At 58.9% G+C, this 64,600-nt stretch overlaps 3 protein-coding genes across 5 annotated transcripts; 2 read left to right on the top strand and 1 right to left on the bottom strand.

The window, feature by feature from the left end:
• Window positions 1-3,895: 3,895 nt before the first annotated feature.
• Window positions 3,896-17,574, top strand: LOC135272558 (putative GTP-binding protein 6). 2 transcript variants are annotated; one of them, XM_064370976.1, is made up of 10 exons: window positions 3,896-4,241; window positions 5,407-5,544; window positions 7,418-7,488; window positions 8,279-8,409; window positions 9,823-9,893; window positions 10,746-10,904; window positions 11,622-11,830; window positions 14,382-14,530; window positions 15,036-15,188; window positions 15,774-17,574. In XM_064370976.1, the coding sequence occupies exons 1-10, from the start codon at window positions 3,896-3,898 to the stop codon at window positions 15,895-15,897; spliced, it is 1,551 nt and encodes a 516-aa protein (XP_064227046.1). In that variant the 3' UTR covers window positions 15,898-17,574. The 2 variants fall into 2 exon arrangements, with proteins under 2 accessions (XP_064227046.1, XP_064227047.1); XM_064370977.1 differs by lacking the exon at window positions 3,896-4,241 and adding an exon at window positions 4,842-4,860.
• LOC135272559 (PI-PLC X domain-containing protein 1-like) lies at window positions 17,045-37,746 on the bottom strand. Of its 2 annotated transcripts, XM_064370979.1 has the most exons (7): window positions 37,712-37,746; window positions 30,456-30,594; window positions 28,565-28,701; window positions 25,493-25,621; window positions 24,070-24,225; window positions 22,257-22,440; window positions 17,045-20,655 (listed from the first exon to the last, which is right to left on the bottom strand). In XM_064370979.1, the coding sequence occupies exons 2-7, from the start codon at window positions 30,580-30,582 to the stop codon at window positions 20,591-20,593; spliced, it is 798 nt and encodes a 265-aa protein (XP_064227049.1). In that variant the 5' UTR covers window positions 30,583-30,594; window positions 37,712-37,746; the 3' UTR covers window positions 17,045-20,590. The 2 variants fall into 2 exon arrangements, with proteins under 2 accessions (XP_064227049.1, XP_064227048.1); XM_064370978.1 differs by lacking the exon at window positions 17,045-20,655 and having other exon boundaries at window positions 22,144-22,440.
• A 6,707-nt stretch (window positions 37,747-44,453) lies between these two features.
• On the top strand, window positions 44,454-63,702 carry PPP2R3B (protein phosphatase 2 regulatory subunit B''beta; the record flags this gene model as incomplete). The annotated part of the gene is made up of 7 exons (XM_064370945.1): window positions 44,454-44,693; window positions 55,112-55,297; window positions 60,321-60,424; window positions 60,634-60,736; window positions 62,599-62,751; window positions 62,918-63,155; window positions 63,646-63,702. Coding segments are annotated over exons 1-7 (1,081 nt in total), but the record flags the coding sequence as incomplete, so codon positions are not given.
• Window positions 63,703-64,600: the final 898 nt, after the last annotated feature.

The raw sequence follows: 64,600 nt of genomic DNA, 5'->3' as shown, positions 1-64,600 counted from the left end.
ACACGGATCACACACACACACACCCCACACACACCCCCACACACAAACACAGACCACACCCACACACACCCCACACACACCCCACCCACACAAAGCTACACACACGGACCCATACACCTCGTGCCCCCCCACACTCCCACTCCCACACACACACACACACACACCACACACCCCATGCCCCACCACTCCCACCCCCCCCACACACACCCACACACTCCACACACCTCCACACACACACGCGGGCCACACACACACCCCCGACCCCACACACACACCCACACAGCCCGCCACACCAATTCTGAGTTCAGCAGTGTTAAAAATAATCTGAATTCGGCCGGGCACGGCGGCTCACGCCTGTAATCCCAGCCCTTTGATTGGGAGACCGAGGCGGCCGGATCACTTGAGGTCAGGAGTTCGAGACCAGCCTGACCAATGTGGTGAAACCCCATCTCTACCAAAAATACAAAAATTAGCCGGGCGTGGTGGTGGGCGCCTGTAATCCCAACTACTCGGGAGGCTGAGGCAGGAGAATCGCTTGAACCCAGGAGGCTGATGTTGCAGTGAGCCACGTGGCACCATTGCACTCCAGCCTGTACAAGAACTAGGTTTTTTTAAAAAAAAAAAAAAAAAAAAAAAAAAAAAACCCATGCAACAATCTTGCACGTTCTTCACATGTACCCCAGAACCTAAAATGCAATTAAAAAAAAAAGGTGGACGAGTTTGGAGGAAGTAGAGATTCAGAGGCCAAGTGAGATCAAGCAAAAACCCAGGTGCAGGTGGTTTTGAACGAATGACGCGCTTGTTTCACAGAAGGAAAACGGGAGGGTAGTTTTCTCCGAGGCGCAGGCTACAGTCACCTGTCCCTTCTAGGGACTTCAGGCTGAAACTGCCACCATTGTCGCCGCCAATCCAGGCCCTGGAGGGCTGTCCGGTGGGTCGTTAGCAGCTGGGATACCGGGGTCCTACAATGAGGGGTTTTAGCAGCCACTCCTCAAATACCAGAATGCCCCGAGTTTCCTGCAGACGCTTCCAGAACATGCCAACCACAACTGACTTCCTGAAAAACGAAAGACCCCCGCCGGGCGCGGTGGCTCACGCCCGTCATCGCAGCACCTTGGGAGGCAGAGGTGGGGGGATCACAGGGTCAGGAGTTCGAGACCAGCCTGGACAACAAGAGGAAACGTCGTCTGTACTAAAAATACAAAAACTAGCCGGGCGTGCTGGTGCAAACCTGTAATCCCAGCGACTCCGGAGACTGAGGCAGGAGCAGGGCTTGAACCCGGGAGGCGGAGGCTGCAGTGAGCCGAGATGGCGCCCCTGCACTGCAGCCTGGGTGACAGAGTGACACTGTCTAAAAAAAAAACAAAACGCAAGACCTCCTGCTGAGGGCTGGACTCAGCCTCCCTGGATCCCATCCAAGCCCCCCAGGCAGCAGTGAAAACCCTCAGGGCTGGACTCCAGCCTCCAGTGTAGACTCAGGGACCCCTGGGCTGGACTCGAGGCCTGAGGCAGCCGCGGTGACTCTTGGGCGCCGTCCGGGACGCCAAGAGCTGGACTCAAGCCCCCAAGGCAGACTGGTGGACCCCTGACCGGGGTCCTGGACCCCCAGGGCGAGACTCGAACCCCCAAAGCAGACGTGGGGACTCCTGGGAGGTGTCCGGGACCCCCAGAGCTGGACTCCAGCCCCCAAGGCAGACTGGGGGACCCCTGACCGGCGTCCTGGACTCCCAGGGCGAGACTCGAACCCCCAAAGCAGACGTGGGGAGACGTGGGGAGACGTGGGGAGACGTGGGGAGACGTGGGGACTCCTGGGAGGCGTCCGGGACCCCCAGGGTGAGACTCAAGCCCCCAAGGCAAACGTGGGGACCCCTGGGCGCCATCCGGGACTCCCAGGACGACACTCAAACCCCCAAGGGAGACGTGAGGACCCCTGGGTAGCGTCTGGGAACCCCAAGGTGGTACTCGAGCCCCCAAGGCAGACGCGGGGGAACCCCGGGCGGCATCCGGGACCCCCAGAGCCGGACTCTGGCCCCCAAGGCAGACTTGGGGACCCCTGGACGACGTCCGGGACCCCCAGAGCTGGACTCAAGCCCCCAAGGCAGACTGGGGGACCCCTAACCGGGGTCCTGGACCCCCAGGGTGAAACTCGAATCCCCAAAGCAGACGTGCAGACTCCTAGTAGGCGTCCTGGACCCCCAGGGTGAGACTCGAACCCCCAAAGCAGACGTGGGGACTCCTAGGAGGCGTCCGGAACCCCCAGGGCGAAACTCGAACCCCCAAGGCAGACGCGGGGACCCCCGGCCGGCGTCCGGAACCCCCACAGCGTGACTTAACCCCCAAAGCAGATGCGGGGACTCCTCGGAGGCGTCCGGGACCCCCAGGGCGAGACTCGAGCCCCCAAGGCAAACGTGGGGACCCCTAGGTAGCGTCTGAGACCCACAAGGCGGTACTCGAGTCCCCAAAGCAGATGCAGGGGAACCCCGGGCGGCATCCGGGACCCCCAGAGCCGGACTCTGGCCCCCAAGGCAGACTTGGGGACCCCTGACCGGGGTCCTGGACCCCCAGGGCGAAACTCGAATCCCCAAAGCAGACGTGGAGACTCCTGGTAGGCGTCCTGGACCCCCAGGGTGAGACTCGAACCCCCAAAGCAGACGTGGGGACTCCTAGGAGGCGTCCGGGACCCCCAGGGCGAAACTCGAACCCCCAAGGCAGACGCGGGGACCCCCGGCCGGCGTCCGGAACCCCCACAGCGTGACTTAACCCCCAAAGCAGATGCGGGGACTCCTCGGAGGCGTCCGGGACCCCCAGGGCGAGACTCGAGCCCCCAAGGCAAACGTGGGGACTCCTGGGCATCGTCTGGGACCCACAAGGCGGTACTCGAGACCCCAAAGCAGATGCGGGGGAACCCCGGGCGGCACCGGGGACCCCCAGCGCTGGACTCAGAACCCCAAGACAGACGTGGGGACCCCCGGGCCGCACCGGGGACCCCCAACGCACGACTCGAGCCCCCAAGACAGACGCGGGGACCCCTGAGCGGCGTCCAGACCCCCAGGGCTGGACTCGAGCCCCCAAGACAGACGCGGGGACCCCCGAGCGGCGTTGGGGACCCTGCAGTGGCACTTGGACCCCCACCCCGCGCGGGACGGGAGCGAGGACTCGGTAGGTGACAGCAGCGCCGTCGAGACTCGGGGTCCGGCACCCACGAAGGTGAAAACCGCAGCCGGCGCTGGGTCTGCCGGGAGCGGCTCACGCGGAACAAAAAGCGGCTCGGCCCCGCCTCCCCGCGTGCGGCACACGCCAATCACCGGCACGTGACGCGGGACGACCAATGAGGAGCACGCCCCGTGCCGGGGTGTGGCCTGGGGAGCCCGCCCCGGCCGCACGCCAATCACCAGCACGTGATGCGGGACAGCCCATGCGTAGCAAGCTCCGTGCCGGGGCGTGGCCCTGGGGAACCGCCCCACCTCACGCCAATCAAAAAGCTGCTCGGCCTCGCCTCCCCCGCCCGCGGCACCCGCCAATCAACAGCATGTGATGCGGGACGACCAATGAGGAGCACGCCCCGTGCCGGGGAGCGGCACTGGGGAGCCGCCCCGGCCGCACGCCAATCACCAGCACGTGATGCGGGACGGCCGATGAGTAGCAAGCCCCGTGCCGGGGCGTGGCGCTGGGGAGCCGCCCCACCTCACGCCAATCAAAAAGCTGCTCGGCCCCACCTCCCCCGCCCGCGGCACCCGCCAATCAACAGCACGTGATGTGGGACGACCAATGAGGAGCACGCCCCGTGCTGGGGCGTGGCACTGGGGAGCCGCGCCGGCCGCACGCCAATCACCAGCACGTGACGAGGAGCGGCCCGCAGGCAGCACCGCCCCATCGCGCAGCCGCTCGACACGCCATGTGGGCCCTGCGGGCCGCCGTACGCCCGCGGCTCCGGCTCTCCCCCGTGTGCCGCAGCCGACCTGTACCGAGGGCACCAGCGCCATCATGCCCCGCGCGCGGTCTCGCCGCTGTCGGCCGCGGGGGCCCCGGGAATCTGGAGGGGCCATGGGGCCGAGGGCGAGGCCTGCGGGCGGACGGGGCCCGAAGCTGCCCGGGAGACGACGAGGAGTCGGAAGACGCGGACGAGGACGCAGAGGAGGAGCTGCTGCAGAGGGAGCCTCTGCTGCCGGCGGGGACCCAGCGCGTGTGTCTGGTCCACCCCGATGTCAAGTGGGGCCCGGGGAAGCCGCACATGACGCAAGGTGACCGCGGCGGGGGTTGCAGGCGAGAAACAGGAGCTGGCGATCTGCGGGCGGGCCCCTGCGGGAGGGTCTCCTTGGTGGAGGCGCAGGGGCGGGCGCTGGGGGGACAATCTCATAGGTGGAGATTGAGGGGCGGGGCCCTGGGGACAAGCTCATTGGTGGAGGCGCAGGGCCGGGGCGCTGAGGGGACGATCTCATAGGTGGAGATTGAGGGGCGCGGCTCTGACGGAAGACCCTCATAGGTGGAGACGCAGGGGCGGGGGCTCTGGGGGGACGATCTCAAGTGGCGACGTAGGGGGCGGGGCTTCAGGGGCGAGACGCTGAGGAGAGGACCTGATGGGTGGAGATGCAAGGGCGTGACTCTGAAGGGGCGGGGCTCTGAGGGGAGGATTTCATAGGTGGAGGTGCATGGGCGGGGCTTCGGGGGAGGAGCTCATGGTGAAAGGGCGGGGCTTCGGGGGCGGAGGCGAGGATCTCATAGGTAGAAGTGCGTGGGCGGGGCTTTGGGGGGAGGAGCTTATTGGGAGAAGTCTCTGGGGTGGGGTGGGGTGGGGTGGGGTGGGGTGGGGTGGGCGGGGTCTTGGTCTTGACTTCCTGTTTCTCTTGCCCTGGGTTTGAGGTAGGCACAGTGTTTTTGGGCTCAGGGAAGGGAGGGCGTCCAGCAGAGCATCAGTGTCGAGTCCCCCGCCCCAGTCCCCCAGTCCCTGCAGGTGCCAGAGTCTCCCCAGTCCCCCGGTCACTGCAGGTGCCAGAGCCTCAAGACGGTGGACATCTCCCCTGGAAGCCCCTGTAGCCGATGAGCCCTTCTCTTTCATGGGTGTTTTCCAAAATGGGCAACTCTTGGGACAGCGGAAGCCGCAAACTGCTCAGAACAGCGCCCAGAGCTCCTGCCTCTGCCCACAACCCTGCCCGTGGTTCCCGAGCCATCCCTGAGCACCCCTAGCTCCCCAGTTCCCTGCTGCGTCCTCCTGGAGCCCAAATCTTATGTAAGGCCAGGTGGGGAGCCCTCGTGTCCCATGGTGGCTGCAGCGTCCGTCCGCAGCCAGATGCCTAGAGAGGCCCTATGGTGAAGGCCACGAGGAGGCCACGCCGAGCAGGTGTGCACGGGGCGCCGGGCCTACCCCAAAAGGAAGCGCCCCTGACGGTGGCCCTTGTGTCCCCGCAGCTGAGTGGCAGGTAGCAGAGGCCACGGCACTGGTGCACACGCTGGACGGCTGGTCCGTGGTGCAGACGATGGTCGTGTCCACCAAAACGCCGGACAAGAAGCTCGTCTTTGGCAAAGGGAACTTTGAGCACCTGACAGGTGAGTCCGTCCACACCTGCCCCCTCCCCAGACCTCCTTTCCCGTCCGCTGCTCCCGAGAACATTCAACCCGGACGCGTGGAAGGACGGGGGTCTCGCTGGGCCAGACGGGAGGCGGCCCCATGAGTGGGTGGTCCAGGTGAGCTGGGAGCCCACGTCAGGAGGAGCCGGAGGCATGGGAGGCTGGACCTGTGTCCCCGCCACACAGACTCTCTCAGCGTGGGGTCCCGCGTGGGGCCCTGGCGCTTCCACTAGGATGTGTTCACCGCGTGTGTGTCTGTGTGTCCCCACTGGGATGCCTTCCCCGTGTGTGTGGGTGTGTGTCCCTGTCACGATGCGTTCACTGTGTGTGTGTGGGGGGGTGGGTCCCCACTGCGATGTGTTCCGTGTGTGTGTGTGTGTGTGTGTCCCCACTAGGATGTGTTCACCGCGTGTGTGTCCCCACTGGGATGTGTCCACCGTGTGTGTGTCTGTGTGTCCCCACTGGGATGTGTTCACCATGTGTGTGGGTGTGTGTCCCTGTCACGATGTGTTCCCTGTGTGTGTGTGGGGGGGTGGGTCCCCACTGCGATGTGTTCCGTGTGTGTGTGTGTCGCCACTAGGATGTGTTCACCACGTGTGTGTGTCCCCACTGGGATGTGTCCACCGTGTGTGTGTCCCCACTGGGATGTGTTCGTATGTGTGTGTGTTTGTGTGTAGATGTGTCTGTCCCTGTTGAGATGTGTTTACCGTGTGTGCATGTGTGTGAGATGTGCGTGTCCCTGTTGGGATGTGTTCCCCGTGTGTGTGTATGTGTGAGATGTGTCTGTCCCTGTTGGGATGTGTTTACCTTGTGTGTGTGTGTCTCTGCCGGGATGTGTCCACCGTGTGTCTGTCTGCCCCGTCACGATGTGTTCACTGTGTGTGTGTGTGTCTCTGCTGGGATGCATTTACCATGTGTGCCTGTGTGTGTGTCCCCACTGGGATGTGTTCCGTGTGTGAGTGTGTGTGTGTCCCCACTGGGATGTGTTCCGTGTGTGTGTGTGTGTGTGTAGATGCGTCTGTCCGTCTCGGAATGTGTTCACCGTGTCTGTGTGTGTGTGTGTGTCCCCGCTGGGATGCGTTCACCATGTGTGTGTGAGATGTGTGTGTCCCTATTGGGATGTGTTTACCGTGGGTGTGTGTGTCCCCACTGGGATGTGTTCCGTGTGTGTGTGTGTGTAGATGCGTCTGTCCGTCTCGGAATGTGTTCACCGTGTGTGTGTGCGTGTGTGTGTGTGTGTGTGTCTCTCTGCTGGGATGCGTTTACCGTGTGTGTGTGTGTGTGTCCCCACTGGGATGTGTTCCGTGTGTATGTGTGTGTGTTCCCACTGGGATGTGTTCATCATGTGTGTGTGAGATGTGTGTGTCCCTGTTGGGATGTGTTTACCGTGGGTGTGTGTGTCCCCACTGGGATGTGTTTACTGTGGGTGTGTGTGTCCCCACTGGGATGTGTTCCGTGTGTGTGTGTGTGTAGATGCGTCTGTCCGTGTCGGAATGTGTTCACCGTGTGTGTGTGTGTGTGTGTGTGTGTGTGTCCGTCCCCGCCGGGATGCGTTCACCATGTGTGCATGTGTGTGTGTGAGATGTGTGTATCCATGTTGGAATGTTTACCTTGTGTGTGTGTCTCCGCCGGGATGTGTTCACCGTGTACACATCTGTGTACGTGAAACACACACCCCTAGAGACAGACCCCCTCCGACGCCGCTTTCCTGGATCCTGGGTCTGGGGCTCAGGAAGTCGGGGACGTCTGTGAACTGCGCCCTCCACGGCGCACCCCGCAAAGGGCCTCGTGGCTCGTACCGCAGTCCACAGGCCCGGCCGGCCGGCCGCTGACACGACCCCCCTTTCTTTAGAGAGGATCCGAGGATCTCCAGACATCACGTGCGTCTTCCTGAATGTGGACAGGATGGCTGCCCCGACCAAGGTATCCCAGAACGTGGCTTTGCCGTTTGCTCACGCTCCACGCGGTGAAGGAGTGGACGCCACGGCGTCCCGCCAGGCAGGGGCCAGATAAGGTGATAGTGGCTTTAAGGCGTGATGGAACGTCTTCCTCCCCGTGAGGCTGGCCACCAGGGCCTGGCCTTCCCCTCTGGCTTCTCATTTTCTCTTTTTTTTTTTGACAGAGTCTCACTCTGTCACTCAAGTTGGAGGGCAGTGTCACCACAATCTCGGCTCACTTCAACCTCCGCATCCCGGGTTCAAGCGATTCTCCTGCCTCAGCTTTCCAAGTAGCTAGGATTACAGGCGCCCGCCACCATGCCCGGCTTCTTTCTGTATTTTTAGTAGAAATGGGGTTTCACTATGTTGGCCAGGCTGGACTTAAATTCCTGATATCGTGATCCACCCACCGTGGCCTGCCAAAATGCTGGGATGACAGGCGTGAGCCACTGCGTCCGGCCCCGTTTTTGTTTTTTGAGACACAGTCCTGCTCTGTCACCCACGCTAGAGTGCAGTGGCGCGATCTCAGCTCACTGCAACCCCTGCCTCCCGGGTTCAAGCGATTCACCTGCCTCAACCTCCCGAGTAGCTGGGATGACAGGCGCCCACCACCACACGTGGCTAATTTTTGTATTTTTAGTAGAGACAGGATTTCAGTATTTTGGCCACGCTGGTCTCGAACTCCTGACCTCAGGTGGTCTGCCGGCCTCAGCCTCCCAAAGTGCTGGGATTGCAGACATGAGCCACCGCGCCCGGCTCACTCTCTCCTTCTCTAGAAAGAACTGGAAGCCGCCTGGGGCGTGGAGGTGTTTGACCGCTTCACCATCGTGCTGCACATTTTCCGCTGCAACGCCCGCACGAAGGAGGCCCGGCTGCAGGTGGCCCTGGCAGAGATCCCGCTCCTCAGGTACGTCGGGACGCCCAGGCCAACCGTCACATCCGCCCCGCAGCCCCTCCATTCTGTACTGACGTGTGTGGTGGTTTTGGGGTTATATTAGAGTAAGAAAAGCACCGTGGGGGCGCTGTGTCCCCACCCCACCCCGCTCCCCACTAGGTAGGTCCCCTCGGCCTGGGATACTCCTCACTCAACGTGTGAGCTACACGCCCAGTGGGGCCCCAACACCAGCTCCTCCCTTCTGCCCAGAGGGCCTCCTAATTCACAGGTTCTGGGCTTTAGGATGTGGACAGATCCTTCTGGGGGCTGTAGGGAAGGCTCCTTCCTGCCTCTCCCAGCTCCTGGGGGCGCCAGGTGTCCCTGGTTGTGGCCACATCACTCCAGTGTCCACCTCCATCTCCACGTAGGCTCCTCCTCTGTGTCTGAGTCTCCTCTTCTGTGTCCTAGAAGGACGCTTGTCATTGGATTTAAGACTTTCCTAATCCAGGGTGACTTCCTCTGAAGATCCTTAACTAATTACATTTGCAGAGACCTTATTTCTAAAACATCCCATTCACAGGTCCTGGTGAACAAGACATAAACATCTATTTGGGGCATCACTATTTAATCCAGTAAAATGGAATCACCGAGTTCCCTCCAGAAGCTCTCGGGGAGGACCCTTCCTGCCTCTCCCAGCTCCTGGGGGCACCAGGTGTCCCTGGCTTGTGGCCACATCACTCCATCTCCACGTGGCCTTCTCCTCTGTGTCTGTCTACAATTTTTTTTTTTTTTTTGAGACAGAGTCTTGCCCTGTCACCCAGGCTGGAGTGCAGTGGCTGGATCTCAGCTCAGCGCTACCTCCACCTCCCAGGTTCAAGCGATTCTCCTGCCTCAGCCTCCCAAGTAGCTGGAACTACAGGTGCCCACCACCAAGCCTGGCTATTTTTTTTAATATTTTAGTAGAGATGAGGTTTCACCGTGGCCAGGATGGTTCGATCTACTTGGCCAGGATGGTTTGATCTCCTGACCTCGTGATCCGCCTGCCTTGTCCTGCCAAGGTGCTGGGATTACAGGCGTGAGCCACTGCACCCGGCCCTCCCCTTCTGTCTCCTAGAAGGACACCTGTCATTGGATTTAAGACTTACCCTAATCCAGGGTGACCTCATCTGAAGATACATTTGCAGAGACCTTATATCTAAATAACGTCCCATTCACAGGTTGTGTGGAACAAGACATAAACATCTATTTTGGGCATCACCATTTAACCCAGTAAAATGGAATCACCCAGTTCCCTCCAGAAGCTCTCGGGGAGGACCCTTCCTGCCTCTCCCATCTCCTGGGGGCTCCAGGTGTCCTGGGCTTATGACCTCCTTCACCTTCACCTCCACCTCTGCTGGGAGGGAGAGAGCTTCCCTGGAGAGTGAACCCCTCCTGTTCCCACTCCAGGTCGAACCTGAAAAGGGATGTCGCCCACCTTCACCGAGGAGGATCCGGCTCCCGCTACATCATGGGGTCAGGTAACTCTGGCCAGGTGCAGCGCCCCGGGGCGTCCTGAGAACGTGGTTGTCAGCAGCTGCCCTGAAGGATTCCGACAGGGTGGGGGCCGGCTGGGGGCTCCGTCTCCCGGTCACGTCTGAGGAGACACGAGACGGTGGTGGTTCTGTGAGGTTTTGCCAACATAAGTAGCCACAAAGTGGGGACTGAAACAACAGAAATCTGTGCACGCCCATCCTGGACACCAAAAGCCGCCAGAGGCTCCTTCCTGCCTCTCCCGGCTCCTGGGGTGCCAGGTGTCCCTGGCCTGCGGCCACATCACTCCAGCCTGTGCCTTTTAAGAAGGACATGGATCTTTGCATTCAGGCGCAACCCTAACCTAGGATGATGCCTTGAGTTCGTACAAAGATGGTGTTTCCAAATCAGGTCCCATTCCCAGGTTCTGGGACTTAGGGTGCTAAAGGGGCCCCACTGAGCCCCCTCAAGATGACGTCCCGGCTGTGCCCTGCTTAGAAGCCTCCCGAGTAGCTGGGATTACAGGCGCATGCCACCACGCCTGGCTAATTTTTGTATTTTTAGTAGAGACGGGGTTTCACCATGTTGGCCAGGCTGGTCTCGAACTCCTGACCTCATGATCCGCCCGCCTCGGCCTCCCAAAGTGCCAGATGACAGGTGTGAGCCACCGCACCCGGCCGAGCACAGCCCTTTCTCAGGGAAAGGGACAGTGTTGGGGCCGCTGCTGGGAACGCGGCCGGGCCCCTAAACGCTGCAGCAGGATGAGCAGCCCCCGTGCCCCCGCGGACCCTCAGTGGCACCGCCCGCTCCCGTGCCTTTCCCGGCCTGGCTCACCGCCCCGCCGTCTTGGGCGTTTTTAGGAGAATCGTTCATGCAGTTGCAGCAGCGTCTCCTGAAAGAGAAGGAGGCCAAGATCAGGAAGGCCCTGGACGGGCTTCGGAAGAAGAGGCACCTGCTGCGGCGTCAGCGCACACGGCGCCAGTTCCCTGTGGTCTCCGTGGTGGGGTACACCGACTGTGGTGAGGACGTGCCCAGGGGAGGGGGTCCCATGGTCTCTGTGGTGGGGTACACCGACTGTGGTGAGGACGTGCCCAGGGGAGGGGGTCCCGTGGTCGGGTACACCGACTGTGGTGAGGACGTGCCCAGGGGAGGGGGTCCCGTGGTCTCCGTGGTGGGGTACACCGACTGTGGTGAGGACGTGCCCAGGGGAGGGGGTCCCGTGGTCTCCGTGGTGGGGTACACCGACTGTGGTGAGGACGTGCCCAGGGGAGGGGGTCCCGTGGTCTCCGTGGTGCATACACCAGCTGTGGTGAGGACGTGCCCAGGGGAGGGGGTCCCGTGGTCTCCATGGTGGGTACAGCGGCTGTGGAGACAGTGCCATGTACCCCATCCTCCCATCCACAGCACCACCACCCCATCCACACACCCACCCATCCACAGCACCGCCTCCCTCCATCTACACCATCTTCCCATCCACACCACCTCATGCTCCCCCGTCTACACCACCAGCTCCCATGTCTACACGGCGGCCCTGCTGCATCCGGCCTGAGAGCAGCCGCAGTGGCTTAGTCCCGCATGTAGTGTGTGGCCCGGGGGCGCCCGGGGAGCTCGGGGACCTGTCAGCTGGGGTGCAGCTGTCCGAGAGGGTGCTGTGGTCTCCACTCTGAGGGCCCGGGTGTGGCTCCGGGGGTTGGAAACCATGGCTCCCTGCACCGCTGACCTCCACGCCCTCCCAGGGAAGACCACGCTGATCAAGGCGCTGACGGGAGACGCCGCCCTGCAGCCGCGGGACCAGCTGTTCGCCATGCTGGACGTCACGGCCCACGCGGGCACGCTGCCCTCACGCCTGACCGTCCTGTACGTGGACACCATCGGGTTCTTGTCCCAGCTGCCACACGGCCTCATCGAGTCCTTCTCCGCCACCCTGGAAGACGTGGCCCAGTCAGTGAGTCGGGGCTGTGGGGGGCTGGGCTCTCGGACACCCACTGAGACAGGGCCCGGGGTCTCGGACACCCACTGAGACGGGCCGGGGTCTTGGACACCCACTCGGACCAGGGCCCGGCATCTTGGACAGCCACTCGGCAGGGGCCGGGCTCTCAGACACCCACTGAGACAGGGGCCGGGCTCTCGGACACCCACTGAGACAGGGGCCGGGCTCTCGGACACCCACTGAGACAGGGGCCGGGCTCTCGGACACCCACTGAGACAGGGGCCGGGCTCTCGGACACCCACTGAGACAGGGCCCGGGGTCTCGGACACCCACTGAGACGGGCCGGGGTCTCGGACACCCACTCGGACCAGGGGCTGGCATCTTGGACAGCCACTCAGCAGGGGCCGGGGTCTCGGACACCCACTGAGACCAGGGGCCGGGGTCTCTGACACCCACTCGGACCAGGGCCCGGCATCTTGGACAGCCACTCGGCAGGGGCCGGGCTCTCAGACACCCACTGAGACAGGGGCCGGGGTCTCGGACACCCACTGAGACCAGGGGCCGGGGTCTCTGACACCCACTCGGACCAGGGCCCGGCATCTTGGACAGCCACTCGGCAGGGGCCGGGCTCTCAGACACCCACTGAGACAGGGGCCGGGCTCTCAGACACCCACTGAGACAGGGCCGGGCTCTCGGACACCCACTGAGACAGGGGCCGGGCTCTCGGACACCCACTGGGACAGGGGCCGGGCTCTCGGACACCCACTGAGACAGGGGCCGGGGTCTCGGACACCCACTCGGACCAGGGACCGGGGTCTCGGACACCCACTGAGACCAGGGGCCGGGGTCTCGGACACCCACTGAGACCAGGGGCCGGGGTCTCGGACACCCACTCGGACCAGGGGCCGGCGTCTCGGACACCCACTTGGACCAGGGGCCAGTGTCTCGGACAGCCACTTGGCAGGGGCCCGGCAGATACCCACTGAGACAGGGGCCGGGGTCTCGGACACCCACTCGGACCAGGGGCCGGGGTCTTGGACACCCACTGAGACCAGGGTCCGGGGTCTCAGACACCCACTCAGATCAGTGGCCTGGGTCTCAGACACCCACTGAGACAGGGTCCAGGGTCTCAGACCCCACTCGGACCTGAGGCTGGGGTCTCGGACACCCACTCAGACCAGGGGCCAGGCTCTCAGACACCCACTGAGACAGGGTCCCAGGTCTTGGACACCCACTCGGACCAGGGGCCAGGCTCTCGGACACCCACTCGGACCAGGGGCCAGGCTTTCGGACACCCACTGAGACAGGGTCCGAGGTCTCGGACCCCACTCAGACCAGGGGCCGGGGTCTCAGACACCCACTGAGACAGCCGGGGTCTCTGTCCCCACTCAGACCAGGGGCCGGGGTCTCAGACCCCACTCAGACCAGGGTCCAGGGTCTCGGACCCCACTCAGACCAGGGGCCGGGGTCTCAGACACCCACTGAGACGGGCCGGGGTCTCTGTCCCCACTCAGACCAGGGGCCGGGGTCTCTGACACCTACTGAGACAGGGGCCGGGCTCTCAGACCCCAGTTGGACCAAGGGCTGGCCCTCGGACGCCCACTCAGCCCACTGGCCAGGTTCTCAGACACCCACTGAGACCAAGGACCGTCTCTGAGACACCCCATCAGCTAAGGGCCCCAGCTCTCGGATGTCCACTCTGACCAGGGGCCGTCTCTCAGACGCCCCGTCAGCCAAGGGGCCGGCCCTCGGACACCCACTCCGACCAGGGGCCGGGATCTGGGACACCCGCACCACTGGGGCCAGAATAACAACTGCCTCCTCAGCCTCAGACTTAGTGTCCCGCAAACGTCCCTTGTCCCCGGGGCAGAGGCTGAGCACTGACCCCAGCCTCACCCACACTCAGCCACCATGATGAGCCCGTGTACAAACAGCCAGGGCCAGGAGCAGTGGCTCATGCCTCTCATCCCAGCACTTTGCGAGGCCGAGGCGGGTGGATCACCTGAGGTCAGGGGTTCGAGACCAGCCTGGCCAACACAGTGAAACCCCGTCTCTGCTAAAAATAGAAAAAATTAGCTGGGCATGGTGGCGCGTGCCTGTAACCCCAGCTACTCGGGAGACTGAGGTAGGAGAATTGCCTGAACCCAGGAGGCGGAGGTTGCGGTGAGCCGAGATCGCGCCACTGCACTCCAGCCTGGGCGACAAGAGCGAAACTCTGTCTCGAAAAAAAAAGTAAAAAGATTTCACAGTGGAATGAAGCCGTCCGAAGCGTTGAATGAGGAAGCACTGGCTGGGGGTGGTGGTTGAGTGGTCATTCGTGGCACCACGTTTGTGGGTCTGCGGGTGCAGACTTGTCACCTGAGCCGTGGGAGGCCGGGTATGTGGAGCCGGGTGGGGTTCCGTCCAGTGTAAACCCAGGACCCCCGTCCTGGGGTGTCCGAGGGCCTGCACACGGGGGTAGCTGCCACGCCCACCCTGGCCTTGGGAACTCGTGGGAACCCCTCTCCCGGACCTGCCTGCAAGCTCGGGGGGGTTGGGGCTCTGACCGCACGCCCGGCCCTCGTAGGATCTGATCCTGCACGTGAGGGACGTCAGCCACCCCGAGGCGGAGCTCCAGAAAGCCAGCGTCGTGTCCACGCTGCGCGGCCTGCAGCTGCCCGCCCCACTCCTGGACTCCATGCTGGAGGTTCACAACAAGGTGGACCTGGTGCCCGGGTGAGTCTCACGCCTTCCCCTGCAGGCGCCGGAGACCCCGCCCTCGTGTGAACTGCTGACCGCTGGCACACAGGCGGAGGCAGGGAGATTGGTTGAGCCCAGGAGGCAGACGTTGCTGCCCCAGGCCGTGTCTCGTGGGCAGCTGACTCCAGGGACCCTGCTTTCCACAAACGTCTCCTTCCCCTGCGTCTGCTCGAGCCGCATGGGGAGATGCCCCTCTCCTCTGAACCTCAGCGGTGACACTCAGGACACTGGGAGCTTCTCCAGGCTGTGCCCCGCGGGCAGCTGACTCTGGGACCCCTGGTTTTGGCAATCACCTCCTCTCCCTGCACGTGCTGCAGCCACATGGGAAGATGCCCCCTGTCCCTGTGTGACCCGGTCACACCCGGGACACAGGGAGCTTCCCCAGGCTGTGCCCCGCGGGCGGCTGACTCTGGGACCCCTGCTTTCTGCCGGCCTGCCGCCCTGAGGCTGAGCGGGCTCTGTGGCCTCCCCGCCCTCGCAGGTACCACGCCACGGAACCAAACGTCGTGCCCATGTCTGTGCTGCTGGGGCACGGGCTCCAGGAGCTGAAGGCTGAGCTCGACGCCGCGGTGTTAAAGGCCACGGGGAGGCAGGTCCTCACCCTCCGCGTCCGGCTGGCCGGGGCCCAGGTCAGGTGAGCGGCAGCCTCCCGGGGCGGGAGGGTGGACGGTGTTCTGCCGGTCTGTCTCTGGCTCAGAAAGGGGCTCCTTCGGGGTGCAGAAGGAGCTGTGGGGTCCCCGAGAGCTTTAGGATGCAGAGACGAGCTGAGGTCTAAACACATCACTCCAGCCTCAGCGACAGAAAGCTCTGATCAATGAATGCTTTGAGGTAAGCTTTTTTTTTTGAGACAGAGTCTCACTCTGTCACCCAGGCTGGAGTGCAGTGGTGCGATCTCAGCTCACTGCAACCTCCGCCTCCCTGTTCAAGCGATTCTCCTGCCTCAGCCTCCCGAGTAGCTGGGACTACAGGTACCCACCACCACACCCAGCTAATTTTTTGTATTTTTAGTAGAGACAGGGTTTCACCATGTTGGCCAGGCTGGTCTTGAACTCCTGCCCTCAGGTGATCTGCCCACCTCGGACTCCCAGAGTGCTGTGGTGACAGGCGTGAGCCCCTGTGCCCGGCCTGGGCTAAGCTCTCTTTAGCCTAATTATTTATTGTGAAACTAACTGGATACTTCTGGCTTCTGCTTTTCTGCACGACGCGCCTCTGTCCCCAGCTGGCTGCATGAGGAGGCCACGGTCCAGCACGTGGATGTGATCCCCGAGGACGGAGCAGCCGACGTCAGGGTCATCATCAGCGACTCGGCCTACGGCAAATTCCGGAAGCTGTTTCCAGGATGAGCGGACGCCTGAGGAGGCCTGAGGTGCGGTGGCATTGCTGTGTCACGACAGTGGGGTCCCCTTTGTCAGGCTCTGTGTCCCAGGCGCTCGCTGTGACGACCACGCAGGCTGGTGGCACGGTCACGGCTGCTCTGAAGCGGGCCTCCCCAGAGTCCACGCCACACAATTCCACTGGGCCTTCAGCACGTGCCGTGAACCGCTTTCCCTCAGAATGTTCCAGCAGCAGGACACGAACCTGTGTTTTTGCCTCCGTGAGCAGCATTTCCGGCGTCTCCTGCCTCTGCTGTGAGCCGTGGCCCTCGTGGGTGCACGTGGCACCTCTGCCCGGCTGTCTGTGCTCATCGACGGGCCTCGTGGCCCACGACCGTGCTGGTGAAATGACTAAAAACCAGGCGCCCTGGCAGCCCAGAGAACCCGTCACAAAAGTAGAAGGGAAATAAAACAGTTCTATTAACGAAGACGCCTCAAACCAGACCGTGACGTGTGTGTCGCGCACCATCCGCTGACAGATACAGAGACAGAATTTTACCCGCGTGAGGCCAGGCCGTACAGACCAGCCTGCCCAACGTGGCAAAACCCCGCGTGGCCAGGCTGAACACCCGTGTCCGTCCACAGGGAAAAAAAACACCTCGTATGTTTTTGTTTCCTTTGAGAGAGACTCTCTGTCACCCAGGCCGGAGTGCAGTGGTGCGATCTCAGCTCACTGCAACCTCCGCCTCCCACATCCAAGTGATTCTTCTGCCTCAGCCTCCCGAGTAGCTGGGATTACAGGCGCCTGCCACCAGGCACGGCTAATTTTTGTATTTATAGTAGAGATGGGGTTTCACCATGTTGGCCAGGCTAGTCTTGAACTCCTGACCTGAGGTGATCCTCCCGCCTCGGCCTCCCAAAGTGCTGGGATGACAGGCGTGAGCCACCATGCCCAGCCTCACAACTTAATTTTTTAAAAAACTCTATGACCTGAAAAAGATGCCCAATGAATTAACCTTTTTTTTTTTTTTTTGGACGGAGTCTTGCTCTGTCACCCAGGCTGGAGTGCGGTGGTGCGATCTTGGCTCACTGCAACCTCTGCCTCCTGTGTTCAAGCAATTGTCTGCCTCAGCCTCCCCAGTAGCTGGGATTACAGGCACCCACCACCATACCTGGCTAATTTTTGTTATTTTTAGTAGAGATGGGGTTTCACCATCTTGGCCAGGCTGGTCTTGAACTCCTGACCTGATGATCCTCCCGCCTCAGCTCCAAAGTGCTGGGATTACAAGCCTGAGCCACCACCACGCCTAGATTTTTTTTTTAAAGACAGTCTCGTTCTGTCACCCAGACTGGAGTGCAGTGATACAATCTCAACTCACCGTAACCTCCATCTCCCGGGTACAAGTGATTCTCCTGTCTCAGCCTCCCAAGTAGCTGGGATTACAGGTACCCGCCACCACACCCGGCTAATTTTTTTGTATTTTTAGTAAAGACAGGGTTTCATCATGCTGGCCAGGCTGGCCTGGAACTCCCAACCTCATGATCCGCCCGCCTTGGCCTCCCAAAGTGCTGGGATGACAGGGATAAGCCACCGCGCCCGGCCTGAATGAACGTTTTCTAAAGATGCCTCCTGCGTCCTGTCCTGAAAACTAAGTATTCCTTGGCTGTATACGTGGTAATAAAATTCATACACACATTTCACTTTAATCTCGTTCATTTATTTAAATGATCTGTATGAATTCCGTGATTGTGTGATGAGATGCCGACAGAGACCCCAGCATTTCAGGATAGGAATTCGGAGCCGATGGAAGTCGGGGAAATCGTGTGTAACTTCATTCATCTCTGCGCGGCCTAGTCGTGGGGTGAGGTAGCCCTGGGTACGGCTGATGAGTGCGTCTTTCTTTGTCTGTGTTTTTATTTTTTAAAAGGAGTTTTACTCTGTCACCCAGGCTGGAGTCCAACGATGCAATCTCGTCTCACTGCAGCCTCCGCCTCCCGGGTTCAAGCCATTCTCCTGCCTCAGCCTCCCGAGTAGCTGGGATTACAGGCACCAGTCACCACGCCCGGCTCATTTTTTTGTATGTTTAGTAGAGACGGGGTTTCTCCATGTTACTCAGGCTGATCTCGAACTCCCAACCTCAGGTGATCCGCCCGCCTCGGCCTCCCAAAGTGCTGGGATGACACGTGTGAGCCACCGTGCCTGGCCACGAGTGTATCTTTCTAGATTTTGGACACCATTTCTCCGTGACGACCACGTAGTGAAAATAGAAGCAGGATTTCTTTTGGAAAATGAATCATGAGGTCCCAAAGAGAACCTATTCCAACAGGAACGAAATCACCATTGTGAAGACCATCCTGAGAAACTCTGATGTCTGTGGTTATACCGTGAAAGAAACGCCACACTTCCTCGGGCAGCGAGAATAAAAATGGTGGCGGGCACCCGTTGACTGCCTGAGACCTTGAGGCACCAGCTCCGACAGGCGACAGGTGGAAAATGAGATATAGGCAGGCCGGGTGCGGAAGCTCACGCCCGTCATCCCAGCACTTTGGGAGGCTGAGGCAGGTGGATCACCTGAGGTCAGGAGTTCGAGACCAGCCTGGCCAATATAGTGAAATCTCATCTCTACTAAAAATACAAAAAAATTAGCTGGGCGTGGTGATGTGCACCTGTAATTACAGCTACTCTGGAGTAGCTGGGGCAGGAGAATCACTTGAACCCAGAAGGAGGAGGTTGTGAGTGGAGATCACGCCACTGCACTCCAGCATGGACAGCAGAGCGAGACTCCGTCTGAAAAATAAATAAATAAATTTTAAAAAGAAACCCCATCTCTACTAAAAACACAAAAAGTATTCCAGACGTGGTGGCGGACACCTGTAATCCCGGCTGCTCGGGAGGCTGAGGCACAAGAATCACTTGAACCCAGGAGGCGGGGGTTGCAGTGAGCCGAGATCGCGCCTCTGTGCTCCAGCCGGGGCGACAACACGAGACTCCATCTCAAATATAGTAATAATAATAATAATAATTACCTGGGCATGGTGGTTTACACCTACAGTCCCAGCTACTTGGGAAGCTGAGGCAGGGGGATTGCTTGAACTCAGGGGTTGAACGTTACACGGAGCTGTGATTGTGTCACTGAACTCCAGCCTGAGCAAGAGCCAGACCCCGTCTCTACAAAAAAAATAATTACCTGGCCGTGCTGACTTACACCTGAGGTCCTGCCTTACATGGGAGGTTGAGGTGGGAGGATTACCTGAGCCCAGGAGTTTGAGACCAGCCTGGACAACATGTCTCTATGGAAAAATAAATGGGAATGCTGGCGCAAAGCTGTGGTCCTAGCTACTCTGGAAGGTAAGACAGCAGGATCCCTGCAGCCCAGGAATTTGAAACCAGACTCTGCAACATGGTGAAATGCCGTCTCTACCAAAATTACACAGATCTGCTGGGTGTGGGGGTGTGCACCTGTAGTCCCAGCTACTCGGGAGGCTGAGGGGAGAGGATCACTTGATCCCAGGAGGTTGAGGCCGAGTGACCTATGATTGCACCACTGCACTCTAGCCTGGGCAACAGAGCAAGACCCTGTCCCTAAAAATAATTGCAAGAAATATCGAGCTGGGCACGGTCGCTCACGCCTCTAATCCCAACATTTGGGAGGCTGAGGCGGGCGGATCACCTGACGTGAGGAGTTCAAAACCAGCGTGGCCAACGTGGTGAAACATCGTGTCTGCTAAAACTACAAAAATGAGCCGGGCGTGGTGGTGGCAGAAGCCTGTAATCCCAGCTACTCGGGAGGCTGAGGCAGGAGAATCGCTTGAACTCGGGAGGCGGAGGTTGCAGTGAGCCGAGATCGCGCCACCGCACTCCAGCCTGGGCGACAGAGCGAGACTCTGTCTCAAAAAAGGAAGTACTGACTTGGCGTGTGGGAGCTAGCCGAGGGGTTTCCTGGCTTGCATGGGGGAGGCCAGCTCCCAAGGGGGTTGTTACTGTGTTTAGCAATTAGTGACTTGTGGGAGGGCCGTGTTTCTGGGGCTTGGTGAGGGCTGCAGACGGCACAGCAGGAAGAATACAGAAATAAGTCATCCCATCACTTCGGGAGGCTGAGCTGGGAGGATGACTTGAGGCTAGGAAGTCAAGACCCCATAGAGACCAGTCTGGCCAGCACAGCGAGACCCCATCGAGACCAGCCTGGCCAGCACAGCGAGACCCCATCGAGACCAGCCTGGCCAGCACAGCAAGACCCCCATCGAGACCAGCCTGGCCAGCACAGCGAGACCCCATCGAGACCAGCCTGGCCAGCACAGCGAGACCCCATCGAGACCAGCCTGGCCAGCACAGCGAGACCCCATCGAGACCAGCCTGGCCAGCACAGCAAGATCCCATCGAGACCAGCCTGGCCAGCACAGCAAGACCCCGTCTCTTTTCCTTAACAAAAAGAAAAAAGGCACAGGATGGGTCCCCTGATCACCAACATCTGGCCCACACATAAGGCACAATACTTGGGACGTCGGGGATGAACCTGCAGCCGCCGCGCCCCGGACTTCGGAAGGGTCCCCGTCAGCACCACAGCAGTTTCTGGTTGAGTGCGATCACGTCGCTGACGAAGTCCTCGCCGACGAAGTCTCCCGCAATGACGTTGGTGCAGCGGGACCCCGGCCACGGGCACTGCTCCCGGACCCACGCGCGGAGGCGCGGCAGGTTGGGCACCGTCACCTTCTCCAGGGACTCCTACGGGTGCGCCAGGATGTACTGCAGGTTCTCAGTGAGGTTGATGCCGGCCACAAACAGCCCTCCTGGAACAGTGAGGTCGGGGAGATGTCACACAGCCACCTGCCTCCACCCTCCCCTTTACCCCTCCTGTCCACATGGTTAGAGGTTCAATTCTCAGGAATAATGGCCCCAAAGATGTCCACATCCTGATCCCCATGTGGGAGACAGAATAATGGCCCCAAAGATGTCCACATCCTGATCCCATGTGGGAGACAGAATAATGGCCCCAGAGATGTCCACATCCTAATCCCCATGTGGGAGACAGAATAATGACCCCAGAGATGTCCACGTCCTAATCCCATGTTGGAGACAGAATAATGGCCCCAAAGATGTCCACATCCTAATCCCCATGTGGGAGACAGAATCATGGCCCCAAAGATGTCCACATCCTAATCCCCATGTGGGAGACAGAATCATGGCCCCAGTGATGTCCACATCCTATTCCCCATGTGGGACACAGAATAATGACCCAAAGATGTCCACGTCCTGATCCCCATGTGGGAGACAGAGAAGAACGCTGCTGTGTTCGGCACGAAGTCTGTGCCATTTGTTATGAGGCCTATAGTGTTGACACTGACCAGTGATTGTGGAAATGGGGTCCCTGCATAATTAGAAAGGCAAATTTTGAGGGTCCACTTAGATCTGCTGAGCCAGAATCTGTGTGGGGGCAGGGCGAGGGGGGCTGCAGGGTGTGCTTGAAGGAGCTTCCCCAGGGGTAGGTAGGTTCCCGTGCCCCTCTGTTGCCCAGTTGAGCTCACTCCAAGCCCAGAAGACAGCAAAGTCAGCAGAAGGTTAAGGCCGGGCGCGGTGGCTCACGCCTGTCATCCCAGCACTTTGGGAGGCCGAGGCGGGTGGATCATATGAGGTCAGGAGTTTGAGACCAGCCTGACCAACATGGTGAAACCCCGTCTCTGGTAAAAATACAAAACATTAGTTGGGCGTGGTGGCCCATGCCTGTAATCCCAGCTACTTGGGAGGCTGAGGCAGGAGAATTTAATCGCTTGAACCTGGGAGGCGGAGGACGCAGTGAGCTGAGATAGTGGCATTGCACTCCAGCCTGGGTGACAAGAGTGAAACTCCGTCTCAAAAACAAACAAACAAACAAACAAATACATATTTCTAAACTGTGTAACGTCATTCCTGGGTAAGGGCAACAATCCAGGTTAACAAAATCCTGCTCCTTTGCCCAGCCTGTCAGCTGGGGTTTTTTGTTTCTTGTTTTTTTTTGAGACAGAATTTTATTCTGTTGCCCAGCCTGGAGCGCAGTGGCGCGATCTCGGCTCACTACAACCTCCGCCTCCCGGGTTCAAGCGATTCTTGTGTCTCAGCCTCTTGAGTAGCTGGGGTGAGAGGCACCCGCCACCACGCCTGGGTAATTTTTTTTTTAGTAGAGACAGGGTTTCACCATGTTGGCCAGGCTGGTCTCGAGCTCCTGACCTCAGGTGATCCACCCACCTCGGCCTCCCAAAGTGCTCGGATGACAGGTGTGAGCCACCGTGCCCGGCCTCAGATTACGTTTAAATTGTTTTCACGTAGAGGTGAAGGCAAGTCTGTGCACCCGGCCTGAAGCAGGGAGTCACGGGCGGCTGCGTGGACGCCACCCCCACGGGACGTGACCTCGTACCTGGGCGGCCGCAGCTCTTCATCGTCTCCAGGTATCGGATGAGGGCGTCCGTCTTCACCTTGTTCCCCCACCAGTAGGGAATTCCCGGCCACAGCTCCCGGTGCCGGGCCAGGGAGCACTCGTCCTCATAGGACACGATGGCCTGCTGGCCCCGTGCCCACAGCTGCCTCAGCGTCGGCATCTCCTGCCAAGAACCAGGGTTCAGCGGTGCACGGGAGAGAGGAGAGCCGGGGACGTGGGGGCACCCGGGACGGAGGAAGGCCAGGAAGTCGGGACGCTGCGGAGGGAGGAGGACCCAACACGTGTGCTATAAACCACACGTGAAATTCTGGCCGGGCACGGTGGCTCATGCCTGTCATCCAAACACTTTGGGAGGCTGAGGCGGGTGGGTCACCTGAGGTCGGGAGTTCGAGACCATCCTGACGAACATGCTGAAACCCCTTCTCTACTAAAAATACAAAATGACCTGGGCATGATGGTGGGTGCCTGTAATTCCAGCCAGTGAGGAGGCTGGGGCAGGAGAATCACTTGAGCCCAGGAGGCGGAGGCTGCAGTGAGCTGAGATGGTGCCACTGCACTCTGCCTAGGTGAGGCAGGGAGACTCCATGTCAAAAAAAAAAAAACGCAAAAAGAGGCCGGGCGCGGTGGCTCACGCCTGTCATCCAAACACTTTGGGAGGCTGAGGAGGGTGGATCACGAGGTCAGGAGTTCAAGACCAGCCTGGCCAACATGGTGAAACCCCGTCTCTACTAAACAGTGGTGGTGGGCGCCTATAATCCCAGCTACTCAGGAGGCTGAGGCAGGAGAATCGCTTGAACCAGGGAGGCGGAGGCTGCAGTGAGCCAAGATCGTGCCATTGCACTCCAGCCTGGGTAGTGAGACTCTGGCCTCCCACAGAAGGGGCTCCATGTGGATTACGCTTTCTCTCGTGCCGTTCCCCGGTGTTGATAAACCAGCTCTGTGTAGGCCGAGGGCAAGGTGAACACTTCCTCGTGGTTGAGACGGAGTCTCGCTCTGTCGCCCAGGCTGGAGTGCAGTGGTGCGATCTCAGCTCACTGCAACCTCCGTCTCTCGAGTTCAAGCGATTCTCCTGCCTCAGCCTCCGGAGTAGCTGGGATTACAGGCGCCCACCACCACGCCCGGTTAATTTTTGTATTTTTAGGAGACACGGGGTTTCACCATGTTGGCCAGGCTGGTCTCAAACTCCTGACCTCAGCTGATCCACCTGCCTCAGACTCCCAAAGTGCTGGGATGACAGGCGTGAGCCACGGCACCCAGCCCAATTTTTTGTTTATTTTCCTTGAGACAGAGTCTCACTCCGTCACCCAGGCTGGAGTGCAGTGGCACAATCTCAGCTCACCGTAACCTTTACCTCCCAGGTTCAAGCGATTCTCCTGCCTCAGCCTCCCGAGTAGCTGGGATTACAGGCACCGGCCACCATACCTGGCTAATTTTTGTGTTTTTAGAGACAGGGTTTCACCATATTGACCAAGCTGGTCTCGAACTCCTGACCTCGTGATCCGCCTGCCTCGGCCTCCCAAAGTGGTGGGATTACAGGCATGAGCCCCTGTGCCCGGCTCTGCTACACAGATTTCTAAACCCATCACGGGAAGCATTTCTCACCAGGAGCCACCCCCAGCTCCAGGTCGGCCTTCAGGAGAGCCGGGAGCTGCTGTTGTTCAAAACTCCACCTGCTGCAGGGATCACGGCAGCAGCCCCACCCGGGGGAAGCAGGTAAGCAAATGCAGGTCGAGGGTGAGGATCCCCCAGCCCTGGGCGAGACATGTGGCCGTCCTCCTCCCTCATCACTCACCCCGCGGGGACACAGCATCTCCCCAAAGATGGTCTTGATGCAGGAGATCAGGTACTCGTGCAGGTCCTCACTCAGCCCCTCGAAGTTCCTGCAGGCCAGGATGACCACCTCACGAGGGTGCCGCTCCAGCCACTCTGAGATCTCCGTGAGGGTGTCCTGCGGGGAGGGAGGGGGTGGGGCAGAGTCCTGCGTGAGTCCCATAGCTCGGGGAAGGCTGGGCTCGGTGGGTCACACCAGTCATCCCAGCGCTTTGGGAGGCCGAGGCGGGCAGATCACCTGAGGTTCAGAGTTCAAGACCAGCCTGGCCAACGTGGAGAAACCCCGCCTATACTAAAAACACACACAAAAATTAGCTGGGTGTGGTGGTGGGTGCCTGTAATCTTAGCTACTCGGGAGGCTGAGGCAAGAGAATTGCTTGAACCCGGGAGGTGGAGGCTGTAGCCAGACATGTCGGTCAGGCATGGTGGTTCAGTCTTGTTAATCCCAGCATTTCAGAAGGCCGAGGGCGGACAGATCACCTGAGGTCGGGAGTTCGAGACCAGCCTGGCCAACACGGCAAAACCCCTGTCTCTACTAAAAATACAAAAATTAGCTGGGCGTGGTGGTGCGTGCTGTAATCCCAGCTACTCAGGCGGCTGAGGCAGGAGAATCACTTGAACCCAGGAAGTGGAGATTGCGGTGAGCTGAGATCGTGCCATTGCACTCTAGCCTGGGCGACAGAGCAAAACTCTGTCTCAAAAAATCTGGTGCTTTGGGAGGAGGCGGAGGCCGATCCCAGAGGATTGCCTTCAGCCCAAGAGTTTGAAATTAGCCTGGGCAACATGGCTACAAAAAATAAGAATTAAAGAATTAGGTGTGGTGGTTCACACCTCTAGTCCAAGCTAGAGGTAGTTGGTAAGCTGAGACAGGTGTATCCTCCTGCAGACAGGAGGCTGCAGCGAGCCAACTCAGCCAGGCGTGGTGGCTCACCCATGTCATCCCAGCACTCTGGGAGGCCGAGGCGGGTGGATCACCTGAGGTCAGGAGTTTGAGACCAGCCTGGCCAACATGGCGAAACCCCGTCTCTACTAAAAATACAAAAATAGCCAGGCGTGATGGCGGGCGCCTGTAGTCCCAGCTACTCGGGAGGCTGAGGCAGGAGAGTCACTTGAACCCGGGAGGCGGAGGTCGCAGTGAGCCGAGATCGCGCCACTGCACTCCAGCCTGGTGACAGAGCGAGACTCCGTCTCCAACAGGAAAAAAAAAGTACCTGGTCCTAACAGGTCAGCAGGCCTCAGCGTCTCCTGGTCTCTTGTCTGGCCCTGCAGCTGACATCGTCATCCCACTAAAGGTCAGGAACCTCCCGTCCCCATGGCCGTCTCGTTCCCCACGGGAGGCCGGCCGCCTCCTCAGCGCTCCCGTGCGTCCCCCAGCCCGGCCGTACCTCCACCAGCGCCGTGGCGTACAGCATGTGGACAAACTGCAGGTTCTTCTCGGAGCCGTCCAGCATGTGCGCAATCCGCAGGTCTAGGTACCGCACGCCGGCGTCCAGCTGCTCCGTGACGTCCAGCACCTGTGGGCGGAGGGGCCATCATGTCTCCCTGCTGGCCGCCGTGGCTTCAGGGCTCATACTGCACACCCTGGTTTATTTTCTTCAGACGGATTCTTGCTCTGTCATCCAGGCTGGAGTGCACTGACGTGATCTGGGCTCACTGCTACCTTCGCCTCCTGGGTTCAAGCGATTCTTCTGCCTCGGCCTCCCAAATAGCTGGGATGACAGGTGCCCACCATCATGCCCAGCTAATTTTTTTTTTTTTTTGTATTTTTAGTAGAGGCGGGGTTTCACCATATTGGCCAGGATGGTCTTGAACCCCTGACCTTGTGATTCATCTGCCTTGGGTTCAAGAGATTCTCCTGGGGCCGGGTGCAGTGGCTCACACCTGTAATCCCAGCACTTTGGGAGGCCGAGGCGGGTGGATCACGAGGTCAAGAGATCGAGACCATCCTGGTCAACATGGTGAAACCCCGTCTCTACTAAAAATACAAAAAATTAGCCGGGTGTGGTGGTGCGTGCCTGTAATCCCAGCTACTCGGGAGGCTGAGGCAGGAGAATTGCCTGAACCCAGGAGGCGGAGGTTGCGGTGAGCCAAGATCGCGCCATTGCACTCCAGCCTGGGTAAAAAGAGCGAAACTCGGTCTCAAAAAAAAAGAAAAAAAAAAAAAAGAGATTCTCCTGCTCAGCCTCCCGAGTACCTGGGAATACAGACACACGTCACCACACCTGGCTAATTTTTGTATTTTTAGTAGACACGGGGTTTCTCCATGTTGGCCAGGCTGGTCTCGAACTCCTGACCTCAGGTGATCCGCCCGCCTCGGCCTCCCAGAGTGCTGGGATTGCAGACATGAACCTCCATGCCTGGCCAGGAGTGGCAAAATTATTAACATAAAAAGGTGAAATAGGGGCTGGTTGCGATGGCCCAGGCCTGTAATCCCAGCACTTTGGGAGGCCGAGGCGGGTGGATCACGAGGTCAGGAGTTCAACACCAGCCTGGCCAACATGGTGAAACCCCATCTCTACAAAAATACAAAAACTAACCAGGCATGGTGGTGGGTGCCTGTAATTCCAGCTACTCAGGAGGCTGAGGCAGGAGAATTGCTTGAACCCGGGAGGCGAAGGTTGCGGTGAGCCGAGATCGCGCCATTGCACTCCAGCCTGGGTAACAAGAGAGAAACTCCGTCTCAAAAAAAAAAAAAAAAAAATTAAAGAAAGGGCCGGGCGCAGTGACTCATGCCTGTAATCCCAGCACTTTGGGAGGCCGAGGTGGGTGGATCACGAGGTCAAGAGATCAAGACCATTCTGGTCAACATGGAGAAACCCCGTTTCTACTAAAAATACAAAATTAGCCGGGCATGGTGGCGCACACCTGTAGTCCCAGCTACTCGGGAGGCTGAGGCAGGAGAATTGCCTGAACCCAGGAGGCAGAGGTTGCGGTGAGCCGAGATCGCGCCATTGCACTCCAGCCTGGGTAACGAGAGTGAAACTCCATCTCAAAAAAAAAAAAAAAGAAAGTAAAGAAAGGTAGCCAGGCATGATGGCACATGCCCATAATCCCAGCTACTCAGGAGGCTGAGGCAGGTGGATCATTTGAAGTTAGCAGTTCAAGACCAGCCTGACCACCATGGTGAGACCCCGTCTTTAAAAAAAAAAAAAATTTAAGAAAGGTAGCCAGGCATGATGGCACGCGCCCATAATCCCAGCTACTCAGGAGGCTGAGGCAGGAGGATCGTGTAAACTGGGAAGGCGGAGGCTGCAGTGAGCTCTGATCACACCGTCTACTCCAGCCTGGATGACAGACAAGGCCATATTCCCAAGAATCTGGGTGCACCTGTAATCCTGGCACTTTGGGAGGCTGAGGCGGGTGGATCACCTGAGGTCAGGAGTTCAAAACCAGCCTTGCCAACATGCTAAAATGCCAACTCTACTAAAAATACCAAAAGAATGCTAGGTGAGCCTGTAGTCCCAGCTACTCAGGATGCTGAGTGGGGAGAGAATGGCTTGAACCTGGGAGGCGGAGGTTGCAGTGAGCTGAGATCGCGCCACTGCATTCCCGCCTGGAGAACAGAGCAATATTCCATCTCAAAAGAAAAATAAATAAACAAATAAAAATGAAAGAAAGAAAAGAGGCTGCGCGCTGTGGCTCATGTCTGTAATCCCAGCACTTTGGGAGGCTGAGGTTGGCGGATCACGAGGTCAGGATTTCAACAGCAGCCTGGGCAAGATAGTGAAACTTCGTACGTACTGAAAAATGTAAAAATCAGCTGGGCGTGGTGGCGGGCGCCTACAATCCCAGCTACTCGGGAGGCTGAGGCACAGAATTGCTTGAACCCGGGAGGTGGAGGTTGCAGTGAGCTGAGATCGCACCACTGCACTCCAGCCTGGGCCACTGAGTAAAACTCCGTCTCAAAAACAAGTTAACATAATACAACGTAGCAACATGGGGATCCTCTCTTCTTCCTTTGGGGAGGGGGCTCTGGGCAGGCAGAGGTTCTGTGTTTAATCCTATCTCCCTGCAAATGTGCGGCCATGCTCTGCCTCCTGAGCCCTTGGGGACCCAATCAGACCTTACCTGAGTGACGGAGCATTTCAGCATCACGGGGCCCAGACCCTACCTGGGTAACGACCATGTCAGTATCGCTCAGTCCCTACCTGGGATAGGGGCCATCTCAGCATCACTCCATCCCTACCTGGGACAGGGAGCGTCTCAGCATCACTCAGTCCCTACCTGGGACAGGGACCATCTCAGCATCGCTCAGTCCCTACCTGGGACAGGGACCAGCTCAGTATCACTCAGTCCCTACCTGGGACAGGGACCGTCTCAGCATCACTCGGTCCCTACCTGGGACAGGGACCATCTCAGCATCACTCCGTCCCTACGTAGGACAGGGGACATCTCAGCATCACTCAGTCCCTACCTGGGACAGAGACCATCTCAGCATCATGGGATGCAGAGGCTACCTGGGTGACGGAGCATTTCAGCACCACGGGGCGCGTAATGCAGGGGAAAGCCTTGTTGAGCAGCTGCAGCAGCCGGGACTCCTCCTGGGAAATGGGTGACTTCTTGTTGAGGCAGTACGTCATGGTGTCATGGCTCCCTGCGGGCAGAGCACACGCGGGCATGTCACCCGTCAGCCCCGTCCCCGCCGCCCGCTGTGAGTCACTCAGCGTCAGGTTTACAGCACAGGCACAGGCATGGCGGGGCTGGGTGGACGCTGTCCCCCGAAACTCCCATCCACTGGAACCTGAGGACAAACCCGTGTGGGAACAGGGTCCCCTCGGATGTCATTAAGTTGAAGTGAGGTCACGCTTGAGTAGGGCATGTCCCAAATACGGTCACAGGTGTCCATCTGAGAGACAGAGAGGCCGGGCGTAGTGGCTCACATCTGTGCCCAGCACTGTGGTAGGTTGAAGTGGGCGGATCACGAGGTCAGGAGATCGAGACCAGGCTGACCAACATGGCGAAACCCCGTCTCTACTAAAAGTACAAAAATTCGCTGGACGCAGTGGCGGGAGCCTGCAGTTCCAGCTACTCAGGAGGCTGAGGCAGGAGGATCGCTTGAACCTAGGAGGGGAGATCGCAGGGAGCTGAGATCGCACCCCTGCACTGCAGCCTGGGCGACAGAGCAAGACTCAGTCTCAAAAAAAAAAAAAATGAGGAGGAAACAGAGACACAGAGAAGACCTCATGAATACGGACACAGAGCTGGAGCGATGGGGCCACAGGCCCAGGACACCTGGCGCCCCCAGGAGCTAGGAGAGGCGGGAAGCGGCCTCCCCCCAGAGCATGTATGTATCTGCACACGTGCAAGTGTGTGTGTGCTTCTACCTGTGTGCGTGTATATACGAGTACATGCATGCACGTATCTGTATGCTTGTGTGCATATCCATGCATATGTGCAAGTGTGTATACATATGTGCATGCGTGTACCTATGTGCACGTGTGCATGTGTGTGTGTACTTATATCTGTGCATATATATGAGTACATGCGTGCATGTGTGTGGATACTCATGCCTATGTGCATATGTGTATGCGTATATACATGTGTGCATATGTGCACACCTACATGAGTGTGCATATACATGTGTATACATGTGTGCTCATATGCCTGTGTGTGCGTATATCTATGTGCATGTGTGTGTGCATGTGTATACGTGTGTACCTATGTGCACGTGTGCATGTGTGTGTACTTATATCTGTGCATATATATATGAGTACATGCGTGCATGTGTGTGGATACTCATGCCTATGTGCATATGTGTATGCGTATATACATGTGTGCGTATGTGCACACCTACATGCGTGTGCATATACATGTGTATACATGTTTGCTCATATGTGTGCATTCTGTGCACATGTGCCTGTGTGTGCGTATATCTATGTGCATGTGTATACGTGTGTATCTATGTGCACGTGTGCACATACGTATGTGCATGTGTGTGCATGTGAATAAGTGTGTGTACCTATGTGCACGTGTGCATGTGTGAGCATACCTATGCGCATGTGTGTGCATGTGTATATGTGTGTGTACCTATGTGCATGTGTGCATACCTGTGACTACATTATGCACGTATGTGCATGGTGGTGTGTGTCTGCACACCCATGCCTATGTATGTATATGCACACGTGTGTACCTGTGTATAATGTAAGTTATGCACGTGTGTCAATGGTGGTGTATATGTGTGTGCACACCCATGCCTATGTGTGTATGTATATGCACACATGTGTGCACTGGGCATGTGTGTCCACATCAGCGTGCTTTGTGGGATTTCCCTACACCCAGGATTGCTCCTACAGCTGGCACCTCCACTGGGGAACACGGGGCAACGACCCCCGGCCCTCCCGCCCTCACCTGGGATGGAGAGGTGGTGGAGGGGCACATCCCAGAGCCGGGGACACAGCGCCGACATCCAGTCCTCGTTCGCATTTCTGCAGCCCAGGCCTGAGAAGCTGCTGGAAGCACTCGCCTGCCCGCCCATCAGAGGTGAACCCTGAGGAAGAGGAAGAGGAGAAGAGGAGAAGAGGTTTTTCCGTGGTTACATTTGTGCTGTCGGCAGGCACAGTGCCTCATGTCTGTCATCCCAGCACTTTGGGAGGCCGAGGCGGGCGGATCACGAGGTCAGGAGTTCGAGACCAGCCTGGCCAACATGGTGAAACCCTATCTCTACTAAAAATACAAAAATTAGCTAACTTCCTGCAGAAAGGGGACCCTCACTAGCCATCGTGCCAAGAGAGTACAATGAACAAAGGAAAACACACACATTTATCCCTGACACGTGTAGGTTCGTCCTTCCTGCCGTGTCTGATCTCCCTGGGCCGGAGCCAGACCTCACCATCTAAACTAAAACCTGACCGGCTGACAACTTAAAACTTTTCTAAACAGGTGAAAGCCATGGAGAGCTGGGACACGCCTGTGAGCACGTCCAGCACTGATACCTCGGTGAAAGTACAAGGACGTAGTATGTACTACGTGCCTGTGAGCACGGCATGTCTAACAGCTACTTAGGATGGGGCTTCCAGCAAAAAGGGAAGGCTTTTGAAGGAAATGTTTAAAACTATTATTTCTAACACTTATGAATTTTTATTAAGAAACAAAACTTGGAAGAGGAATTTTTTTTTCCTTCCCACAGTTTAATTTGCGGGGCCCCGTTTGCAGAACCCGACAGTGTCATGGAAGAGTTCTCTTGGAACCGAGAGAGAGAGAGAAAGAGAGGGAAACAGACAGAGGTCCAGAGCCACCCGGGGCAACCCCCACCCCAACAAGGAGTTCGCAAGGCCTCTTTCCTGGGGTGACTGCAGCATATCTCTTGCCTTCTGGGGAGCCCCCACCCTGAGATCATATGTTAAAGCCTGCTGCCTAGGACAGTGAAAAGGTCCCCATAGGTGATTCCAGGGCGTCTCCCAGCTGTGGGGTTTCCCATATGTGGGGTGTACCAGGCACGGGGGCCTCAATCCTGGGTGTGAAAGAGCCACGTAATGCACTTCCTGGGGGGGGGCCCAGGTCCTGCACCTCCCAGCCTGGCCCCCACAGGGGCTCCGCCTCCATCTGTTGGGGTATCGGGCCCTGGTATGGGAAATTTCTCTGAGGAAGGTTCCCAGGCTTATAAAACAAGGAAAACAAGTCCGGGCGCCGTGGCTCACGCCTGTCATCCCAGCACTTTGGGAGGCCGAGGCGGATGGATCACGAGGTCGAGAGATCGAGACCATCCTGGCCAACATGGTGAAACCCCGTCTCTACTAAACATACAAAAAACTTAGCTAGGCCTGGTGGTGGGCGCCTGTAATCCCAGCTACTAGGGAGGCTGAGGCAGGAGAATTGCTTGAACCCGGGAGGCAGAGGTTGCAGTGAGCCGAGATCGCACCACTGCACTCCAGCCTGGCGCCTGGCGATGGAGTGAGACTCTGTGTCAAAAACAAAAACAAAAACAAAAAAAAACATGGAAAACAGGTTTTGTTCTGTTCTGTTTTGAGATGGCATCTCGCTGTGTTGCCCAGGCCGGAGTGCAGTGGCACGATCTTGGGTCTGAGCGATCCTCCTGCCTCAGCCTCCCAAGTAGCCGGGATTACAGGCACCCGCCACCACACCAGGCTATTTTTTTTTGTATTTTTAGTAGAAACGAGGTTTTGCACCATGTTGGCCAGGCTGGTCTTGAACTCGTGACCTCAGGTGATCCACCCGCCTCGGCCTCCCAAAGTGCTGGGATGACAGGTGTGAGGCACCGCACCCGGCCAGGGTTTCTCATTATTATTAGAATCCCTCTCTGTCTCTGTAGCCGGGAGCGCTTTTCTTCTTCCCTCCTTTCTGGACTAATAAACTCCGCTCCTTAAAACCACTCCACGTGCGTCCCGGTCATTTCACCTAAACGTGCTCATGCTGTGACCAGCACGTGGTATTTCTAAGCCAACAGCGCCTCCTAGTGGAAATAGAAACCCTCTTCATCACACACATCGCCAGTCCTCTGCCCGCCTCTTCATTCCCCTCTCCTAGCGTTAAACGTGAGGTTCTGGCCTTGGGAGGCCGAGGTGGGCAGATCACGAGTTCAAGAGTTCGCGACCAGCCTGGCCAACGTGTTGAAACCCCATCTCTACTAAAAGTAGGAAAATTAGCCAGGCATGGTGGCTCACACCTGTAATCCAAGCACTTTGGAGGCCGAGGCGGGTGGATCACCTGAGGTCAGGAGTTCAAAACCAGCCTGACCAATATGGTGAAACCCTGTCTCTACTAAAAGTAGGAAAATTAGCCAGGCGTGGTGGCGGGCGACTGTAATCCCAGCACTGTGTGATGCTGAGGTAGGCAGATCACCTGAGGTTGGGAGTTCAAGGCCAGCCTAACCAACATGGAGAAACCCGTCTCTATAAAATCAAATTAAATTAAATTAAATCAGGCTCTAAGCTACTTCTCTGATGGGACAGCTCTCCTTTCAACAGTTGGTTGGAAGATGCCTTCCATAGGCACATTTGAGTCTGGATATTGTCACATCAGCAGGAACATGGCCATTCTGCCCTTCCTATGTTTTTTTCCTTTCTTTCTTTCTTTCTTTCTTTTTTTTTTTGAGATGTAGTCTTGCTCTGTTGCCCAGGCAGGAGTGCGGTGGCGCAATCTCAGCTCACTGCAAACTCTGCCATCAGGTTCAGGCGATTCTCCTGCCTCAGCTTTCCAAGTAGCTAGGATTACAGGCACGCACCACCATGTCCAGCTAATTTTTGTATTTTTGGTAGAAACAAGGTTTCACCACGTTGGCCAGGCTGGTCTTGAACTTCCGACATCAGGTGATCCACCCATGTTGGCCTCCCAGAGTGCTGGGATTACAGGCACGAGCCACTGTGCCCAGTAGTATGTAAGATTTTTAAGGACTAAATCAGTCTGTTGACAGTTTCAGATCTGAGGAATGTTCCAGATGGACCTGGGGTGTCCTCTTAGAAATGGGACCCAGGAGGGCCCGGGTGTGCTGGGTCACACCTGTAATCCCAGAACTTTCAGAGGCTGAGGCACACAGACCACCTGAGGTCAGGAGTTCAAGACCAGCCTGGCCAACATGGTGAAACCCCATGTCGACTAAAAATAGAAAAGGTATCCGGGTGTCATGGCACATGCCTGTGATCCCAGCTACTTGGTAGGCTGAGGCAGGAAAACCATTTGAAGCCAGAAGGCGAAGGCTGCAATGAGCTGAGATCATGTTACCGCATTCCAGCCTGGGTGACAGAGCGAGACTCTGTCTCAAAAAAAAAAAAAAAAAAAAAAAAAACAGAGAAATGGGACATGGAGGAAGGGAAGGAGCCCCCATCTCCTAGAGAAGAGACTCGCCTCAGCAGACTCCAAACTGCAAACCCACCTTGGGCCCCAAACACAGGAGGAGTTAGGAATTAGTTGCTCTTAGCCAGGTGCAGCTGCTCACGCCTGGAAACCCAGCACTTTGGGAGGCCGAGGCGGGCGGATCACCTGAGGTCAGGACTTCGAGACCAGCCTGGCCAACATGGAGAAATCCCCGTTTCTACTAAAAATACAAAAAATTAGTCCGGGAGGCAGAGTGAGACACTGTGTCTCTAAAAAAAAAAAAAAAGTTGTTTTTAGATGGGAGTTTCACGCTTGTCTCCGAGGCTGGCGTGCAGTGGTGCGATCTCGGCTCACTGAAACCTCCCCTCCTGGGTTCAAGCAATTCTCCTGCCTCAGCCTCCAGAGTAGCTGGGGTTACAGGCACACACCACCGTTGCCGGATAATTCTTTGTATTTTTAGGAGTGCTGGGGTCTCACCAGAGGGTTCCGTCAGCTACGGCTGCTGCCATACTCCCTACTCCCGTTTCTGTCCGTCCCCTCTGGCTGGAGACGCCTCCATCACATCCAGCTCCCCTGAGCATGAGGAGCGTCCCCTCCTGTCCCTACACCTGTCCCCACATCCCCCACGAACCCTCCATCACACCCCAGGTCTCCTGACCATGAGGGGCATCCCCACCTGTCCCCACACCTGTCCCCATGTCCCCACGATTCCTCCATCACACCCCAGCTTCCCTGAGCATGAGGGGTGTCCCCACCTGTCCCCACACCTGTCCCCATGTCCCCCCGATTCCTCCATCACACCCCAGCTCCCCCGACCATGGAGGGGCGTCCCCTCCTGTCCCACCTGTCCCCATGTCCCCCGATCCCTCCATCACACCACAGCTCCCCTGAGCACTGAGGGGCGTCCCCACCTGTCCCCAAGTCCCCCCAACCGCTCCCCACATGTGACACAATGCGGCAGGCAGCAGCCTCCAGGTGGCCCCCACCCCCGGCCCCCTCTGCCGGTCGTCCGGACGGCACATCTGCCTGGGGTCTGGGGGCCACCCCACAGAGCACTGACCTTCCCTCGGCAGGTCCTCTCCACCCTGTGGCCTCCACAGTCCGATGACGGACGGGCCCAGAAGCCCGGGGACCCGCCAGGCCAGGTGACACACCCACACACACCTTCCCGCCCGCTGACTCCTCCGGAAGCTCACGTCCCAGAGGCGTGAGTGGCTGTGACCCACGTCCCAGAGGCGTGAGTGGCCGTGACACGCACCCAGAACCCACGCACGCAGGGAATAGCTGCTGGCTGAGTCCACGGAAGGAGGTGAGTGCCCAGACTCCGGCAGAAAACTGCTCAAAGCTTCATAAAACACTAACCAGTGTGAATACGTCTCACACCAGAGGAATCCGTGCTTTGAACACAGGAGATCGGACTCTTTCCTCTATTCTTCTTCTTATATATTTTTTTTAGAGACAGGGTTTCACTGTCTTGCTCAGGATGGTCTCGATCTCTTGACCTCGTTATTCGCCCGCCTCAGCCTCCCAAAGTGCTGGGATTACAGGCTTGAGCCGCCGCCCCGGCCTTCCTTTAGTAAAGAGCGTGGTCTAGTTTATCTTCACGTGTAGCGAACACACACTAGCTGCCAGATAGCTAAGCCTTAACCGATCAAAGAACAGAGCACCTGCCTTAAAACTTGTCACTGGAGGTGGTGCCTGCGGTCCCAGCACTTTGGGAGGCTGAAGACAGCAGATCACAAGGTCAGGAGTTCGAGACCAGCTTGAGCAGCATGGTGAAACCCATCTCTACTAAGAATGCAAAAAAAAACTAGCCGGGCGTGCTGGCGTGCGCCTGTAATCCCAGCTACTGGGGACGCTGAGGCAGGGGAAGTGCTTGAACCAGGGAAGTGGAGGTTGCAGTGAGCCGAGATCACACCACTGCACTCCAGCCCAGGTCAGGGAGAGACTCTGTCTCAAAAAAAAAAAGAAAGAAAGAAAGAAAGAAAAGGAAAAAACAACTTGTCACTGGAAAGTAAAGAATAAATACGAGGGACCGGGCTCAGTGGCTCAGGCCTGTCATCCCAGCACTTTGGGAGGCCGAGGCGGGCGGATCACGAGGTCAGGAGTTCAAGACCAGACTGGCCAACATGGTCAAACTCCGCCTTTAAAAAAATTTTTTTTTTAAATTAAAAAACTGGCCGGGCATGGTGGCTCCCAGCTGTAATCCAAGCACTTTGGAGGCCGAGGAGGGCGGATCACCTGAGGTCGGGAGTTCAAGACCAGACTGACCAACATGGTGAAACCCCGTCTTTTTTTTAAAAAAAATAAAAATTTTAAAACTAAATAAATAAAAATAAAATAACCGAGCAGCAAAAAAGATCCAGCTGAGGAACAAAATAAAATAAAATAATAAAAAAAGAATACGAGGATCACAGTCTCACCCCCGATCCCCACACTGGGAAACCACGTTTTATTTTCTCTGTGTGCATTTCTTAACTCCTTCGGCTCCGCCTGGGTTGGGGTCCCCACGGCCGCGCTATCCCGTGCACCTCGGACCCAGCAGAGAACGTCATCACCGTCCCGGGCACGGGGTCCCTCGGACCCAGCAGAGAACTTCATCACCGTCCCGGGCACGGGGTCCCCCGGACCCAGCAGAGAACGTCAGCACCGTCCCGGGCACGGGGTCCCCCGGACCCAGCAGAGAACGTCAACACCGTCCCGGGCACGGGGTCCCCCGGACCCAGCAGAGAACGTCATCACCGTCCCGGGCACGGGGTCCCCCGGACCCAGCAGAGAACGTCAACACCGTCCCGGGCACGGGGTCCCCCGGACCCAGCAGAGAACGTCAACACCGTCCCGGGCACGGGGTCCCCCGGACCCAGCAGAGAACGTCATCACTGTCCCGGGCACGGGGTCCCCCGGACTCAGCAGAGAACGTCAGCGGGCACAGGGTCCCCCGGATCCAGCAGAGAACGTCAGCACCGTCCCGGGCACGGGGTCCCGCGGACCCAGCAGAGAACATCACCGTCCCGGGCACGGGGTCCCCCGGACCCAGCAGAGAACGTCAACACCGTCCCGGGCACGGGGTCCCCCGGACCCAGCAGAGAACGTCATCACCGTCCCGGGCACGGGGTCCCCCGGACCCAGCAGAGAACGTCAGCACCGTCCCGGGCACGGGGTCCCCCGGACCCAGCAGAGAACGTCATCACCGTCCCGGGCACGGGGTCCCCCGGACCCAGCAGAGAACGTCAGCACCGTCCCGGGCACGGGGTCCCCCGGACCCAGCAGAGAACGTCATCACCGTCCCGGGTACGGGGTGCCTCGGACCCAGCAGAGAACGTCAGCGGGCACAGGGTCCCTCGGACCCAGCAGAGAACGTCAGCACCGTCTCGGGCACGGGGTACCCCGGACCCAGCAGAGAATGTCATCACCGTCCCGGGCACGGGGTCCCTCGGACCCAGCAGAGAACGTCAACACCATCCCGGGCACGGGGTCCCCCGGACCCAGCAGAGAACGTCAGCACCGTCCCGGGCACGGGGTCCCCCGGACCCAGCGGAGAACGTCAGCAGCGTCCCGGGCACGGGGTCCCCCGGACCCAGCAGAGAACGTCATCACCGTCCCGGGCACGAGGTCCCCCGGACCCAGCAGAGAACTCCCTCCAGGAGCGTCCCGGCCTGCAAGGGTCACAGGGAGCCCGGAGCTGCCAGGCGCGCGGCGCACAGACCCCCGGCGAGTCTCCCGCTGAACGTCCCGCCGTCGCTCCGGCGAAGGGTCCCGGGAGGACGAGCAGGAGTGACAACCTCCCCGCGCTCCCACATTCCCGCCATCCGGAGCCCGAGGCTGCCACTCACCTTCCAGCCGCTGCAGTCTCCGCGCTCCCGGCAGCTTCCGGGGTGCAGGGACACGGAGCGCAGTGACCGCGGTGCACATGGGCAGAGAGGCGGGCGGGGCGCGGGGACACGGAGCGCAGTGACCGCGGTGCACATGGGCAGAGGGGCGGGCGGGGCGCGGGGACACGGAGCGCAGTGACCGCGGTGCACATGGGCAGAGGGGCGGGCGGGGCGCGGGGACACGGAGCGCAGTGACCGCGGTGCACATGGGCAGAGGGGCGGGCGGGGCGCGGGGACACGGAGCGCAGTGACCGCGGTGCACATGGGCAGAGGGGCGGGCGGGGCGCGGGGACACGGAGCGCAGTGACCACGGTTCCTGGGGCAGAGGGGAGGGCGCGGCGCGGGGACACGGAGCGCAGTGACCACGGTGCACATGGGCAGAGGGTCGGGCGGGGCGCGGGGACACGGAGCGCAGTGACCACGGTGCACATGGGCAGAGGGTCAGGCGGGGCGCGGGGACATGTAGCGCAGTGACCGCGGTGCACATGGGCAGAGGGGAGGGTGGGGCGCGGGGACACACAGATGCATACACACAGCTGCATACACTAGATACAGGTGCACACATTCACATAGGTGAATACACACACATAGGTGCATACACACACACATAGGTGCATACACACACGGGGCACACACATAGATGCATACACATACATACAGGTACAGGTGGATACACACACACATAGGTGCATACACACACAGGTACATACACACGGGATACACACAGGTGCATACACACACATAGGTGCGTACACACACAGGTACATACACACGGGATACACACAGGTGGATACACACACACATAGGTGCATACACACACAGGTACATACACACGGGATACACACAGGTGGATACACACACACATAGGTGCATACACACACAGGTACATACACATGGGATACACACAGGTGCATACACACACACACAGGTGCGTACACACACAGGTACATACACACAGGATACACACAGGTGGATACACACACACAGGTGCATACACACACAGGTACATACACACGGGATACACACAGGTGCATACACACACATAGGTGCGTACACACACAGGTACATACACACGGGATACACACAGGTGCATACACACACACATAGGTGCGTACACACACAGGTACATACGCACGGGATACACACAGGTGCATACACACACACATAGGTGCGTACACACACAGGTACATACGCACGGGATACACACAGGTGGATACACACACACATAGGTGCGTACACACACAGGTACATACGCACGGGATACACACAGGTGCATACACACACACATAGGTGCATACACACACGGGGCACACACATAGATGCATACACATACATACAGGTACAGGTGGATACACACACGCATAGGTGCATACACACACAGGTACATACACATGGGATACACACAGGTGCATACACACACATAGGTGCGTACACACACAGGTACATACACACGGGATACACACAGGTGGATACACACACACATAGGTGCATACACACACAGGTACATACACACGGGATACACACAGGTGTATACACACACACATAGGTGCATACACACACAGGTACATACACACGGGATACACACAGGTGCATACACACACACATAGGTGCATACACACACAGGTACATACACACGGGATACACACAGGTGGATACACACACACATAGGTGCATACACACACAGGTACATACACACGGGATACACACAGGTGCATACACACACACATAGGTGTGTACACACAGGTACATACGCATGGGATACACACAGGTGCATACACACACACAGGTGCGTACACACACAGGTACATACGCACGGGATACACACAGGTGCATACACACACACATAGGTGCGTACACACACAGGTACATACGCACGGGATACACACAGGTGGATACACACACACATAGGTGCGTACACACACAGGTACATACACACGGGATACACACAGGTGGATACACACACACATAGGTGTGTACACACACAGGTACATACATACGGGATACACACAGGTGCATACACACACACATAGGTGCGTACACACAGGTACATACACACGGGATACACACAGGTGGATACACACACACATAGGTGCATACACACACAGGTACATACACACGGGATACACACAGGTGCATACACACACAGGGTGGATACAGACACACACAGGTGCATACACACACGGGTACATACACACGGGATACACACAGGTGCATACAGACACACATAGGTGCGTACACACACAGGTACATACGCACGGGATACACACAGGTGCATACACACACACATAGGTGCGTACACACACAGGTGCATACACACGGGATACACACAGGTGCATACACACACACACACAGGTGTGTACACACACAGGTACATACACACGGGATACACACAGGTGGATACACACACATAGGTGCGTACACACACAGGTACATACACACGGGATACACACAGGTGCATACACACACACATAGGTGCGTACACACACAGGTACATACGCACGGGATACACACAGGTGCATACACACACACATAGGTGCGTACACACACAGGTACATACGCACGGGATATACACAGGTGCATACACACACACATAGGTGCGTACACACACAGGTACATACACATGGGATACACACAGGTGGATACACACACACATAGGTGCATACACACAGGTACATACGCACGGGATACACACAGGTGCATACACACACACAGGTGCATACACACACACATAGGTGCGTACACACAGAGGTACATACACACGGGATACACACAGGTGCATACACACACACATAGGTGCGTACACACACAGGTACATACACACAGGTGCATACACACACACATAGGTGCGTACACACACAGGTACATACACACGGGATACACACAGGTGCATACACACACACATAGGTGCGTACACACACAGGTACATACACACAGGTGCATACACACACACATAGGTGCGTACACACACAGGTACATACACACGGGATACACACAGGTGCATACACACACAGGGTGGATACAGACACACACAGGTGCATACACACACAGGTACATACACACGGGATACACACAGGTGCATAAACACACACACATAGGTGCATACACACAGGTGCATACACACACAGGGTGGATACAGACACACATAGGTACATACACACAGGTACATACACACGGGATACACACAGGTGCACACACACGTAGGTGCATACACACAGGTGCATACACACACACGGTGGATACAGACACACATAGGTGCGTACACACACGGGTGCATGCACACACAGACACAGCCGTGCTTATCTTAACGTTTCATTAGAGCTCATAACAAACACGTTACAGGACAGAAAAGCACCCAGAACGCCCAGGCGGGAGCTCAGGCTTTCTGAAGGTTTCCTGCGGGAGCCTTGAGCTTGCCCAGGGACCGCAGCTCTCGTGTCAGGCGCGTGCCTGTCTGTGTTCCGCTCTTCCGGCCGGCGTGACGGCGATCTGTTCGTGCTTTCAGAGTCGGCACCGATGGCGGTCTCGTGAGGAGGAAGGAAGGTGTGTAACCTTCGAGATTCTGCAACCGTGGAAACTCTGAGGAGCCTCGTCCCTCCCTCCCCGGCCTTCCGTGGACAGAGAGAACCGTGCCGTTTCCTGAGACGAGGCGGACAGGTTTCGAATCCACTGCAGCCCGTCCTGTTAGGGCCTGCGAAACAGGGAGGAAGCCGCCACGCTCTGCACACGGCGCCCGCGGGGTGAGGACGGGAATTCTGGGCCATCTTCCCGTCTCGTGGCTTTGCCTGTTACGAGCTATGCTTTTAGGTTTCGATGCTCAGAAAAATACTTCCTCACAAAGGCCAGGTCGCCATCGTGAGCCTTTCAGACCTAGGACCTCACAGAAGGACTTAGGCGTGCTCATTGAACACACATCTTTATCCTAAAACAAATGGTCTGAACAGATGTGTGTTTAGTGAGAATGAAAAGGGAAGAGATGTTTGTGAACGTTTTCCGTAAAGGTCTTCTGGGCATTTGAGGAGGTTTACAGGCTAATGGTGGATGGTGTCCCCATGAGAGGAGACTGGAGGTTCAGGTGCCGTGAGGGCCTTCATCAGCCCAGGGGGGAATGTAGTCTCATCCGTGTAGGGGTGTTGGGGAAACACGCTGAAAACAGGCCTCACGGATTCCACGCTGCCTGTGGTGCAGAAACAGCTCTGTGACAGCCCTGTTGAGTGTGCACGGCCCCATCTGTGTACACGGTAGTGAACACACAGCCCCGTGGCTGCCCCGTCAACCGTGGACGGCCGTGTCCCTGTACATGGTAGTGTATAGACTCCCCCGTGGTGGCCCTGTTGAGAGCACACGGTGCTGTCCCCACCCCGATGGGTGTGGATGGCCCTGTGCCTCCCCCTCCCGTGTAGCCGACCCTGTGGCTGCATCGGGAATCGGGTGCGGGTTCTGCATCGGGGCAGGCCGTGGGAGCTGCAGGGACGCAGTGGGGCTGCATCTGGAGGTGCTTTGAGGACTGCAGATGAGAGGCTTGACATGTCTCTGTATGCGTGCACTTCAGGATTTTCAGGCCGTGTTCCAAAAGTCTTGTACGGAAAGAGGAATCATGGCAGTAGAGTCCACAGGGGTGTGTGTCACCCGGCGTGGCAGGAGAGGTCACGTGTCACCCAGTGTGGCTGGATGGAGCGCGTGTCATCCGGTGTAGCAGGAGAGGTTGGTTGTCAGCCAGCATAGCAGGATGGGGTGCGTGGTTCTGGTCTGAGCTGAGCCTGTGGTTCTGGTCTGAACGGAGCCTGTGGTTCTGGTGTGAACGGAGCGTGTGGTTCTGGTCTGAGCTGAGCCTGTGGCTCTGGTCTGAACGGAGCGTGCGGTTCTGGTCTGAACTGAGCCTGTGGCTCTGGTCTGAGCTGAGCGTGTGGTTCTGGTCTGAACGGAGCGTGTGGTTCTGGTCTGAACTGAGCGTGTGGTTCTGGTCTGAACGGAGCGTGTGATGTTGGTCTGAACGGAGCGTGTGGTTCTGGTCTGAACGGAGCGTGTGGTTCTGGTCTGAGCCGAGCCTGTGGTTCTGGTCTGAGCCGAGCCTGTGGTTCTGGTCTGAGCCGAGCCTGTGGTTCTGGTCTGAACGGAGCGTGTGATATTGGTCTGAACTGAGCATGTGGTTCTGGTCTGAGCCGAGCCTGTGGTTCTGATCTGAACCGAGCGTGTGGTTCTGGTCTGAACTGAGCGTGTGCTTCTGATCTGAACGGAGCCTGTGGTTCTGGTCTGAGCTGAGCCTGTGGTTCTGGTCTGACGTGTGGTACTGGTCTGAACCCCACGCGTGGTGCTGGTGTGAATTCAAGGGGCGGCACCCGTGCCCTGTGAGTTTGTGCACATATCATGGGTCACTGGGTGCACTCGTTTAAATCGTCTCCCGGAGATGGGACCACATTTCCTCCACTGCTGCCTTTAAGCTTCCGCTTGGAGACCTAGAGGGTCAGAGGCTGGCTTCGGAATCCTGAAGGACAAGGAGGAAATGAGAAGGATGGAAGGATCCGGGCGCGGCTGGGAAGGGAGGCAGCTGGAGAAGGAAGTGGACAGGCGTACCCCTCAGGAGAACTGGAAGGGGCGTCGGGGTGGGCGCTGGGGTGGGCGCTGTGCTGGGCGTGAGAGGCCGTGAGGAAGGTTTTAGAAGAATAGGCCCGTCTGTGTGCACGCTGCGTGGTTCCAAGTCTAGGATACCCGGAAAAAGGAACACCAGGAAACAGATCGCGGGTGCTGGGGTGAGGAGGGAGGGAGGGACGGAGGGACGGGGGCCTCTGTGGCACACGCGTTTCTCAGGGCACGGAAACTACTCCGTGTGACCCCACGGTGGGAGATCCGTGTCATCATGCGCTTTTCCAGACCCACAGAGCCTGCGGCAGCGGGACGGCGCCCACAGTGCACGCCGTTGACCCGGGGCGATAGTGACCCGTCCAGGGTTCACTGACTGTAGCAAACGCACGTCGTCACGCAGGCCCTTCCTGATCGGGGAGCTGGGAGGCCTTCTGCTGACAGCGTCCCGCCTGGCAGGGCTGTGCGCAGGGTCTGACCTTCGGCCGAAGGTGTCCTGCGTCCCGGTGGGATGAGCGTGCCGGGCCCCTGATGCCAGCTCAGTTCAAAAGCTGCCAGTCCCGCTTCCCCGCCGCGGTCCCCGTGAGCAGTGGGACGGAAGGTGAGACTGAGACCCTAGATGCCCACGCCGCTTAGCTGTGTGCCAGAAACTCTGCAAGTGTGGGGAGGGGCGGGGATGCAGGCGCGCCTGGCTGCCGGGCCTGCTTCAGCCTGTGTTTGCGGAGGCGCAGCCGCACCTGGCGTGCCCGGGGTCCTGGAGGGGCCGAGCCTGCAGCCGGCTCTGCTGCTGTCGTGGCGGGGCTCACTTCTCGGGGCCGCCCGCCCCCAGGCTCTCCCCTCGGAGACCTGTTGATGCGCGCGCCTGGCGAGCCACGTGACGGCCCGCGCGGTGCACATAGCGCCCTGTGCGCGGACGGGCGGCGGAGTGCGGCGAGCGGCGCAGAGGGGACCGGAGGGAGCCGAGCCCGTGCGGGGAGCGGAAGCCGAGGACCGGGGGCAGCGCCGGGTCCGCACAGTCTCGGGTCGGGAGGGGCGGCCGCCCCCACCCCCGGCGCCATGCGCCCTCCGCGGCCTGAGGAATGCGCGCGGCGCCGGCCCGGGCCCCAGAGCGCCTGGCGGGCGACGCATGGAGCGCGCTGAGCCCCGGCCCCGCCTGCAGCGCCCCGCTGGCCCCGGCCGGGCCCTGCCCCGAGAGCGTGGCGCCCGGCCCGGCCCGCGGAGAGCCCCGCGCGCCGACGGCATGAGGCTCCGCGAGCGCTCGCTGCGCCAGGACCCCGACCTGCGCCAGGAGCTGGCCTCACTGGCCCGCGGCTGCGACTTCGTGCTGCCCTCGCGGTTCAAGAAGCGGCTGAAGGCCTTCCAGCAGGTCAGCCCCGCGCGCCCCGCGGATTCCCCCCTCCCCACACCCGCCCCCGAAACCCGGCCCAGCCTCCTGGTTCCGCGAGCTCTGCCCTCCCTGCCCCGCGCGGGGACACCGCCCCCCCCCCCACCGCCGCTCCTGGCCCTGCGCCCGCCGTCCTTCCCCTTCCCGGTCCCCGCGCGGGGACACTCCCCTCCCCGCCGTCACTCCTGGCCGTGACCCGTCGGGGACCTCTCCACCGCCGCTCCTGGCCCTGCACCCACCGTCGTTCCCGGCCCCGCGTGGGGACCCCCACCCCGCCACTCCTGGCCAGGCACCGTCGGGGACCCCTACCTCGCCACTCCTGGCCGCGCACTCAGTGTCCCTCCCAACCCCAAGCAGAGACTCCCTTCGGCATTACTGGCTTTGCACCCGGTGTCCCTCCCGGCCCCGCGTGGGGACCCCCACCCCGCCACTCCTGGCCGCGCACCGTCAGGGACCTCCCCACTGCCGCTCCTGGCCGCGCACCCGGTGTCCCTCCCGGCCCCACGCGGGTATTCCCCCTCCACCGCCACTCCTGGCAGCCGGTGTCCCCGGCAGGGCCCCAACCCAAGATTTTCAGGGTCAGTCGTGGGCGCAGGGGACCCACCCGGGCCACGCGCCGCCGAAAACCGGGTGCTGCTCTTCGGGAAGCTGCGCCAAGCTAGGTGGGAAAAGCCGGCTTGGAAAAGAGCACCCGCTGCTTTCCCGGGAGTTTAGCTGTGAGTGTGGCACGCTGCTGACATAAGCCAGGCGGGCTGAGAACCGCCAGTGCCTCAGGGGTTCGCTGCGCACAGATTTTTCCTTTAAATAATACCCTGGATTGCCGGTGATAAACGCGGGGAAAGTCCTTCACCCTTCTTGTTTCTTTAAGCCAGACCGTTTGTCCAGTGTGCTTTTACTCGTGTTTTTGTTTTATTTTATTTTTTGAGACAGAGTCTCGCTGTCTCCCGGGCTAGAGTGCAGTGGCGCGGTACCGCCTCTCTGCAACCTCAGCCTCCCGAGTAGCTGGGATTACGGGCACCCGCCACCACGCCCGGGCAGTGTTTATTTTTAGTAGAAACGGGTTTTCACCATGTCGGCCAGGCTGGTCTCGAATTCCTAACCTCAGGTGATCCGCCCACCTCTGCCTCCCAAAGTGCTGGGATTAGGGGCGCGAGCCTCCACCCTGGCCGGCTTTGAAGTGTGATCTGTGCTCAGGGAAGTAAGCTGTGTGTCTGTCCCCCTTGTACACTGTGTAGCTTAGTCGTACGGGCACCGTGTCGTTTAAACGTGTGAGTCTTCCCTTGACAACCTCTGTGTAAGTTGAGAGCTTCGGCTTTTGCTGTGGCGGAACCTCACCCAGGCCGGTTGGGTGTGCGTGGTGGGCGTTTTTCAAACTCAGTTCCAGGGGTCTGGAGCTAGCGGGCTGAACGTCAGGTTGAGCCAAAGCGTCCGGTTTGGAGGGGAGGGAGACCCACTTCTTTTGATACTTTAATTGAAATTTTTTCTTTAAGATCACGTCGGCTTTTACACTCCAGAGTTTTCATCTGATCTCGGTCTCCCAGGTTTTGACATTTTGCCTGTAAGTGGGTAGGGGCTGTGAGTTTGTGTTACAAGCATGGTTTCTTTAAAACCTCCTAACCTGGAGACCGCTCCGAGTGAGATGAGCTCCGAGCAGGATCTGCGGGAGGTGTGTGCTTGCTGGTTGCAGTCTCAGGTGGTTTGCTAGCACGTGGACATGGCTGGACGAGGAAGCCCTCTGCCCTGCAGCGGGGCCGTGACTCTCTGTGGGGGCTGTGGAGTCTCTTGGGTGGTTAGGTCACACGTGGATGGATGAGGAAGCTGTCTGCCCTTCAGGGGGGGCGGAGCTCTTCTGCGAGGGCTGTGGAGTCTGTTAGGTGGTTACCTCGCACGTGGACGTGGCTGGCTGCAGCGGGACATGCATCTTCTGTGGGGCGTGCGTGTTGGAGCCACTGGAAGTGTCGGGGTGCAGCGCCTTCCGCGCTAACATCAGCCGTGGCAGAGGCTCCTGAGCTTGCTCGTCCCGCCTGGGCTTCTGTTGCCCGCCAAGCCCCTGGTGGCTGCTCCCTGCCAGGTGGGAAACCCAGGCTCCCCCTCCTCCCTGCCACTGCCCACTTCCCAGTCACCGGCATCCTTGCCAAACCAAACTCAGCCAGGTGGGGGGTGTTCAGTTTCACTGACCTCCCGCCTTGGGATGGGAACAGCACGTGTTCTCGCCGTGGGTCCCAGGAGGCCCCTGTGTGATGATGGCGTGTCACACAGCACGTGTTCTCGCCGTGGGTCCCAGCAGGCTCCAGTGTGATCCCCACGTCCCCCAGCCCTGCCTTCTGAGCTCGGTGGAGACGCGCAGCTCACCGGACCCGTGGGTGTAGGGCCCAGTGAACATCTCTGCAGAGGCCCAGTTGCTCGGCACAGCCCGGCTCAGCCGTGTGTGTGAGCGAGTGTCAGCCCACGTGAGGACGTCCAGGCAGGGCCCGGCTCAGCCATGTGTGTGAGCAACCATAAGCCCATGTGATGACCTCCACGTGGTGCCCGGCTGAGCCGTGTGTGTGAGCGAGCGTGAGCCCACGTGACGACCTCCACGTGGTGCCCGGCTCAGCCGTGTGTGTGAGCGAGCGTGAGCCCACGTGACGACCTCCACGCGGGGCCCGGCGCAGCCGTGTGTGTGAGCGAGCGTGAGCCCACGTGACGACCTCCACGCGGGGCCCGGCGCCACCATGTGTGTGAGCGTCAGCCCACGCTCACGTGGGTGGACTCAGACACGTGGACCTCCCGTGTCCACCCTCCACCCCAGTTCTCCCTGTTTGCTAGAGAGGGGATCTGTGAACCTCCACGCGGGGCCCGGCTCTGTTACCTCCGTGTTCGCTCCTCTGGGTAAACGCGGACCTTTCCGGCCCCTGTGTTTACCATGCAGCGTGTCCTTTGCAGGTGTCGCTGGCAGCCTTCTACCAGCCTTCACAGAGGGTCCCTGGGTGGGCGAGGGGCTCGGCTGGAATCCGTGAGTGTGGGTCCTGCCCGAACCCCGACATCCCTTACCACAGCCGCCGGGCTTCCGACTCCGGCTGAAGAGGGCACCAGGAAGGCACAGAGCCTCCTCTGTGGCTCTGAGCCTGCTCTCCGGTCCCGCTGGGGTCGGCACGAGGGTCGTTTCTGCGTGTTGCCACACCCCGCCTGCTGTGCTCACCCTCTGCCCACTCGGGCCTGTGTTCTCCTGGAACTTACCTGCACCCCGACACACTTCTGCACAAAAGCAGGCCGTGTCCGTGTCAGGCGGAGGCTGTGTGTTTGCTGGTACACGCGTGTGTTTTGCTAAACGGAGCTGTGCTCGGGAAGGGTCAGAGACGTCTCTGTGACCTGTGGAACTGCGGTCAGTCAGGAGCTGCCTTCCTGGTGCCCTCAACAGAAATAGCTCTCCGGGAGGCAGGGTGTCGACTGTATCAGTGTGCCCTGCGTGACAGGTGCTTTACCAAGCGCTCTGCAAAGAGCAGCCCTGAGGAGGATGGAAAGTGCCCGGCCGGGACCAGGCGCCCCTCCGGTCCGTCTCCCTGTTTCACTGAGGAGGCGGCTGACTTCAGAATTCTTGTTCCACGCACACAGCTGTCGTGCCTCCTTCTGTGTGTGTGGTGATGCCTGCCCGGCGGCTCCGTTCGGGGCGGGCCGCCTTCTCGGCGATTGCTTCGGGGCCCAGGGAGACCCGCTGCTGCCCGGGAGGTGGCCGCCGCCCAGGCGCTCTGTGCGTGTTGAAAGGAATGTGTGCTCTGCAGCTGTGCCGGGGCCGGGTCTATTTATGTCCCGGAGATTAAACTTGTAAATCTCCCGGGCCCGCGAGCTCGGGCTGCTCGGGCTGTTTCTTGTTCCGTCTCTCCTCTATCTGTGCCCGCGTGGGCCCGGCTTCCCCCTGTCGCTGCACGGGGTGGGTGGGCTCCGCCTTCCCTGGCATGCTGAGGGCACGTCCAGTGGTATTCACTTGGTGAGTGCTAAGGCTGCGTTGTCGGGCATGGATAAAGGCAGCCCCCATGGACTGTCTATCCTGCCGTGACCGACCTCTTCAGCGTTTTCTGGTGGCCTCTCCGTCTCCACATCTGTCCATCACATTGTGCCGACTTCACGGATGTTACCGGCGTGCTTTCTTCCATCTGGAAAGCAAACGTGCAGCTTCTGGATCCTGAAGCCTTGTGCATCTTTCACCATATTGGCCAGGCTGCTCTCAAACTCCTCACCTCAAGTGAGCCACCCTCCTGGGCCTCCCAAAGTGCTGGCATTATGGGGTGAGCCACCTCGCCCAGCCTCATGTCATTCTTGAAAGAGACCCTGTCTCACGTCTCTCTGTACACGTGGAGGCCGTTTTCTTCCTGCGATCGGGCCTCCGTCCCGTAACTGGAGCACGTGGTTCCCTGAAGGCCTCCGTATGTCCCACGGCCTCTATCTCACGTCTCTCTGTACACGTGGAGGCTGTTCTCTTCCTGCGGTCGGGTCTCCGTCCTGTAACTGGAGCACGTGGTTCCCTGAAGGCTCCGTATCTCCCACGGCCTCTGTGTCACGTCTCTGTGTACACGTGGAGGCTGTTCTCTTCCTGTGGTTGGGCCTCCGTCCCGTAACTGGAGCACGTGGTTCCCTGACACTGATGCCGCCTGCTCCTCTGTGTGAGGCTCTAACTGTCTCCTCCTGCATCTCTGCCGCCCGTTCTTTTTCAGCTCAGCTCCTTTCCTCTCGATCACAGTAGGAATTTTCTAGTAGCTCACTGTGTATCCTAGAAATGTCAGCTGCTGGCCGGACACGGTACCTCACACCTGTGATCCCAGCACTGTGGGAGGCTGAGGCAGGAGAACCGCTGGAGGCCAGGAGTTCAAGGCCAGCCTGGGCAACATAGTGAGACCCCGTCTCTTAGGAAACAAAAAAAAAAAGAAAGAAATGCCAACTCGTAAATTTTTCAAAGCCCAACGTTGATCAGTATCTTTTCCTGCAAGTCACAAACCGTCACACACGCATTCAGCTTCTACCCCTCGTGACTGTGACCTGCTCTGCTCCGCATCCCTTCTTCCAATTCCGCGCTTCCGTTTGGGAGGCCCTGGCTTGTCTCAGCTTTTGCTTCACTGTCTATTACTGGCCTGCACGTCGACTGTAAATTTTGCTGTCAAAATGTCTGACTGTTCATCTCATTCTCCCGGGTTCCACCGATTCTCCTGCCTCAGCCTCCCGAGTAGCTGTGATTACAGGCACCCGCCACCACACCTGGCCAAGTTTTGTATTTTTACTAGAGACACGGTTTTGCCATATTGGCCAGGCTGCTCTCGAACTCCTGACCTCATGTGATTCCCTCCTCCTGCACCTCCCAAAGTGCTGGGACCACAGGCGTGAGCCACCTTGCCCGGCTCATCTCATTCTTGAAAGAGATCGTGGCAGGACAGAGAGCGTGGGGTCGGCAGCGGCGTCCTCCCGCTTGGGGGTTGTGATCTCTGTTGAGAAGCTGCTGCACGTCTGTTTGCAGCTTTGAACATCACACCTCATTTTTTTTTTTTTGAGTCAGAATGTCACTCTGTCGCCCAGGCTGGGGTGCAACGCTGTGATCTCGGCTCACTGCAACCTCCGCCTCCAGAGTTCCAGCGATTCTCCTGCCTCAGCGTCCTGAGCAGCTGGGATTACAGGCACCCGCCACCACGTCCGGCTGATTTTTGTATTTTTAGTACAAACAGGGTTTCCCCACGTTGGCCACGCCGGACTCGAACTCTCGACTTCAGGTGATCTGCCCTCCTCGGCCTCCCACAGTGCTGGATGACAGGCGTGAGGCACGGCGCCCGGCTGGGCACCCCTGTTTTTGGCCGTTGGTTGTATTTTCTGTTTTTATTTCGTAGTTTCAATTTTCTCCTTTATTTCTTTTGTTAGTTTTGTTTTGAGACGGTTTTGCGTTTTTTGTTTTTTGTTTGTTTTTTTTTTGAGACGGAGTCTCACTCTGTCACCCAGGCTGGAGCGCAGTGGTGTGACCTCAGCTCACCTCAATGTCCATCCCCTGCATTCAAGTGATTCTTCCATCTCAGCCTCCGAGTAGCTGGGATTACAGGCACCTGCCACCGCGTCCGGCTGATTTTTGTATTTTTACTAAAGACAGCGTTTGTTCTCAAACTCCTGACCTCTTGATCTGCCCGCCTCGGCCTCCCAGAGTGCTGGGATTACAGGCATGAGCCCCCACGCCCTGCCGAGTTTCACTCTTGTTGCCCAGGCTGGAGTGCAATGGCACAGTCTTGGTTCACCACAATCTCTGCCTCTTGGGTTCAATCGATTCTCCTACCTCAGCCTCTGGAGTAGCTGGGATTACAGGCACGTGCCACCACACCAAGCTAATTTTTTGTATTTTTAGTAGAGATGGGGTTTGTCTATGTTGGTAAGTCTGGTCTCGAACTCCTGACCTGAGTTGATCCACCCACGTCGGCCTCCCAGACTCTTGGGATTGCAGGTGTGAGCCACCGCGCCCGGCCTTCTCTCTTTTTTTTTTTTTTTGAGACGGAGTTTTGCTCTTGTTACCCAGGCTGGAGTGCAATGGTGCGATCTCGGCTCACTGCAACCTCCGCCTCCTGGGTTCAGGCAATTCTCCTGCCTCAGCCTCCCGAGTAGCTGGGATTACAGGCACGCACCACCGTATCCAGCTGATTTTTTTTGTATTTTTAGTAGAGACGGGGTTTCACTATGTTGACCAGGATGGTCTCGATCTCTTGACCTCGTGATCCACGCGCCTCAGCCTCCCAAAGTGCTGGGATTACAGGCCTGAGCCACCGCGCCCGGCCCTCTTTTATTTCTTAAAATGCAGGAGGTGTTACCTGTTTTATGTCCTGGCGGTGTGAGAGTCAGAAGGCCCTCTCACCTCACAGTGAGGGACAGAAAGCCTCTCCCCCATGGTGCCTCAGTCCTGTGGGCCTGTCGCTGGTTGTTGACTGTGAGCTGCTCATTTGATGGGGGTTTTTTGGGAGACGGAGTCTTGCTCTGTGCTCAGGCTGGAGTTCTGTGGTGCCATCTCGGCTTGCTGGAGCCTCGGCCTCCTGACTTCCAGCAATTTTCCCAACCTCAGCCTCCTGAGTAGCTGGGACTATAGGCACATGCCACCACACCTGGCTAATTTATTTATTTTTTTAGTAGATGTGAGGTTTCGCTATGTTGCCCACGCTGGTGTCAGGCAATCTGCCCGCCTCAGCCTCTAAAAGCGCCAGCATTACAGGCACGAGCCAGCGTGCCCGGCCGTGTGAGGCCTTTCTCACCATCGTGGTGATGGGAGTTTGATGTGCAAACCTGCAGGAGAGTCGGCTGTAGCCGTAAGTTCTCGGGAGAATTCCACCCTGCCCGGCTGCTACCTGCAGCTCCAGGCAAAGGCCACAATCTTCCTTTCATTCCTGGGGCCTGAGGCGCGAGGGAGCTTTATTGGCAGTTCATTTTTCTTACTGAAGGTGGACCGTTCTGGGAGGTTTACTTGACGCAGCTTCCTCTGGTGACCCTGGGTTTTACCTCCTATTCCCCAGAGCTCTGCAAGGCTGTGAGAGATTTCGGGGAGCACGCTGGGTCCAGACTTCTGAAGGCAGAGCCTGTGCAGGGTCCATGGGCCTCCCTGCCCCCTCCTCCCGGGCCTCCCTGCCCCCTCCTCCTGGGCCTCCCTGCCCCCTCCTACCAGACCTCCCTGTATCCCTCCTCCCGGGCCTCCCAGGATCCCTCCTCCCGGGCCTCCCTGTATCCCTCCTCCCGGGCCTCCCTGCCCCCTCCTACCAGACCTCCCTGTATCCCTCCTCCTGGGCCTCCCTGGATCCCTCCTCCGGGGCCTCCCTGCCCGCTCCTTCTGGGCATCTGTGGTCTAATATACTGTACTTCCCTGGCAGCCTGCAGATGCTGCTGTTTAGAAGATGTCTGTGAAACATTCTGTCCAGTATTCTTGTCATTTTTCTGTGAAACATTCTGTCCGGTATTCTTGTCAGTTTTCAGCAAGACGGTCAGTGGGTGCACCCAGGTCATGATATTGGCAAAACCAGGAGCCCTAGAGCGCATCGCGGAATACCCACGGGGCGAATTCCGTAACCCAAACAGCAGAGCTGTGTGACACAGCGTTGTGAAGGGGAGGAGCTGAAGGCTCCACAGTGGGACCTCCACAGCCAGACACGAGGTAGTTGGAGGAGGAGGAGGAGGAGGAGGAGGACGCAGCCCCGTCCCCTGGGTAGTTGGAGGAGGAGGAGGAGGACGCAGCCCCGTCCCCTGGGTAGTTGGAGGAGGAGGAGGAGGACGCAGCCCCGTCCCCTGGGTAGTTGGAGGAGGAGGAGGAGGAGGACGCAGCCCCGTCCCCTGGGTAGTTGGAGGAGGAGGAGGAGGAGGACGCAGCCCCGTCCCCTGGGTAGTTGGAGGAGGAGGAGGAGGAGGACGCAGCCCCGTCCCCTGGGTAGTTGGAGGAGGAGGAGGAGGACGCAGCCCCGTCCCCTGGGTAGTTGGAGGAGGAGGAGGAGGACGCAGCCCCGTCCCCTGGGTAGTTGGAGGAGGAGGAGGAGGAGGACGCAGCCCCGTCCCCTGGGTAGTTGGAGGAGGAGGAGGAGGAGGAGGAGGACGCAGCCCCGTCCCCTGGGTAGTTGGAGGAGGAGGAGGAGGAGGAGGACGCAGCCCCATCCCCTGGGTAGTTGGAGGAGGAGGTCGCCGTGTGGTTGCTGATGTCGTTGACTGTTTTCTTCGGTGTTTTAGTATCTCAGGATGACAGTTAATATGCAGCTCGCAGGTTTTGTGGAGATTGAAGCGGGAGCCTCTTGAGCGAGTGGTCTGGGTCCTGCGGATGCTCTGCGCGAGGGGAGTGCTGGTGCTGAGTGTCGCCAGGAGCCTGTGGCGTGGGGTCTGCACTGGGCGAAAGGCTGAGGCTTGTGTCCACAGCAGTACCTGCTGGTCGACCCCCTCTACTGCCTGTGCGGGTGCCCGCTCTGCATCTGCCTCTCAGGATGTGAGTCGGCCAGGCTCCTGGGGACAGGGCTCTGCCTTGCCGTGTCCATGCTCTCGGGCGCCTGGGTTTTGCGGCTGCCCTTCTCCCCAGGGCTCTGGCCGGTGTGACGTCAGTGGTGTGGCCCGTAGGAATCAGGAACGCATCCTGGCTGGGCTCTCCGGCATATGGGATGTGGGGCTGCCCTTGTCCCCAGGTCCCTGCCAGGTGTGAGGTCATTGGTGTGGCCCGTGAGAATCAGGAACGCATCCTGGCCGGGCTGTCCGGCATCTGGGACGTGGGGCTGCCCTTGTCCCCAGGTCCCTGCCAGGTGTGAGGTCATTGGTGTGGCCCGTGGGATCGGGAGCGGGTCCTCGTGGGTGTCTCGGGCATCTGGGTTGCTCGCCTGCCCTGCCGGGTGTGGTGGGTACTCAGTGTGGAGCAGCAACCCTCTGTGGGGTCCCTGTCGGCATCAGGTAGCCCCCCAGGCAGAGGTGATCCTGGAGTGGGTGTGTGAGTGTCCCCATGGCCCTGCAGTGGGTGTGTCGGTGTCCCCGTGGCCGGGTGGATGTGGCCCTGCAGTGGATGTGTCGGTGTCCCAGTGGCCGGGTGGACATGGCCCTGCAGTGGGTGTGTCGGTGTCCCCGTGGCCGGGTGGACGTGTCCCTGCAGTCGGTGTGTGAGTGTCCCCGTGGCTGGGTGGACGTGGCCCTGCAGTGGGTGTGAGCGTCCCCGTGGCCAGGTGGACATGGCCCTGCAGTGGGTGTGTGTCCCCGTGGCTGGGTGGATGTGTCCCTGCAGTGGGTGTGTGAGTGCCCCTGTGGCCCGGTGGACGTGGCCCTGCAGTGGGTGTGTGAGTGCCCCTGTGGCCCGGTGGACGTGGCCCTGCAGTGGGTGTGTGAGTGTCCCCGTGGCCGGGTGGACGTGGCCCTGCAGTGGGTGTGTGAGTGCCCCCGTGGCCGGGTGGACGTGGCGCTGCAGTGGGTGTGTGAGTGCCCCCGTGGCCGGGTGGATGTGACCCTGCAGTGGGTGTGTCGGTGTCCCCGTGGCCGGGTGGACTTGGCCCTGCAGTGGGTGTGTGAGTGTCCCCGTGGCCGGGTGGACGTGGCCCTGCAGTGGGTGTGTCGGTGTCCCCGTGGCTGGGTGGATGTGTCCCTGCAGTGGGTGTGTGAGTGCCCCCGTGGCCGGGTGGACGTGGCCCTGCAGTGGGTGTGTGAGTGTCCCCGTGGCTGAGTGGACGTGGCCCTGCAGTGGGTGTGTTGGTGTCCCCCATGGCTGGGCTGAGGCGGCCTCCATGGTGGATCAAGTGTGTGGCCCCCCCACGGTGACTGCAGAGCACCATGTCCCAGTCCCGGTTGGTGGCAGGTGGCCTCGGCGCCATGGGCCCTAGAGTGGCCCTTGCGTTGGTCCCGTGTCCAGGTGGACAAGGCGTCGGCGGCTCCCAGGTTCTAACCGAGTGCTTCTGTCAACTCTTCAGGTCCAGACCCTGAAACAAGAGCCTCTTCCCCCGGCCACGAGCCAAAGCATTCCGACCTTCTACTTCCCCAGAGGACGCCCGCAGGACTCCGTCAATGTGGACGCCGTCATCAGCAAGATCGAGGGCACGTTCGCCCAGTTCCCCCAGGAGAGGGCCAGCATGGACGACATGGGCCTGGTGGCCAAGGTGCGTGTCACACGCGCGGGATGTGGAGAGGCCGACGTGCCGTGTGTGTGTGAGGGTGAGGCGGAGCGGCCGAGGTGGTGCTGTGGGCATGTGAGGGTGAGGCTGACAGTCCGAGGTGGGTGCCATGTGCGTGTGAGGGTGCGGTGGAGAGGCCGAAGTGGTACTGCGGGCGTGTGAGGGTGGGGCAGAGAGGCCGAGGTGGGTCTCATTGTCCCCGGCTATGGACGTCATGGCCTGGTGGCCGTGCACTGGGGTCTCCTGTCCCCCGGCTATGGACGTCGTGGCCTGGTGGCCATGCACTGGGGTCTCCCTGTCCCCGGCTGTGGACGTCGTGGCCTGGTGGCTGTGCATTGGGGTCTCCTGTCCCCCGGCTGTGGATGTCGTGGCCTGGTGGCCATGCACTGGGGTCTCCCAGTCCCTGGCTGTGGACGTCGTGACCTGGTGGCTGTGCACGGGGGTGTCACTGTCCCCCGCTGTGGATGTCGTGGCCTGGTGGCCGTGCACTGGGGTCTCCCTGTCCCTGGCTGTGGATGTCGTGGCCTGATGGCCGTGCACTGGGGTCTCCTGTCTCCCGGCTGTGGACGTCGTGGCCTGGTGGCTGTGCACGGGGGTGTCACTGTCCCCCACTGTGGATGTCATGGCCTGGTGACCGTGCACGGGGGTCTCCCTGTCCCCGGCTGTGGACGTTGTGGCCTGGTGGCCGTGCATTGGGGTCTCCTGTCCCCCGGCTGTGGATGTCGTGGCCTGGTGGCAATGCACTGGGGTCTCCCTGTCCCCGGCTGTGGACGTCGTGGCCTGATGGCCGTGCACTGGGTCTCCTGTCCCCTAGCTGTGGATGTCATGGCCTGGTGGCTGTGCACTGGGGTGTCCTTGTCCCCGGCTGTGGACGTCATGGCCCGGTGGCCGTGCACTCAGCTCACCGCAACCTCCCCCTCAAGGGTTCAAGCGATTCTCCTGCCTCAGCCTCCTGGGTAGCTGGGATTACAGGTGCCCGCCACCAGTCTGAGCTAAATTTTTTGTATTTTTGGTATAGATGGGGTTTTCCGTGTCGGTCAGACTGGTCTCGAACTCCCGACCTCAGGTGATCCGCCCACCTAGACCTTCCAAAGTGCTGGGATGGCAGGCCTGAGCCCCGTGCCCAGCCTAGTTCTAATCGTTTCTCAGTGGGCACGAGACCGTGTCACCTGTAAGTAGATACAGTTTTAGTTCCTTCCTGGGTGTGCACGTCTTTTATTTCTTTTCTCGCCTGGCTACTGTGGTTAGGACCTGCAGTGCGGTGTTGAATAGAAGTGAAAGACGGGGTACCCTCGTCCTGTTCCTGGCCTGGGGGGTGACCACCCGCCTTTCACCTTTCAGTGTGCTGCCAGCAGCGGGTTATCGGCTTGCAAACTCACTGTGTCACCCAGGCCGGAGTGCAGTGGCACGATCTCGGCTCACTGCAACCTTTACCTCCCAGGTGCAAGCAATTCTGCCTCAGCCTCCCAAGTACCTGGGACTACAGGCGTGCAACACTGTGCCTGCCTAAACTTTTTATATTTTTAGTAGAGACGGGGTTTCTCCATGTGGGTCAGGCTGGTCTCAAACTCCCGACCTCAGGTGATCCGCCCCCTCAGCCTCCCAAAGTGCTGGCGTGACAGGCGTGAGCCACTGCGCCCGGCTGGTTTTTCTTTTTGCTGCTGGCTTCACAGAGAAGACGCTGGTCGGCAGTTTTCTTGTGAGCCCTTCCTCTGGTTACGCTTTTAGAGAAATGCAGGTCTCAAAGAACAAGTTGGGAAGGGCCGCCCCTTTTCTATCAGGGATTACCTTTTTAAAGTACTTTAAAATGTTCTGTTTCATAAACATGTGAAAACCTCCGTGGATACGAAGTGAACAAAACAGATCAGACACGTTCAGCTAAGTCCAGGTTCTGCCCCTGTGGAAACTGTTACCTACGGGGGAGAATCGGCACACACAGAGGGGTCCCTGTCTTGCACATACGGTGAGCCGTGAAAGGACCGGATACGCCGCACCCATGCAAAGCCTTCTTATGGGGAAAACTGCGATCCTTCTGTAATGATTTCTGTTGAAATGCTAGAAACTCTTAGCGTTGGATGCAAACATGTAGTGAATGAAAAAAACTAATATTTACCCAATAAGCTGTCATTTAAAATACCAGAAACATGAAGATTTCTTACATCTTTTAGTAAAAACTTGCCAAAAGTAGTTTCTGATGTGCTGTCTTTTTTTTTTTTTTTTTTTTTTTTTTAATACCAAGTCTCGCTCTGTTGCCCAGGCTGGGGTCAGTGGTGCAATCTCAGCTCCCTGCAACCTCCGCCTCCCGGATTCAAGTGATTCTCCTGCCTCAGCCTCCCGAGTAGCTGGGATGACAGGCGCGCACTACCACGCCCGGCTAATTTTTGTATTTTTAGTACAGATGGGGTTTTGCCATGTTGGGCCAGGCTAGTCTCGAACTCCTAACCTCAGGTGATCCACTTGCCTCAGCCTCACAAAGTGCTGGGATGACAGGAGTGGGCCACCGTGCCCAGCCCATGCCTAACTCTTGAGTGAGCTTGGTCGTCTCTGAGTTTTTTATTTTCTTGATTTTTCTGTCTCAAGTAGCAGCTTTTAGTTTTAGTGATTTTCTGAGAGCTTGTTCTCCTACGTTGACTTCTGATCTCTCACTCCCTCTCCTCTGCTCACGCCGGGGTCCGGGGTGTTGTTACTGCAGGTTCTGCGTTCCCCGTGTGTGTTTTTTCCATGCCGGCCGGATTCCAGCTTCTGTTGTGTGGATTCCAGAATCCTGCTGTGTGCTTATCTGTTAGCTGGGGTTGACTTTCTGGGCCTGGAGACGCCTTGGGAAACGGCCGTATCAGTCTGTTCTCACACCGCTATAAAGAACTACGTGAGGCTGGACATCTCTGACCTCGCCCAGCCGCGCCCTGTAGTTTGCTTTGTAGACACTGTGTGTCATTTTTGTTGCATTTTTCCTTAGGCTGATTTTTCTTCTAATGGTCTTGATAGATGGCATTATTTGTATCATATTTATTTATTTATTTACTTTAGAGGCAAGGTCTTGCTCTGTCGTCCAGGCTGGAGTGCAGTGGTGAGATCTCGGCTCACGGCAACCTCCGCCTCCCGGGTTCGAGCGACTCTCCTGCCTCAGCCTCCCGAGTAGCTGGGATTACAAGCACCCACCACCACGCACAGCTTATTTTTTTGGATTTTTAGTAGAGACGGGGTTTCTCCGTGTCAGTGAGGCCGGTCTCGAACTCCTGACCTTGTGATCCGCACGCCTCGGCCTCCCAAAGTGCCGGGATGACGGGCGTGAGGCACCGCGCCCGGGTGATAGGAAGGATTTTGTTTTCTAGTTGTTATTTTGTAGTTTTCTAGGCGCTGTGCTGAAGTCACTTACCAGTTCCTTTCCCAGCACGGGGGCGAGGGGCCGTGTCATCACCGTCTGAGAGAGGCGGGGTGTTCCGTAGACGGCCTGGGTCTCAGCGCAGCAGGCTGCCACCGTGAAACACCACAGCCCGGCAGACACTCATTGCTCACAGCTCTGGAGGCCGGAAGATCACGGGGGCGGGGGCAGGGGCAGGGTGGGAGGACCTGCTTCCTGGGTCACAGACGGCGCCTTCCCGCCAAGTCCTCACAGGGCGGAGGGCTGAGGGGGCTCCCGGGGTCCCTTAGAGAAGAGTGTTCATCCCCTTCACGAGGCCCCACCTGCCGACGCCATCGACCTGGGGAGAGGATTTCAGCACGTGCGTCTTGGGGAGCAGGCATTCAGGCCGTCGCACCCTGGATTAGAATAAGCGTGTCCCTTCTGCGTCTGGTTTCCTGGTCTGTTTTACGCTGTGATCCGTAAGTCATTGCCGAGCTGGATCACCGGCGTCTGACTTCCTGGGTCCCTGACCGTGTCCAGCCTGTGCCCGCCTCGGACGCCCTCGTTTTCTCTCTCAGGGCTGCAGTTTGCTCGGTGGGAAGGTTTTAAATCGCGGACTCAGTTTCTTGCAGAAACAGCCCTTTCAGATTTTCTCTTGTCATTTCTCCTTTGGCTCCAAGTGCTAATCCGGGAGCCTGTGTCACCGTCGTCCGAGTAACAGGCAGGAAGAGATCCCTGAGCATCCACTGACTCGCTCACATTTGCAGGATCTGTGCTTACAGCTGACCTGGCTAATTTCTGTTTTATTGCTTTTTTTTTTGACATGGAGTCTCGCTCTGTTGCCCAGGCTGGAGTGCAGTGGTGTGATCTCAGCTCACTGCAACCTCCACCTCCCGGGTTCAAGCGATTCTCCTGCCTCAGCCTCCTGAGTAGCTGGGATTATAGGCACGCACCAGCACGCCTGGCTAATTTTTGTATTTTTAGTAGACACGGGGTTTCTCCAGGTTGGCCAGGCTGGTCTCGAACTCCCGGCCTCACGTCATCCACCTGCCTCGGCCTCCCAGAGTGCCGGGAGGACAGGCGTCAGCCCCCGCGCCCAGCTGGTGTTAACGTTTAAGCAGTCTGTCCTGTCGTTGAGTTTAGATTGTGCCGATTCTTCCTGCCGAGTGTTACTTTCCCTTCCGTCTATGCTGTGTGTGTGCGACTGCGGGGCTCGTGTGGATGACAGATTTTAAACTTTCCTTCCTCACACGTGTGTGCGGCTGAGGACCTGCCCTGGTCACTGCTGCGGGTGTGTGTGCGCATGCATTCCACGGCACGTGTCCAGCGCTGTCACGTTCCACGCAGCATCCAGCCGACGTGGCCATTTACACCGGTTCTTCGGAGGTGCCGCTGGGTTTCCTCACCTTGGGGATGCAGCCGCCCGGGTCACGGTGCCCGTGCACGGCCTCCGGTCAGGGGGCACTGTGTGCCAGCACTCCCGTGCTCAGCTCTCATCACTGAGCTCAAAAGCCACGCTGAGCGTGCAGACAGCAGACCCGCCCCGCCGAGCGCGCTCTTTCCCGCAGCAGCGGTCTCTGGGCAGCGTGGGTCAGGCGTGAGGTGGGCGCAGGAGGCAGCCGTCTGGGCCCCGCTGACCGCCCGCCCTCCCTCTCTCTGCCTCAGGCCTGCGGCTGCCCCCTGTACTGGAAGGGGCCGCTCTTCTATGGCGCCGGCGGGGAGCGCACGGGCTCCGTGTCTGTGCACAAGTTCGTCGCCATGTGGAGGAAGTGAGTCCCGGGCCGGGCAGGGGCCGTGTCGGGAGGGCGGAGGCGGCCCTGGGTCCGCACGGGCGCCGGGACTGGGGCCCCCCATGGCTGCCACGGCGACAGGGGAACCCGCCCCTGGGCACGGGCCCGGCCGTCGTGCGTGGCCGCCCGCCCTGCGGTCCACCCTGCGTCCGTGAGGGGCGCGCCCAGTCATCCTGCTGTCCTTCCAGAATCCTCCACACCTGCCACGACGATGCTGCCAAGTTCGTCCACCTGCTCATGAGCCCCGGCTGCAACTACCTGGTGCAGGAGGACTTCGTCCCCTTCCTGCAGGTGAGAGCCCGCATCTACACTGCACGCCGCATCCGCGTCTACACAGAACACAGCGTCCGCGTCTACACCGAACACAGCGTCCACGTCTACACAGCACACCGCGTCCCTCACTGGAGGGCTCGCGTCTACACCGCACACCGCGTCCGCGTCTACACCGCACACCGTGTCCGTGCCTACACCGCACACCTCTTCTCTCACGGGAGGGCCCGCGTCTACACCGAACACCATATCCGCGTCTACACCACACACCGCATCCGCGTCTACACTGGACACCTCATCTCTCACGGGAGGGCCCACGTCTACACCGCACACCGCATCCGAGTCTACACCGCACACCTTATCCCTCACGGGATGGCCCACGCCTACACCGCACACCACATCCGTGTCTACACCACACCGCATCCGAGTCTACACCGCACACCTCATCTCTCACGGGAGGGCCCGTGTCTACACCACACACCACATCCGAGTCTACACCGCACACCTCATCCCTCACGGGACGGCCCATGTCTACACCGCACACCACATCCGCGTCTACACCACACCGCATCTGAGTCTACACCGCACACCTCATCTCTCACGGGACTGCTCGCGTCTACACCGCACACCTCATCTCTTCACTGAGGGAGGGCCGTGTCTACACCGCACACCTCATCCCTCACTGAGGGAGGGCCGCGTCTACACCACCCACCTCATCCCTCACTGAGGGAGGGCCGCGTCTACACCGCACACCTCATCCCTCACGGGACGGCTCGCCTCTACACCGCACACCTCATCTGTCACGGGACGGCTCGCGTCTACACCGCACACCTCATCTCTCACTGACGGAGGGCCGTGTCTAGACTGCACACCTCATCTCTCACGGGATGTCCCATGTCTACACCGCACACCTCATCTCTCACTGAGGGAGAGCCGTGTCTACACCACACACCTCATCGCTCACGGGATGTCCCATGTCTACACTGCACACCTCATCCCTCACGGGACGGCCCACATCTACACTGCACACCACATCCGTGTCTACACCACACCACATCCGAGTGTACACCGCACACCTCATCTCTCACGGGAGGGCCCGCGTCTACACCACACACCGCATCCGAGTCTACACCGCACACCTCATCCCTCACGGGACGGCCCACGTCTACACCGCACACCATATCCGCATCTACCGCACACCGCATCCGAGTCTACACCGCACACCTCATCTCTCACGGGAGGGCACGCGTCTACACCACACACCGCATCCCTCACTGGAGGGCTCGCGTCTACACCGCACACCTCATCCAAGTCTACACCTCACACCGCGTCCGAGTCTACACCGTACACCTCATCTCTCATGGGAGGCCCGAGTCTACACAGCACACCTCATCCCTCACTGGAGGGTTCGCGTCTACACCGCAACCCTCACCTGAGTCTACACCACACACCACATCCGCGTCTACACCGCACACCGCGTCCGAGTCTACACCGCACACCACATCCGCGCCTACACCGCACACCGCATCTCTCATGGGAGGTCCGTGTCTACACCGCACACCGCATCCGAGCCTACACCGCACACCTCATCTCTCACTGACGGAGGGCCGTGTCTACAGCGCACACGTCATCTCTCACGGGATGTCCCATGTTTACACCGCACACCTCATCTCTCACTGACGGAGAGCCGTGTCTACACCACACACCTCATCTCTCACGGGATGTCCCATGTCTACACCGCACACCTCATCCCTCACGGGAGGGCTCGCGTCTACACCGCACACCTCATCCCTCACGGGACGGCTCGGGTCTACACCGCACCCCTCATGCCCGCTCACGAGAGGCCGGCGTCCACACCGCGGCTCGTGTCTTCCCGCCGTTAGGACGTGGTGAACACGCACCCGGGGCTGTCGTTCCTGAAGGAGGCGTCCGAGTTCCACTCGCGCTACATCACCACGGTGAGCACCTGCAGAGGGCGGGGAGCTGCCGCCGAGGGAGGCGGTTCCGTGGCGACGCCCACGCCGGGCTGGGGCGCGGTGGGGAGGGCAGGGCGGGCGTTCTACGGTGGCCTCCGTGGATGGGGGAGCGCTGAGCTGCAGGAGGAAGCGGCAGGTCCCTGGCAGGGTGTCTCCGCCGCGCCTGGGACCCAGGGATGGGCGCACGCGGGGCTGGAGCCCCCCACCCTGCCCGGCTCCGCCCCAGTTCCCCGGACGCCCCCACGCCCGGCGCGCAGCCCCTCCCTCCCGCCGGCACACTCAGCTCGCCCCGCCCCGGCCCCACTCTGCCCGCGCGCGGGAGGCTGAGGACATCCCCGAACTGCAGACGCTGCAGCAGCATCGCCCTCACGGTGACCCTGGCAGACTCACACCTGTCCCCCGACACAAACGGCAGCGCACCCACAAAAACGGGGCCTGTCCTCACTGCTCCCTGGGGGACTCAGGTGGGAGGAGTCAGGTGGGTGGGGGCACACGTCTGCCGTGTGGGAGGACTCGGGCGGGTGGGAGCACACGTCTGATGTGTGGGAGGACTCGGGTGGGTGGGAGCACACGTCTGCCGTGTGGGAGGACTCGGGTGGGTGGGGGCACACGTCTGCCGTGTGGGAGGACTCGGGTGGGTGGGGGCACACGTCTGCCGTGTGGGAGGACTCAGGTCGGGAGCGCACACTTCCTAAACGCAGCCTGTGACTCTCAGCAGCGGTGTTTGGGGGTCCGTGCCTCCTCTTTCCCGCACGTCTATCTCAGTCATCCTCGCGACACAGCAACCGTGATAGGTTTTGGTTTCTCTGCTGACAACGCAGAGCACTTCACATAAGCTGCAGCTGTCAGGGGTTCGTCAGGCTCAGGAGGCCTCACGCAGGGAGGTGGGATGATCTCCTGGAGGGGAGGCAGGAGGCCGTGCTCGTCCCGGGACGCAGCCCCGCGTGTGCTCAGTGCACGGTTCGCTCAGCGAGGAGCCGCCCTGCTCGCCCCACGTGGTGCGTCCCCTCAGTGAGTGGCAGTGGCAGCCCCCACCTGCGATCCTGCAGCCTGGGCGTTCAGGACTGGCCTGGGTTGCCCAGCGACACCCCGTCTGTGTTTAAAAAACACCTGTGAACGTGTCCAGAGTGGAGCTTTCATGGAGTCAGGCCGTTGTGCAGACCCTGGTTTTCTGGGATGCCCACGCGCCTTTTCCCAGCTGTCCACGGGGGCACCCCTGACCGGACGGTCCCCGAGCGCAGCCTGGGGTGGCTGAGATTATAAGCATGAGCCACTGTACCTGGCCATCAGTAATTTTCTATCCTTAGTTCCTAACTAACTCTTTGGGCCTCAGTTTTCCTTATCTGCAAAACAGGAATCCTTCTTTGCTGTCAGGATGTTGTAAGAATCGAGTGCGATAATCTTTGTAATGCATCTAGTACACAGTAGTACTCGTGATCTGGTCATGGAAACACCACCAAACATCTAAATAAAGACTCATCTAAATAAAACACTTTTACTATTTATTAAACATTGAAATAAAGGTGAGCTAGCTATACCTTTAAGAAAGATTAACAAAAACAAGATACAATAATTACCCAGCTCTTGGGTTTATTTGTGTTTATTATTACTGTTTTTGTTTTTTGAGTCAGAGTCTCACTCTGTTGCCCAGGCTGAAGTACAGTGGCACAACCTCGGCTCACTGTAAACTCTATCTCCTGGGTTCAAGCAATTCTCCCACCTCAGCCTCCCAAGTAGCTGGGATTACAGGCGTCCACCATCATGCCTGGCTAATTTTTTGTATTTTTAGTAGAGACGGGGTTTAGGCTGGTCTCAAACTCCAGACCTCGAATGATCTGCCCACCTTGGCCTAGCAAAGTGCTGGGAATACAGGCATGAGCCACCATGCTCCGTCTTATTATTATTAATT

This window comes from Aotus nancymaae, unplaced genomic scaffold (assembly GCF_030222135.1).
Source record: "Aotus nancymaae isolate 86718 unplaced genomic scaffold, 86718_ANA_hifiasm-v0.15.2.pri h1tg000111l, whole genome shotgun sequence".
Lineage (NCBI taxonomy): Eukaryota > Metazoa > Chordata > Mammalia > Primates > Aotidae > Aotus > Aotus nancymaae.
Note: the sequence above shows the minus strand (reverse complement) of the source record. Positions and strands in the feature narration are given on the sequence as shown.

What these genes read in the sequence shown, in the direction of transcription:
- LOC135272558 (XM_064370976.1), top strand. Translation starts at nt 3,896, where the DNA reads ATGTGGGCCCTGCGGGCCGCCGTACGCCCGCGGCTCCGGCTCTCCCCC. An exon ending in AAGGTGGACCTGGTGCCCGG is followed by an intron (nt 14,531 to 15,035) that starts GTGAGTCTCACG and finishes CCGCCCTCGCAG; the next exon opens with GTACCACGCCACGGAACCAA. An exon ending in CTGGCCGGGGCCCAGGTCAG is followed by an intron (nt 15,189 to 15,773) that starts GTGAGCGGCAGC and finishes CTCTGTCCCCAG; the next exon opens with CTGGCTGCATGAGGAGGCCA.
- LOC135272559 (XM_064370978.1), bottom strand. Translation starts at nt 30,582, where the DNA reads ATGGGCGGGCAGGCGAGTGCTTCCAGCAGCTTCTCAGGCCTGGGCTGC. An exon ending in ACGCCACGGCGCTGGTGGAG is followed by an intron (nt 24,226 to 25,492) that starts GTACGGCCGGGC and finishes CCCTCCCCGCAG; the next exon opens with GACACCCTCACGGAGATCTC. An exon ending in AGATGCTGTGTCCCCGCGGG is followed by an intron (nt 22,441 to 24,069) that starts GTGAGTGATGAG and finishes GGTTCTTGGCAG; the next exon opens with GAGATGCCGACGCTGAGGCA.